General features: G+C 36.3%; 1 protein-coding gene across 1 annotated transcript; it reads right to left on the bottom strand.

Moving 5' to 3' along the window:
• Nucleotides 1-8,724: 8,724 nt before the first annotated feature.
• On the bottom strand, nucleotides 8,725-58,207 carry LOC149564468 (DNA-directed RNA polymerase subunit beta). The gene is made up of 2 exons (XM_089818015.1): nucleotides 57,517-58,207; nucleotides 8,725-9,249 (listed from the first exon to the last, which is right to left on the bottom strand). The coding sequence occupies exons 1-2, from the start codon at nucleotides 58,163-58,165 to the stop codon at nucleotides 9,056-9,058; spliced, it is 843 nt and encodes a 280-aa protein (XP_089674141.1). The 5' UTR covers nucleotides 58,166-58,207; the 3' UTR covers nucleotides 8,725-9,055.
• Between the last annotated feature and the right edge of the window lie 13,882 nt (nucleotides 58,208-72,089).

Genomic DNA, 72,089 nt, shown 5'->3' on the forward strand with positions numbered 1-72,089 from the left:
TGTAATCACTAAAAAATAATAATATTGGACTTGTTGGTGGACACAGCCTAGGGATTGGGTGAACCACGTTAAATCTTTGTCTGGTGTTCTCATTTGAGGGCTTTATTATTTTCTAATATTGGTTATATTTGCATGTAATTGTTATTTATGTCCATGGTTCATCCTAACAAGTGGTATCAGAACCATACTTGTCATTTTTATTTTCTTAGCCAGACTGTCGTCGTTATTTTTTTTTTTAGCTATCCTCTGTAGGAAGGTCCCACAGTTTAGTGGGAATGATAGCAAACGAGGGTAAGCTGAAGATTGAGAAGTTTAATGGGCAGAACTTTTAGTTGTGAAAAATGCAAATAGAGGACTATCTTTATTAGAAGGATTTATGGAAGTTGTTGGAAGGAAAAACCAAGAAACAAGGACCTATGACAGATGAGGACTGGGAGATTTAGAACAGAAAGGCACTTGGAAGTATTTGATTATGCTTGGCACCATCAATGACATTTAACATTACAAAAGAGAAGACGATGGAAGATTTGATGCAAACCCTAGAGAAATCATAGGAAAAGCCCTCTGCTTCAAACAAGGTATTTCTCATTAAGCATTTATTTATTATGAAGATGACAGAAGGTGGGTCTTTTGCAAATCATTTAAATGAGTTTAGTATTGTTACTAGTTAGTTATCTTCTGTGAATGTCAACTTTGATGAAGAAATTAAGGCTCTCGTGATTTTGTGTTCTTTGCCTAAAAGATGGAATGACTTGGTAATGGTTGTGAGTAATTTCGTTTTTAAATCTAATACCCTAAAATTTGATGATGTGATTGGTGTTATTCTGAGTGAGGAAACTCATAGAAAAACCTCAAGTGGATCTACATTGAGAAGTGCTTTGAATGCACAAAGCAGAGGCAAAACAAACAAGAGAGGAAATAATTCTAGAAATTGTGGAAAATCAAGAGGAAAGTCAAAGGGAAAGAGGTCTCAATCCAGATGACTGATAGATTGTTAGTATTGTGGGAGGCCAAGGCCTAAGAAGAAACATTGTTGGACTCGAAAGAGCAATGAAGGAGACAAACAAAATGGAAACAAGGAGGCAAATGTGGTAAGTAACAAATCCGAAGAGGATGTTTTGCTTCTTTCTTTAGAAAGTGTTGATGATTCTTAAGTTTTAGATTATGGGGCTTCATTTCATGCTACACCATATAGAGGTATTTTATTGATTATGTCCAAGGGGATTTTGGGCTTGTTTATTTGGGGGATAATGAACTCTATCAAATTGTTGGAAAAGGAAAATATGAATTCTATCCTCACCTGCAATTGCAAAGGAGCTTTAAAGAATACATAAGGGTTAATGATGCCTTTATAGTGAGGCTATGTCGGGAATTGCAAGGGTGCCTTGAGGGGAGGTTTTCACTAGAAGCCATGTTAGCAATCAGCCAATTCAGATGTTGTTTCATCCAGTTTCCATCTTTCTCCTACCTGAGGATTGGTGCATTCGATGGTTTCCTGAAGAGACTTCCCAAATATCCTGAAGATAAGGTAGTTCTTGTTGAGTTATGTAGACAAATATTAGAAGTGAATACCTTATATTCTAATGTGAAAAAGATAGCCGAGATTCCACTTCCAATTGTGGTAGGACCTTATTCTTGTGCCTCAAGATCCGATGCTCGAAATTTGGTCAAAGCTTTTAAAAACATAATTAAGTTGATTTATTATGAAGTTTTAAGACCCTAGTATGATCTTGTTAGCTTTGTCAAAGATCATCTAAAGTTTGGCTATGCTTACGAGCATGTTCTAGATATTGAAGATTATTGGGTTGGATGTCATAATGAGTACCAAACCAAAGAGAGATATAGGTCTAGGTTGACACTTGATGAGATAAAGTTGTATAATGACACTGTTGATGTTAGTGATCTTGTAGATGATGGCTCTTATATGAGGCCCTCAACTATGAGCAAATCAAGGACACTCCTATACTGTCAATTATGCCTGATGGTGTTGTTATTAATTCAATGGAGGTCCTCATGAGTGGTATCATCAAAAGGATTAGAGTGGATTAGAGCGAGAAGAAAGAGAACTAAAGCCACAAGTTCTACTAGTGGAGTAGCATCTGGAACATCTCAATCATCAGCTGCTACTTCCACTATTATTGCTACATCAACATCACCTGGACCAACACAATCTGTTGGTGGAGGGGGAGACCAACCTCTTAAGAAGAATATAAAAGTCCCTCCAACTTGTGGAGGAGGCTCTCTACTAGATACCGAAAAAGTTGGAGAAAAGGAGGCAAAGAAAGATAAAGAAAAGGAGACGGGGAAATCAGTAATCAAGGACTCTTCCCCTATGCTAGTCATCAACCTTGATGGTGACAATAACCCTCTAGATGGTCAAGAGTAGGAAGCATCTTAGCAAGGTGATACTCTAGCTCTCTCTATTACTAAAGCAACTGCCTTTCCATTTGCTAGCTAGAGCAAGGTCACACCCCCAGTTGCAAGGAAGCTCTTTGATCCAACAACCCTAGAATCTACACTCAATGTCCTTTCAACTCAGTCTTGTTTGGAAGAGACCATTGATACAAAGTAGAGGAGATGTGAGGAAGGTGCTCCATCTAAAGACCTGATTGTACAAGCAACTCAATCTCAGCCAATATCAAAGAAGGCAAAGAAGTAAAAGACTATAGCAGCATTGGCAACAGATTCTTCTACTGGTTATATGCTAGTGGAGACTACAGAACCTCAAAAGGAGGGAAATTTTCATGAGTTAACTCCTAATGGTTTTCATATCAGAATGGTTGACATGGGCATTCCAGTGCATGATTCCATAGTCAACATCTGGAAATCAACAAATGTAAAGATTGAAGACAACTTGGAGGAGTTAAGGTCAGAGAAGGAGGTACTCAGAGCCTCAAATGGAGAATTAATGGATTACATCAGAGTTGCACTTGGAAACACATCTACAAGTACATTTGACCCAAGTACAAAGGAGAACAAGAATTTATTGCTTAAGCTACAACAAAAGAGGCAATTTGGTCAAGTTGGTCATGCCTGGATAGATGAATTAAAGGTTCAAGGTCCCCCTCTCATTGAGAACCTTGGGAATTTGTTGCTAGACATAGATAGATTGAGAGAAGTAGTGTCAAATTACCAGACCTCAACAAAGAAAGTATCAGAAAGCCTAACTAAGCAATCGGCCATGTTACAAGAGGTGATTTCCATGAAGACAAATGTTGTTATGACCCATGGAATACTTAAGTCGGGCCAAGAACCATTGCTTAATTGGAAGCAATCATTGGAATTCAAAATTGAGAGCTTAGAGAAGTTTGAGCATGAACTAAAATGTGTCTATGATTTAGTGAAGAAAGTAATGGATAAGATATTTGAATACTTAAAGATTTTGCACACTGAATCATATCACCAATAATGGCCAGCTAGTAGATATTGAACGAATGAAATCTAAGTTTCTAGCATTCATTGAAGAAGCTACTGACCCAACAAACTTCCAAGTGTCAAAGATTATGGAACTCACAGCAATGGATTATGTTCTAAAGTGTGTAGTGGAGAAGCTCCAATCAAGGATCTCCAGAGTTGAAGATTTGACAGAAATGCATGATTGTTGGATGATCAGAGTTCACAATATGCTCATTCCAAGTGTCCTGGAGCTGAAGAATGTAACTGATGCAATGAAGGCCTATAGAGCTAAATTTGTAACTCCAAAGAAAAATTGATGCTCTATCAAAAGTGTTACATTCTCACTGTAAGATGTGAAAAGTGTCAACCCCCCACCCCCTCCTCTTTCTCATACTTTCTGATATTGTAGCCATATTTGTCATTCTGCTCATAGCTAAGTTGAGGCTTTGTAATGGATTGTTGATCAGTCAATCCTATTTTTAGAATACATATGTTCAAAGATGCTCTGTGTGGTAATCATGAAATGTAACTGGCCAGTTCTAAAGGGCTCATAAATGTAACTTTTTGAGAAGTAAATAAGATTTGCAAATTAATATGTGGGCAAACCCCTGTAGTTGGGACTACATTGTGAGACTCTGCATCTACATTTTGATTATGTCGTTCATGTTATTTTAGTTTTAGCTCTTGCATGATCTTTGGAATGAAATGTGATGTTAATGAAAGTTGTGGGATTGAAAATAAATTGGGTTTTATTGCTTTCCTTTAGTGGTTATATGGCATATTACCATCACTCACAATATTTCCTCATTTCCTCTATCCTATGCAAGCTAGTTTCATGTACATTTTTGTAACTATATGAGAAGTTTGACACTTGTTTAATATAAGATGATAAGTGGGAGGCAAACGGTTCTTGTGGAATCTTAGTAAATTGGGCAATATGGGTATTGTTTAGTTAATCACACTTTCTCTACTTATGCAGTATGCATCAGTAAGTAGTCTTGCATTTTTATGTCTTGCTTTCAATTTATAGAATAGATTGCATAATAGATGTTAGAAGAGCTTAAAAGTGACTCATAAGCATTCATAGTTGTTGAAGTAGTGAGTCATCTTTTGAAATCCGCCCAGAGTGCTTGAAGTGTTGGGCAATCTAGTTATACTTCTTCTGCTCTCTGGTTAAGAGCATGCCCCTGAAACTTGTTGATCTACCAAAACAATATTCATTGCAAATCTTTGCACACAAGGGAGTTGTAACTTTCAATCTAGAGGTCCTTGTTGAACACCTACATTGACCCATTTTGTTGCTAACAACTTTGTCTTTCACCACATTGGGCACTTTAAGAGTTAAAGTATAAGCCAAAATCCAAGGAAGGCAAATTGTTAACCAACATATGTCAATGGGGAGAAACATTGAATGGGGGAAGTTGTAAACAATTGATCTTCATCCATGGAAGAATGAGAATTGTTCCTGAGAATCAAAGTGTGAGCAACTAATGTTGCTCCTAAGAAAGAGATGCAAACATAGCAATGTTTCAAAGGATGTCAAATTTGATTGATTGAGAGGATTTGAAAAGAAGAAAACAGCAGCAACAACAACAAAGTTTGGTTTGGTATTCTTGGAACTTAGATTTTTTTCATCTATGTTGCCATAAATGCCAAAGGGGGTGATTGTTAGCATGAATCTTGATGGTATTCCTTTGGAGGAGTATCCTAAGCATTGGGGAGATTGTTAGCATAATTGACATGTTGCATTCATGACTATGTTTGTCATTGATGTCAACATAGCAGTATTTCTGTGAAGACTGGCAATGTAGCAGATAGATAACAAGGTCGTACGGACGGAGTATTGATGATCATGTCAATCGCAATTAAGGACGTGTTCTACACTATGTTCTGATGACGTGGTTAAGTGCGCATGAAGAAAGTCTAAGACATGCAAAAGATATGTTTGATTTATAGAGGACAGCTTATAGACAGAGCACTTGAGAAGCAGTTTATGATGTTTGGATTGTATCTCCTAAAAGAGATAGAATTGTGATACGCGCAATTAGACAGTGACAGTAGACAACCTGATTATGACATCAGCGTGTGTGCAAGGTCTAACATCAAATGTGTGAGAAGTTGTAAAGACTATGAAATGACAGTGATTTGTAAGTGTGAAAAGATGTAAAGTAATTGTAATATCTTAATGTGATCCCATTATAATTAATTGGGAAAGCCTCAAGGCCGACTCAAGGAATTATTTTGAGATTGTGATATAAACGAAAGATATTTTCCTTTTAGTGAAGTATGAATTTGAGAAGTGATGAGAGGTATTTGGTAAATGCTAGTGAGCGGTCCAATGGACTATTGGATGCGAAGTTAGTGATCTGGTATCAAGATCAGGAGAAGAGAGGTCCAATTGACAGGATAGAGAAAGAGGAAGTACAAATAAAGTTCATTTCTATTATTCTACAAGGAATAATACAGAGATCAGTTGGATAGTGAGTTCAATGGTCTTTCCCCTTAAGCTGTTTGAACAGTGAGTCCATCTGCTTTCTACAACTCCTAACAGGATTGGCACAACTCCTAACAGGGTTGGAATCTCCTAAAAGGTAATCAAAGTCTCCTAACAAGGACTAATAAGTACTAAATGTATTTCATTGGCTCCTAACAAAGTCCATCATCTCACAAGAAATATTTATATTAGTACATCATTTTGTGGGTACCATCCCCATCGAGGTTTTCACTTTTGATCAAGGGTTTCCCTAGTTAACATATCTGGTGTTATTATGTATGAGTATCTTATTATGGTTACTAGTTATATTGTTCATATGCTTAAAGGTTAACAAGATTGATTAATGTTTGGATAACTGATTCAACCTCACCCCCCTCTCAGTTATTGGTGGACTTTACTTTCCTCCTACAATTTCATCTTTCTTCCCATCACCCCGAGGGAGATTCGAGCATTGACCCCCTTCATATTTATGTGGAAAGGTTACCCTAGCTTCCTGTGTGATAGGGTTTCGGGCATCAAAAGAATTTGAGAGAAGTAATGCATATTTCATTTTTAAAATAATAGCAGTTTCTGGCTTTTTCAATGTGCAAATGAGTATTCGTCAAGTTCACTATAGTCTGCTTAGTATAGTTGCGAGCCATCTTCAACATGTTGGTACAATTATTTGTAATCAGCTTCGTATTATTCCTAGTGTCTTTCATTATTCCCTGATTGCAACAAGTCGATTTGATCAATGTTATTATTCTTTTTCAAATCGCTATTGTCGATTTGATCAATGTTATTATTCTTCTTCAGATCGCTATTATTTCTACCTGTTTAATGCAATGCTTTTTTCTGTATTGTTATTTGTTTTGTTCCTTCTTCCTCTGAATAATACCGATCTCAGAGATTTGATCTTCAGTGATAATTCTTTTGATATTCTAATATCTACAATCACCATTCGATGTTTTCAAAATTTGTAGTCTGGATAGAGAATAGAGAAGTCTGGACAAAATCATGACAGCTTGTGGAGAGGCGACCACAAAGCTCTTGTTTGCCTAGGAACTTTCCAAAACTTTAACTTGCTTTTGTTTGTTGTGTTTGTCAAGGTTTTTCCTCACCATTTTTTAGTCTTGCACACTGTTATTGGCTTGCGGGACATGTCATGATTGGGCCGCCAATTCGGGAGGGTGAGCTCCTTACTTCGATTGCTTCTGTGAGGTGATAAATCTAATGCGCTGGTTCTACTGACAAAGACCTGGGACAATTTGCAAGTGGTGTCTCAGGTTCAAGCTATTAACGGTGAATCGCAATGCTTGATCAAGCTTGTCAATGGGGAAACGAAGCTTTGGAATGCATTGACTCATAGATAATGATTGTTGAGAAGGCTCTATCTCGTGGGCTAATGCTTGGCATAACCCATGTCGAGTATCCCTTTGCCCTATACTTTTGCAGCTGCTCTTATAAATATATATAATATTATCATATGAATAAATAAATATAACTGATTTGATAAAAGTCAATTTAAACTTTATCTATATACATATATAATTTAATAAATAACAAATATAAAAATATAAATAATAAGTACACAAATATGATATAATTTAATATATACACACAAAGATTGAAATAATAATAAATAAATAGATAAAGCCTAATATTGATTTAAAAAGACAAATATCAACCCTTAACAAAGAGACGTGACTTTCTAGTGGCACTATCCCACGAGATGTATAAACAAAGGGAATGAACGGATTAGGGAATACAGGAGGTTGGAGTCTTTTGTCCAGAAGAAGTAAGTAAATATTTTTACACAGCCGAACATTTGAATATGTCGCCAGTCTAACAGAAATTCATTATTGGATAACTCATAAGACCTAATCGACATAGTTCAATCCAATCAGATCTTATTAAGCTTCAGCGCTTTAATATTGCTATCAGCGATTAAATAATCCAACAAACGATAAGGAGATCATCAGGCAACTGATTAATTTACAGCCAACGGAGGCAATAGTTGGCGAGGCATTGGATAGGCTGCATTCATTCAGGGGAACACAATTAATAGAGGAAATACATATGATGGATGACTTAGTAGACACTTCCGTCAATAACAATAAGGATAAATATGTTTGCAGAAATTCAGATCATAGTGGGGGAATAGGAGACCGATATTAATACCTTAGTAAATATATAAATATGAATCATCATAAGTGCCATTGGAATAATAGGGGCCAAAACTCATGTACAGGATAATAGCCCGACATAACGGATGGAGGTATCGAATAGAGAGAATAGATATCCAAGGACGGTTTGCTTAGAATGATATAGAAAGGGGATGGAATAAATTGAGAAAGAATAGTAAGAGATATAGATCTTATAATATATTTGGTTGATTCTATGAAAGAATACATTAGAAATTTAAGACTGGGAAAGACATATTCAGATGGAATAATATAGAAGATATAAAATAAGTACCTCATTGAATATAGAGAATTTCAATCCAAACTTTAATTGGGAATGGTGGAGTAAATTAAGTTAGTTTCTAGCAGGGGGAATTACATTTCCTTTCCTTTTACATTATGTTTTTATAATATTTTATTATGAATGTTTTCATTTGTCTTGAATACTTTTTTGGAAAAGAGACATTACAAATTTATAAATAACTGTTCTCCAAATTTTCCTCGACAATATTTCTGCTAGGAAATATCTTGCTGTTAGATGTGTTCTCCACACTCGCCATTTTAAATGCCTGTGCTCTAGACACCTTTAGAGGGTAGTCCAAATTTATTTGAGCTTTAAGATTTTGACATTTTCATACTTTGCTTCAGGCAAATTCTTACATGATATCAGAGTGATATTAAAATTCTTACAAAATTTTATGCAGAATATTTTATCCATGTGTGTACATACATCCATCTTTCCAATTGCCTTTCCAAGTCTTGAAAGTATTTTTAAATACATGGATAAAACAACAATCCTTATCTGCTTCATGTTTCTTGTTGCAGATTAGAGGCTCAAATAAAAATACAGATGGATCAAGCACAACATTTGTTCAAAGCCTATTATTCAATTGAAAATTTGGTTCTCTTCAATAACACAAGTCCTAAAGCCTCTCCATTCTTGAGACAAAAATATCATCCCACCAGATACGAGTATATCAAGCCATGCTCTAGAATTTTGATCCTACGATATCTTCAGAACAGCAAGATAGATGTTGGGCTCATCTCTAAAGCTGACAAGCTGTATAGGATATCCCTGCAACAACTTTTCTAATTCTACTTGATCAGGCAAATCACCTTTAATAACACCTGAATGGCTTTGCTTGTTTAGATTTAATTGGGCCCTTCCCTGAGTGTCACTGATAATCACCCTTGCACCTGCAGAAATAGATAAAATTATGAAAGGTCTTTTTAAAAGTTTCTTGACTCGAATTTCTTTACTTTGCTCTAATGGTTTTCTTTCTTAGTTTCAAAGAAGTGGAAAATGACAATGGTAGCTAGAAAAAGTAAAGAACTATTTTCTTAATAACCACCACTTCAAGATAGTAACTGCATTTCATTCAGGCAAAATGATAGCACATTTACAACAAGCCAGATAAGAAAAGAGAATATCAAAGCTTCACACCCAATGAAACAAAACAAAACGATTTTTAGGTCAGCCTCCCAAATCAAAAATTTAAATAACTATAAGCCAGACTTTTGCTATTTTAGCATTTTATTTTAATACCCCTGAGGGAAGGATGGGTGGGGGTAGGATTGAAATGTGGGTTACAAAGGTTGGAGAAGCCTAAATGATCCTCACCCTGAACTGCAGTTTTTAATCTCTATTCTAGAGCAATTTGAAATTATTAAGAAGTGAACTTTATAGTTGAGGTCTTTTATCATACTTTCTGGTAAAAGTTGACTCTAGTTGTGATAATCTATGGTCAATGTGAAACAGTATCAATCAACCAGAACTATTCAAAACAAATGAGTTTAAAACTGAACTCAATTTTCAGAAAAGTTCTCTGCTTAGTCAGGAAACAGTTCTAGAAAAGATATGCTAATAAATATGGATGATCGATTTGTGCAAACAGGTGAATAAGATCACATCTTTGGACAAATGTATATTGCAATTTGTGAGATAATTCCTTGTTATAAAATCAGTCGAATGGATTTACACAAAAAATACAGTTTTGAAGCTAATGTGTTCCATGTCAATCCCTTGGTCACCAAGTCCTGAATAGTATCTGCAGTGGTAGCTTCAGGCTTTGGGCCAGAGTCGGCAATGTCTCGCAGGTATTCCTTATACATTTCCAGGTCATTGAAGCTCTTTTCAGCCTCCCTCATTTGTCTTGTGCAGGGACACTAACTAAACAGGCATTTGCAACACGTCATTTTTTGTGCTCCAATTAACATTTTTCATGTCTGTCTAGTAAGGATAGAATTTAACTTGTAGACTACATTGCTAATGAAATTGTTGCTGAGTCTTCCTAGTCAGACGTTAATATCTAGATAACCAAAGATGCCTTAACAAACGAGAACTTATCACTTATTTGCTACACCCAATGGTAGATCATTACGGCATTGAATATCTTGTTAATTTGTTAGGTGAAAACAAATGCAAGAGAAGTTTATTTATGGAAATTTGCAGGCTTTGGAAAATCTAGATTTTATTGAAAAAAGTTGAATTATGCATCCAAAGGTATGATAATTGAAAATATCAAACCCTCCCCTAGTGACATTCAAGAGATGCTTCAATTTCCTCAATGGTTACTAGAGATCCGTCTCCCGCCCCCTGAGATATGCCTGGGAGACGGAGGTGCATCTCCAGCACTAGAGACATCTCCAGAAACTTGCCAATGCACAGGGTTCTTTTGGCTACCATCTCCTGCCATCCCTGAAGTATCCCGACCAGAAATTTTGTCTCCTGCCAGAAAAAATAGGGCAAAATGCATTATAAGGCAAAAAAGAAAGGTAAATAAATAAAATAAGCCTGCATAATGTTGCATGCCGATATTTTGGATGATACAAAAATCCATGCAAAGTTATAGTGACTGGATCTACCTTCAAAATCAATGAAGAGATCTTCCAAGAGAAGATTGGTCAGAGATGCCATGACACATTCTTCGATGCAAAAAAATGTGAATTTCAAAAATGGCACAAACTTCAAGGCACATTGATGCAAGTCCAACAAAAATTAAAGGGCACCAAAAAGAGATCTTCAAAAACCCAAAAACAATCCGAAATTAGATTCTGATTTTATTAACTCGAAAATTGAGGCACGGAAAATGATGCACCTAGAAAAAACAAAGACTGAACCAGTTGAATCTGCAAAAACCCACCAGGAATATGCAAAACATTTGTTAATCTAAAATGGGAATCGAGACTTTTCAAAAGAACCTAGTCGGATTAAAAACCTTGAAAAAAAAAATGTAGAGTTCTTGAACAGAGGGCGGATTTGAAAAAAAACGGCAGATTTTAATCCATGCAGGGGGTCGTGTTAGCTGAAGAATGTAGAAGATCAAGGCAGAAGTTGTGAGAAATGTTAGAGAAGCGTCGCGTTTGAGCAAAAATGTAGCAGAAAAAAACTAAAAAAGGCAACAAAAATCACGCGTTTGGCAGAAAAATAAACCGTGGGTGAATAAAAAAAAGTTGTAGAAGACAAAAAAAATGCCTAAACCGTTGATAAGAAGCAAGAAAAATGTGACCAGAAGTTAGAGATGCATTTGCCACAAGAGGAAGATGCGCACAATCTTGATGAAGAAATACGATTTTAATGACCTATGATTTGGCAAAAAGGAAAATTGCAAAATAGTTTGGACGTTGAATCCATAGTTGGGTTTGGAGGGGAAAAAAGATGCAAATTTTGAACACACTAGGGCAAATACTTCGAAAATTTTGAACTAATAATTTCGAAAAGAAATTAAATTTTTTTTAAGAAGCCAAGAATTTGCTTTAATATCATATTATGGTAAAAGAATGAATGTGTTATTAAACAGAGATCATAAATGATCTATATATATAAGAATTATTACGAAGTAATTAGTAAAATGTTTGTCTATTATTAACAGAGACTGAGAGGTCTATATATACAAAAGCATGGAACGATGTTTCTTTACAAAACGATCGTAAAGAATTAAAAGTTTCTATTCAAGCTAAAAGAAAACTAATTGTTATCTACAGCTAACTAAATATTAGAAACATTCTAGTATTTACAAAGATTACAAACATATAACCATTAACTAATAATAGAAGTTTCTCTATTATTGTAATACCCTCCCTTAATGGTTAATCTATCTACAACACCAAGCTATCCTCTGAATTTGACAAACTTATCAAGACCAGGAGGATTGATGAGAATGTTTGCAGTCTAATTCGTGGTAAGAACATATTGCAAGTCTATTGTCTTGTTTTCAACCAATTGTTGTATGTAGTGACAGTGAACATCCACGTGCTTGGTTGGTTCATGGAAGACTAGATTTCATGCTAACTTGCTAACACCTTCATTATCAACAAACAAAGTGTTCGGTCCTGCTGGTAACATCTGCACATCCTAAACATCTAACGAAGCCAAACAACTTCATAATTTGCCTTGACTGTCCTTTTGTATTTGACCTCTGTAGAGGAGAGAGAAACTGTTTGTTGCTTCTTACCAGTCCATGTGACAAAACCGGATCCCAAACTGAACACATCCAAAAGTTGACTTTTTATTGTCAACAAAGCTTCCCAATTTGAATTTGTGAACCCACTGAGTTTAGAATTAGAACTTCGAGAGTTAAAAAAAATCTATAATCTGAAGTGCCCTTCACATAACAAGCACACACTTTGGTGTCATCCAGTGATCAGCCTTGGGAGATATCATAAAGAGTGAGATGAAGCAAACTGTGAAGTTGATATCAAGCCTTGTAGCAGAGAGATAGATGAGGTTGCCTACTAGTTGCCTGTATGTAGTATTATCAATGGGAGGAAAATCAGACTTTGCGGATAACTTGAGACCTTTCTTCATGGGTATAGATGCAGGCTTGGACTTCTACATACAAAATTTGTCTAATAAAGCCCTAGTATATTTGGATTGAGAGATGAATATACCAGAAGACTATTGCCAAACCTTAACACCTAGACAATAATGCATTAGCCCAAGGTCAATCATATCAAAAGACTGGCATAAATTCTGCTTGATTCCCTAAATCAAAGATGTTGAACTACCAGTGATGATCGAATCATCCACATAAATAACCAAAAGGATGATGTCACTATCAATAGTCTTGATGTACAAATTTGAGTCTGAAGAACTCCTCTTGAAGCCTTGATTACTGAGGTACTTATCAATTTTTGTGTACCATGCCCTAGGGGCCTGCTTCAAGCCATAAATGTTAGGATTAACCTCAAACAGAAATAACACTTACATACAAATATAACCAATATCAGAAAATAATAGATCGCACATAAGAGAACACAAGACACCAAGATTTAACGTGGTTCACACAATCCCTGGGCTACATCCCAATTCTTCTATGAAGAATTAAAGCCATATCATCTCCTTGGTTGCCTCTGTAGCAACAACATACTCTACCTCTGTAGTGGATAAAGCATTAACCTACTGTAATCGAGAAACCCAGCTCACTACTGCCCCACCAATAGTAAATACATAACCTGTAGTACTCTGCCTATTATCAATATCTCCTGCCAAATCTGGGTCAACACATCCTTGTAAATCAGTAGTAGAGCCTCCAAAATGTAGACACGTACTAATTGTTCCTCTCAAATATCTAAGAATCCATTTAACTGCATTCCAATGCTCAATTCCTGGATGACTCAAATACTTGCTAACAACTCCCACTGCATGTGCAATATTTGGCCATGTACATACCATAGCATACATCAAGCTTCCCACAACTGAAGCATAAGGTACCTTAGACATCTTATTCTCCTCTTCTTGTGTCTTGGACACATCTCCTTAGTCAACTTCAAATGACCAAGTAAAGGTGTGCTGACAGCTTTAGCATTCTTCATAGAGAAATATTGCAACACCTTCTCAATATAATCAGTCTAAGATAAAGTCAATTTCTTGTTCTTCCTATCTCTGAAAATCTTCATACCAAAGATTTGTTTTGCATGTGCTAACTAGCGTTTCAGCCCTTTAATATGATCCATGTTAGACCCATCTACAAGCATATCATCAACATTTAAACATAAAATAATGTAGTTGTCATCATTCAACCTCTTAAAATAAACACAATGATATAAATAACACCTATTGTATCCATGCTCATGCATAAACCTGCCAAATTTCAAATACCATTGCCGAGGTGCTTGCTTCAAGACATATAAACTTTTCTTCAATCTGCACACTAAGTTCTCCTTCCCTTTGACCTCAAATCCCTGTGGTTGTGCCATATATATGTCTCTTCATCCAAATCACAATGAAAGAAAGTTGTTTTAACATCAAGCTACTCTAAATGCAAACCTTCAGTAGCCACAATACTTAAAACAGTGCAAATAGAAGTCATTTTAACAACAGGAGAAAATATCTCATCAAAATCAATGCCCTTTTTCAGTCCAAATCCTTTTACAACTAACCTAGCTTTAAAAATTTTCTTACCTCCATCCTCTTCTTTTAACCTATAAACCCATTTATTCTATAAAACCTTTTTACCTGAAAGCAACTTGCATAAGTCTCATGTCTTATTTTTCAACAAAGATTCCATTTCTTCTTTCATTGCAGACTCCCACTGAATCTTTGTATCCACCTGCACAACTTCATCATAACATTCAGGTTCACTAGTATCAGTAAGTAAAATAGAGTACAAAGAAGGAGAAAATCTTTCTGGAGGTCTATTTGGCTTTGTCGATCGTCTAACATTCACTAAGGTGTATGGTATGTGTTGTTGTAGTCATTGCAAATAATGAGGAATTGCCAGAACACCAGCTTTTGGAGTATCATTCAGAATTACATAATCATCTTCTTTCTTCTCATGTTGCTGCACCAAATCTTTGTACAACACTTTCTCATTGAATATGACATCCCTACTTCTTATAATTTTACAATTTTGAAAATCCCAAAGCCTATAACCAAATTCATTAATGTCATATCCAACAAATACACATTTCTTTGACTTAGCTTCCAGTTTGGTTCTATTTTCAGAATCTATATGAGAAAATGCTTCACAATTGAAGGTTTTGAGAAAAGAATAACTCACCTTCTTACCAGTCCATGCTTCCTTTAGAATACCACAGCCCAAAGGAGTAGAGGGACCTTTATTAATCAAATATACAGCAGTATTAACAGCCTCTGCCCACATGTTTAAGGGCAACTCTGCATGCAACCTCATGCTTCTTGCACGCTCCATTATAGTCATGTTCATGCATTCAGCCACTCCATTTTCTTGTGGAGTCCTTGGAATGGTTTTCTATCCGCTAATACCATTAACAGAGCAATAATCTTCAAATTCATGACTGCAATACTCACCACCATTATTAGATATGAGACATTTTAATTTCTTTCCAGTCTCATTTTCAACCAAGCATTTCCATTTCTTAAAAGTTTGAAATACATCAGATTTCTATCTAAGGAAATAAACCCATACTTTTCTAGTTGCATCATCAATAAATGTAACATAATAATGAGAGCCACCAAGGGAAGATATGTGAATTGGTCCTCATACATCTGTATGCACAAGTTCTAATATCTCACTTTTATTTTCCTTCCCATTCTTCACAAAATTCACTCGCTTTTGTTTTTCATACACACAACTTTCACAGAAATCCATATTAACACATTTCAGACCTGGTAAAACTTGTTTTGAATGAAGTACTTTCATACCTTTCTCACTCATGTGCCCAAGTCTGTTGTGCCACAACGTTGTATCAGAATCTATAGCAACTATTTGTTCTCCCTACTCAACTACAGCAACTGTTCCTGAACATTCATTTTTCTCTAAAACAATCAAAGTAGAAGGAACAATATAACCTATACAAAAGTACAAGGTGCCTACTTTAACACCTTTTGCTACTACAAGAGAACTTTTTGAAACCTTCCAATTTTTATCATTAAAAGTAACTACACAACCCTCATCATTGAGTTGCCCTACTAAAATTAAATTTCTACTCAGCCTTGGAACATGTCTTACTCATGTAGTAGCCAATGATTCTCATTCTGCAACTTAATCTTAACTTTTCTTTTTCCAACAATCTGACAAGGTTCATTATCCCCCAAATAAACAAGCCCAAAATCCCCTTGGACATAATCAAAGAAATAACCTCTATGAGGTGTAGCATGAAATGAAGCACAAGAATCTAAAACCCATGAATCATCAACACTTTCTAAAAATCAAAGCAAAGCATCCTCTTCGGATTCGTTACTTACCACATTTGCCTCCCTGTTCCCTTCTGGTTTATCTCCTTCATTGTTCTTTCAAGTCCGACAATCTTTCTTCCTCTGCCCTTATTTACCACAGTACCAGCTATCTCTCGGTCCTCTAGATTGAGACCTCTTCCCATTTGACTTTCCTCTTGATTTCCCACAATTTCCAAAATTATTTCCTCAGTCGTTCTACCTCTGCTTTGTGAGTTCAAAGCACTTTCTGATGTACATCCACCTGAGGTTTTCCTATGAGTTTCCTCACTCAAAATAACACCGATCACATCATCATATTTTAGGGTATTAGATCCAGAAACAGAATTACTCCAGCCATTACCAAGTCATTCCAGCTTTGAGGCAAAGAACACAAAATCAAGAGAGCCCTAATTTCTTCATCAAAATTAATACCCACAGAAGATCACTGATTAGTAACAATATTAAACTCATTTAAATTATCTGCAACAGATCCACCTTCTATCATTTTCATATTAAATAAACACTTCATAAGAAATACCTTGTTTGAAGCAAAGGGTTTTTCATATAAGGTATCCATCAACTCTTTCGTTGTCTTCGCTTTTGTAATGTTAAATGTCCCTGATGGTGTCAAGCATAACCGAATGCTTCCAAGTATCTTTCTATCTAAAAGATCTCATTTGTCATTTGACATAGATCCCTGATTCTTGGTTTTCCCTTCCAACAGCTTCCATAAATCCTTCTGATAAAGATAGCCCTTCATTTGCATCTTCCACAACTGAAAGTTCTGCCCATTACACTTGTCAACCCTCAGCTTACCCTCGTCTGCCATCGCTCCCACTCAACCATGAGACCTTCCTATAGAGGATCACTAAAAAAAACGACGGTCTAGCTAAAAAGAAAAAACGACGACCGGTTGGCTCTGATACCACTTGTTAGGATTAACCTCAGACAGAAATAACAATTACATGCAAATATAACCAATATCAGAAAATAAAAGATTGCACATAAGAGAACACAAAACACCAAGATTTAACGTGGTTCAACCAATCCCTGGACTACGTCCACCAACAGCAAGTCCAATATTATTATGATCCAATGATTACAACCTAATTACAATTCGTAATCCCTTACAACTCAATACTGCCGCAAGAACCAATTTTTGCATCACACATTATGAAAATCCCTAACCCTAAGCCTTTTTATACAAGCTTTTTGTCGCTTAAAAAATTAGGGCTAAAATAATATAAAAATCATAGCCAATGCCTTTTACAATCTAAGGTCATTTTTGGCTTCCCGAGGGCGTTGCCCCTCGACCCCACCCCCATCGAAATAAACTGAAGAGAAACTACATCGAATAAACCTCTGAATCTGGTTAGGCTCCACGTCACAACAATAAAGAGCTTTCACTAATTTGAGAACCTGATGGTCTTTACCGGCAAGCTTGAAACTAAAGAGGCTATGTCATGTAGACCTCTTCGTGGAGATTACCATTCAAGAAATCACTCTTGACGTCCATCTGATGGACCTTCCAACCAAATTGTGCTGCCATGGCTAGGACTAATCTGATGGTGCTCATCTTTGTATTAGGAGCAAAGGTCTCCTGATAATCAATGCCTTGACACTAAGAAAAACCCTTCACAACTAAACAAGCTTTGTACTTATCCAAAGCACCATCAAATTTGTATTTGATGTTATAAACCCATTTGCAGCCAATGGGTTTCTTCCCTAATGGAAGATTAGAAAGGACCCAAGTGTTATTCTTCAACAAGCTCTGATGTTCAGATGTCATGGTTTGTTCTCACTCTGGAATTCTTTTAGCCTCGGAATATGTTTGAGGTTCAAAAACACTATGAATGTTGTCCATGAGAGAAAAGTCAATAGACTCTGTAGGTTTGCTCTTTTTTCAAGCAGTTTTCCCATCAATGACCTCATCATCACAAAGATCAGCAAGTGTCTTAGCCCACCACTTAGGCTGGAGAGGAGAACAAACAACATTAGTATCAGGAGATGCTTGGTGATCAGGTTCCTCATCAAAAGAATCTGAATCAAACTCAAATGAAGCATCTACAAATCTAGGTGATCCTGCAAGAGAAGTTGGGGGTGTATGTACAGGGATCACTGGTATAATTGGAGTTGAAGGAGCTACCGGAGCCCTCTCCTCAAGTGGACCTAATGGAAGCCTAACTCCTAAATCATTAGCCTTCATAGGCTGGTCTGCTGGATCAGGAACAAGAGAAACAAACATGAATGCACCTTGTTGCTCATCAAAGAATATTTCACGACTGTACAAGAGACGAGACGTCCCAGTGTCAATCAAGCGGTAGGCTTTGTGAAGACTATTGTATCTAGCAAGCATAAGTCTCTGACTCTTGGCATCCAACTTAGTGCATGTTGTATGAGGAATCCAAACAAAAGCAATGGAGCCAAAAACCTTCAAGTGACTAATTCTGGGCTTGCGACTTGACCAGGCCTCTTCTAAAGTCTTACCTTTGACCACCATTATGGCTGATCGGTTCAAAAGATAAATTGCAGTGTTAATTGCTTCTGCCTAGAATTTCTTTGAAACGTGTTTGTCTTCGAGCATGGATCAACCCATCTCAGTGATTGTTATGTTCTAACGTTCAACTATATTGTTATGTTATGGTGTGTGGGGTGTGGTTAACTAACATTTGATGCCATGAGTATCCAAGAAGCTAGAAAATTCATTAGAACAAAATTCCCCCTCATTATCTGATCTAAGAGTAATAATAGATTTCCTAGACTCTTTTTCAACTAAAGATTTATACTTTTGAAATATAGGAAATGCATTTGATTTCTTTTGAGAAAATAAACCAACATTTTTCTACTGAAATCCTCAACAAAAAACAAAAAATACCTAGACCCAAGAACAGGAGTGGCCATAGGGCCACAGATATTAGCATGAATAAGTTGAAGTACCTGAGAAGCTCATCATGAATTGCCACTGGTGAAAGGTGTGCGATGTTGCTTCCCAGCCTAGCATGCATCACAAACTCCAAGTTATTGAGTCTAAATCTCTAGCAAACCGTGGACAAGCTCTTCCCGAACAAGCTAAGAGAGACAATGCACATTTAAGTGCCCATATTGCTAATGCCAAAGTGTGCTAACAGAGGAACACCAAACAGCCATAGCTAAGTCCCGGGACTCACCAAAATTAGTAAGGCAGAAAAGACCATGATCCTCAAGACCCACTGTAACAATTGATTGAGTCGCCCTATCAGTGATGGTACACTAATGTAAACTGAAGGTGACATCCAAGTGTGGAGAATGTCGTAGTAACTGACTGACTAGGAGTAGATTTAGTTCCATCCCTGGAACATAGTACAAATTGAGGAAAATGAGATTGATCCTAGCAAACTGAATCTAAATGTTGCCTTTATCGACAACGGTACTTGTCTCTGCCACCAAAAAATACAGAATCTAAGTAAGGCTAGTAGTTAGTGAACCAGTCCCTACGGTGGGTGAAATGACGAGAGGCACTTGAATCAATGTACTAGGCAGACAACTTCACATGATATGCAGGTCTTTTAGCCATGAAGGCTTAAAAGGCAAATTCCATATGCTCAATGTACTCTGCACTGTTTGCTTTGTGCTGCGAACTTGATTACTTAGATTGGGCAGCTAACCGTTTCCGATATTCTAACCTTTATGTGACCAAACTTATGGCAATAGTTGTGCATTGAATGTTCTTCTTTCAGGAGCCTTCTAAAGCTAGAGCAGAGGACTTCTGCTGAGAAGATTGTTGAGAGTTGCCTTTATCCTTGTGAAAGGATTTAGCAGCGAAGGCTTGCTTTGTGGAGGTGGATTTGGAACTGTTACCGAATTGTTGTTTCCATCGATCTTGCAAAAGCAAAAGTCTGTAGAGATCTGTAAACTTCAGATCAACACTAGAAGACGTGATGTTGAGAGTCTCAATAAAATGCTCGTAGGACTTTAATAAACTCTAGAGAGTGATACGACAATGTCCTCTTTCTCCATCTTGTGACAAATGGCAAACAACTAATCACGGATTTCCTGAATCCTATTCAGGTGAGCCTTGAGCAATGTCCACTTATCCATGATAATAAAAAATAGAGTGTTCTTCAAGAAGAAAGCTTTGTTTTTGTCAGAAGTCTCGCGAAGATTTTTCAGATGTGCCCATATCTCGGTAGCTATCTCGCTAGATTGAATCTAAGCAAGCTGATCATCAACTACAGAGAATTTGAGAAGCATCACCACCTCCCAATTACTCAAATCCCATGTATCCTGATCAACACCAAGGGTAGTCGAACATTGTGTAACACCCAAAACAATATGATCGGTATTCCGATATTCAAAAATTGCTATTATTCATTGCTTCCAAGTGTTGTTGATGTGAGTTTTATTCTACTACAACATACATAATCAAATCCTTAAGTTTCGAGGAGAAACACCAAACAGTCAATCCCCTCTTGATATAAGGTTATCTCTCATGCTAAGCTTGCATGGTAAGATCATGAAATGACTTCAAGGTTCTTGTAATATTGGACATTCATTCAATTTTATGATGTGATATGCTAGTTATCACAAAGGGACTTATGCTATTCATTCAAGGGATATCAACTCTTGCACTCCTAAAGATTTTGCTTTGTAATGTACAAAGAAAATGTAGTTTGATTTTCCAACTTTTCCATTTCAACTCCAACTTAAACTTATAACTTCTATTTCTACTTCTACTTCTAGCTCCGATTGCAAAGGACCATGGATGACTTGGACTGACTAGATGTAGCTTGATCAGCTACTCCACCCACCTAGTGCAAGCTTCTACGGAATACACAAATGGTTTTCACATCGATATTCTCTCTCCAATTCCATCATCTACATGCAAACCAAAGACTAGACATCAATTGAATTTAAGTGCTTTCATTGGCTCACCACACAAGGCTCACTTACAATCAGCAAGAGACTAGTAGCCCGTATTTGTTCAAGTCAATCAAATAAACACCCACAATACTTTCATCCAATTAAACTACTTTAACATGAAAATAAATTTACTCCAACTGAAAGATTGAAGAAACCATGTAATAATTTAAAGAAATAGCAAGTAATTCACCATAAAGAACTAACCATGAACGATCCATTACTTTGAAAGCATCATAGAAACATTTGATCAAGTCTCTCCCTTAGCTAGCCTACTCTACCTCTACTACTAGCTCTTCTAGCTTCTACTTGCTCCACTAGTCTCTAATGAATTACAAATGAGAAGGCCTTGGCCTTTTATTGATGTCCAATTACAACAAAGGGTCAAGATCGATTGAAGATCAAGGGCTAAGATTCATCCCCACAACCCTAGTTAGAATTGCCAAATTTACAACCAATTACAAGAGAACACTATATCAGGGGCCAATAAGAAAATTACAAAGCCTTTTCCAGCCAATGAGAAGACTGGACACTTGGCACAATGTGATTGAATGATGCTTGGATCTGGGATTTTTTGATTGGACGAGAAAAGTCAGCGCCACCTCATCATTTTAGTCCTTTAATGAAGAGAATCTCTTGATAGTCAAAATTTCTAACTTTGATCAACTCTCCAAAAGTCGATTTCTTGAGGATAATTGTGATGTCTCATATTCCCAAATTGCTCCCTCTTCTCAAATCTTCTTTGTCTTTCACTCTTGAAAACTTTCTCATCATCATGACTTGAACTTGAATCTTCCATCGCTGGTCTTGAATCTTACAACTTAAATTTGTAGACTTGATTGCATTTAGGAACTCAACTTGTACTAGTGACCTTGATTTGTTCTTCTAATTTGAACTTGCATTTCAATCTAATGTTGAACTCCACTTGATCTTGCCTCCCTCTTCCCATCCAAAAGCCACAAGCATGAAGCCTTGTACTTGGTTTCTCTTGAAGATGCCTCTTTGCCTCCAACTTGAGTGTTCAGCTTGCAAAACAAAAGATAAGAAAAGCATTAAACTTTGCAAAGTTAATGAATATAACAGTGAGAAGAAATCCAAAAGCATTTCATGACATAATGCATTAACATCGAAGTGAAATGGAATAGAATTCTTCTCATCCATAAAAATTTCCCTCCAAATTTGAGAATCCTTTTCTCATTATCTTAAAAGAAATAAAACCATATAGAAATCTGGAAAATAAGCAGACTTTCCAATACACCACACCCAGATTTTGATTCCCTTATTGACTGTCTCTGATTTTCTCGGAAGAAGCCGCCTTCTACTTGCAAACAAGTTGTTGCCTTACCAAGAATCTACTGCCTTGATGATGAAAAACTTTCTGGGTTTGGGGTCTACAATTTTATAATCAAGTTTGTTGCCAAATTGTGAGATCAAAATCGCTGCTAAAACCGAGAAATTCGCTGTGTTGCAGAGCAGACTGGCAATGGTTTGAATCGGTGGAGAAATGAATTTGTTTGAACTTGCTATATAGGCGATTTTGGGGCCAAATGCATGTCCCCCAAAGAGGGTTAACTTGGTCTTTACACAATGAAATTAAATAATTTAAGTCCTATTCTCAGTGCTGGTCAGAAATGGCAACATCTTAAGAAAAAGTGCCCAAAACCAGTCTGATTTCGACCTATTTTGGGCAATTACAGCCACAATCAGGACTAGCCTAAGTCTACAAACCTGCTTAAAACCTCATTCATTCAAGTCATTCTGATCAGATTTTCTAAACACTTAATGCTTCTTGGCCTTAGTAAAAGAATTTTTCGAAATGAAAGAGTCATAAAACTCAGAGTTTTGAGCAAAAATACCCTTAAAAGGTTGGATTCCGATCTGTTTTGGGAAATTCCAGTCCAACACGGTATTTTTTTAAGTCCTCAAGCCCCCAAAACTTTCATTTTCTCTCACCAAAATCTCCAAGATTAAGGCAACATTCAAATGATATTAATATTTTAGTCTAGAAAGGGAGGTCAGGAACCTTGGGCTTTTGGGCATTAATGCCCCAAAAAGGTCAGATTCCTATCTATCTTTAGCAGTCCAGCCCACTTCCCACTTTGAAATTCCAAAGTCATCAAACCACTGAAAGAACTTCATTGCCTAGGCTGCTTTCACTAAATTTTAGCAAGGCAAATTTCAAAAAACCTTAATGTTTTGAGCTAAAACAGGGGGCAGGAAATTTCAAGGGTTTGGGCACTAATGCCCAAATCAGGTTGGACTCCAACCTTATCTGGGCAATTCACGCTTACATCTGGAAAAACAACTCCCCAAAATGCTGTATATTTTTCTGGATTCGATTGTGTAAGATGTTTTTACCATCTTTCTCTTCTGCTACTCTCTTGCATCTGAATGATGGATCACAAAGTGTGATCAAAAACGTTGATGGTAAAAAAATCTTACACAATCGAATTCAGAAACTACTACGATAATAGATAAACATCTATTACTAGTTAAAAGTAAAATCTATTTGTAATCTATTGTAAATATTAGAATGTTTCTAATATTTAGTTAGTTGTAGATAACTGTTAGTTTTCTTTTATAGCTTGAATAGAAAGTTTATATTCTTTACAATCGTTTCCTAAGGAAACATCGTTCCATTCTTTCGTATATATAGACCTCTCAGTCTCTGTTAATAATAAGCAAGTATTTTACCAATTACTTCATAATATGGTATTAGAGCCAATTCTTCAAAAAAAATCAAAAAAATTATAATTTTCTTCGAATTTATTTGACATAATTTTTCGAAACTATTTATGAGATTTTCTATACAATCTGTCTAGGGTTGCCGTTTTTTTTGAGATATTTATCTATAAAAGAACCTATCTTTTTGGCTAGGATTTGAAGATCTGCAAAACGCATCTATAAATCGCGTCTCGAAAATCCGCAATTTTTGGCCTGCAACTAGCAATTTTATGTGCAATTCCTTGAGTGTTTTTTGGTGTTGTTTCTTTAACATCTCTACAAACTCTTGTGACGTCTCAGCAAGCCACATCAATCCTTGTGAAAATCGGACATTTTCTCCATCAAATCGCCATTTTTCTAGGTTTCTTTGCCTCCATAGCCGCCACCTAGGCTTTTGTTCAAAAACCCTAATTTTTGGGTTCAATTTTTTTTTTCTAATCATAAATTTTTGGTGGGTTTTTCGAGATCTCAATTGGGTTGTCTTCTAATTTTTTTGGGTGCCTCTTTTTTGTGCCTCATTTTTTGAGCCAACAGATCCAAAAACTGACTACTTACTTTTTCTAGGTTTTTCAAGCTCTCTCCTGGGTCACTCTTCAAATTTTTTGGGGCTTCCATTTTTTTGCCTCGAAAAACGTGACTTCACAAATACTCACATTTTTCATTGGAAAATGTGCTATGGCATCTTTGACAGATATTTTTCTCAATAGCAACTCAAAATTCAATGGTCGGAATTATGGCACTTGGAAGAAGCTAATAACAGCAATTTTTGAATATTAGAATACTGATCAAATTGTTCTTGGTGTTACAAAGCGTTCGACTGCCCCTGGCACTAATCAAGATTCATGGGATCTAAATAATCGAGAGGCGGTGATGCTTCTCAAATTATCTGTGGTAGATGATCAACCCTCTCAGATTCCATCCGGCAAGACAACTGTCGAGATATGGGCACATCTAAAATGTTTTCATGAGACTTCTGCCAAAAGCAGAGCTATCTTCTTGAAGAACACTCTATTTTCTATCATCATGGATGAGCAAACCTTGCCCCAGGCTCACCTAAATAGGATTTAGGAAATCCGTGATCAGTTGCTTGCCATTGATCCTAAGATGGAGGAAGAGGACATTGAATTTATCACTCTCTAGAGTTTACCCAAGTCCTACGAGCATTTTATCGAGACTCTCAACATCACATCATTTGGTGTTGATCTGAAGTTTACGAATCTCTGCACACTTCTGCTTAAACAAGATCAGTGGAAGCAATAGCTAGGTAGCAATTCCACCTCCACCTCCCGGGAGCAAGCCTTTGCTGCCAAATCCTTTCAAAAGGATAAAGGCAAGTTTCAATAGAAGTCTTTTGCTCCAACTTCAGAAGGCTCCTGAAAGAACATTCAATGCAACTATTGCCACAAGTTTGGTCACATGAAGTTTGAATGTCGGAAACACTTAACTGCCCAATCTAAGCAATCAGGTTCAAGCCCAAAGCAAACAGTGTTGAGCACACATAATTTGTCTTTTACACTTTCAAGGCTAAAAAACCTGCAGATCATGTGAAGTCGTCTGCATAGTACATTGATTCAGGTGCCTCTCATCATTTCACCCACCACATAGACTAGTTCACTGACTACCAACCTTACTCAGATTCTATTATTTCTGGTGACGGAGAAGAGTACACTGTTGTCCGTAAAGGCAACATTCAAATTCAGTCTGCTGGGAGGAATCTCATTTTCCTCGATGTGTACTATATTCCAGGGATGGAACTAAAAAAACTCTTAGCCAGTCAGTTACTGCAACATTCTCCACACTTGAATGTCACCTTCAGTTTATATCAATGTACCATCACTGATAAGAGGACTCAGTCAATTATTGCAGTGGATATTGAGGATCATGGTCCTTTCTGTCTTACTGATTATGGTGATTCTTGAGACTTAGCTATGGCTGCTCGGCGGTCTTCTATTAGCACACTTGGCATAAGTGGTATGGGCACTTAAATGTGCATTATCTCTCTTAGCTTGCTCGGGAAGAGCTTGTCCTCGGTTTGCCAAAGATTCAGACTCAGCAGAATGGAGTTTGTGATGTATGCCTGGCTGGGAAGCAACATCGTACACCTTTCAACAATGGCAATTCATGGCGAGCTTCTCAGGTACTTCAGGTTGTTCATGCCAATACCTGCGACCCTATGGCCACTCCTACTCTTGGGTCCAGGTATTTTTGTTGTTTGTTGATGATTTCAATAGAAAAATGTGGGTGTATTTTCTTAAAAAAAAATCAAATGCCTTTCCTGTATTTCAGAAGTTTAAACCTTTAGTCAAAAAATAGTCCGAGAAATCTATTATTACTCTTAAATCAGACAACGGGGGGAATTTTGTTCTAATGAATTCTCTAGCTTCTTGGATACTCATGGCATCAAACACTAGTTAAGCATACCCCACACACCACAACAGAATAGTGTAGTTGAACATCAGAATAGAAAAATCACTGAGATGGCTCAATCCATGCTCAAACAAAAACATGTTCCGAAGAAATTCTCGGCAGAAGCAGTTAACAGTGCAGTTTATCTTTTGAACCAGTCACTCAATGTCGCAGTCAAAGTTAAAACTCTAGAAGAGGCCTGGTCAGGTCGCAAGCCCAAAATCAGTCACATTAAAGTTTTTGGCTCCCTTGCTTTTGTTTGGATCCCTGATGCATCACGCACCAAGTTGGATGCCACGAGTCAAAACTAATGCTTGCTAGATGCAGTAGTCTTCACAAAGCCTACCACTTAATTGACTCTGAGACATCTCATTTCATGTACAATCGTGATGTAGTTTTTGATGAACAACAAGGCCTCTTTATGCCTATTTCTCTTGTTCTTGATCCAGCAGACCAGCCTATGAAGGCTCATGATTTGGGAGTTAGGCTTCCATTAGGTCCACCTAATGGGACGGCTCCAATAGCTCTTACAGCACTAGTTATACCAGTGATCCCTATAAAGACACCTCAAGCTTCTCCTGCAGGATCACCTCTATTTATAGTTGCTTCACCTGAGTTTGATCCAGATTCTCAAGTGAGGAACCTGAACATAGAGCATCTCCCGAGGGCCGATACTAATGTTGGGCATTCTCCTCTCTGGCCTAAGTGGTGAGCTAAGACACTTGTTGATCTCCGTGATGATGAGCTCATTGATGCGAGAATTGCTTGGAAAAAGAGCAAACCTACAGAGTCTGTTAACTTTGCTCTCATGGCCAACATTCACAGTGTGTTTGAACCTCGAACATATTTTGAGGCTAAAAGAATTCCAGTGTGAGAACAAGCCATGACATCTGAACATTAGAGCCTGCTAAAGAATAACACTAGGGTCCTTTCTGATCTTCCACCAAGGAAGAAACCCATTGGCTACAAATGGGTTTACAAAATCAAATACAAATCTCATGGTACTTTGGGTAAGTAAAAAGCTCGTTTAGTTGCGAAGGTCTTTTCTTAGCGTCAAGGCATTAATTATGAGGAGAGCTTTGCTCCTACTACAAAGATGAGCACAATTAGATTAGTTCTAGCCATGGTAGCACAATTTGGCTGGAAGGTCCATTAGATGGACGTCAAGAGTGCTTTCTTGAATGATGATCTCCACAAAGAGGTCTACATGACACAGCCTCTGGTTTCAAGGTTGCTGGTAAAGACCATCAGGTTCTCCAATTGGTGAAATCTCTCTCTAGCTTGAGCAAGGCCTCTAGGGCATGGTACATAAAAATTGATAAGTACCTCAATGATCAAGGCTTCAAGAGTTCTTCATACTTAAATTTATACATCAAGACTATTGGCAGTGACATCATCCTTCTGGTTATTTATGTGAATGATTTGATCATCACTAGCAGTTCGGCATTTTTGATTCAGAGAATCAAACAGAATTTATGCCAATCTTTTGATATCACTGACCTTGGGCTCATGCACTATTGCCTAGGTGTTGAGGTTTAGCAGTAGGTCTTCTAGTATATTCATCTCTTAGTCCAAATATGTCAGGGCTCTATTAGAAAAATTTTGTATGCAGGATTGCAAGCGTGCATCTACATCCATGGAGAAAGGTCTCAAGTTATCAGCCAAGTCTAATTCTCCTCTCGCTGATGATACTACATACAAGCAACTAGTAGGCAGCCTTGTCTACCTCTCTACTACTAGGCTTGACATCAACTTCACAGTCAGCTACATCTCATGCTTTATGACAGCTCCCGAGGCTGATCATTGGATGGCAACAAAGTGTGTGTTTCATTATGTGAAGGGCACTTCAGCTTACGGACTTCTTTACTCTCGCAGTTCTAATCCTAGACTCAATGGGTTTACAAATTTAGATTGGGCAGGCTCTATTGACAATAAAAAGTCAACTTCTGGATATGTGTTCAGTTTGGGATCTGGTGGTGTCACATGGACCAGTAAGAAGCAGCAAGCAATCTCTCTATCCTCTATAGACATCGAATACAGAGGGACTATTAAGGCAAGATGTGAAGATGTTTGCCTTCATTGAATGCTTAGGGATATGCAGATGTCACCAACTGGACTAACTACTCTATTTGTTGATAACGAAAGCATTATCAAGTTAGCACGAAATCCAGTCTTCCATCAACGAACCAAGCATGTTGATGTTCACTATCACTACATATGATAGCTGGTTGAAGACAAGACAATAAACTTGCAATATGTTCCTACCACAGATCAAACTACAAACATTCTCACCAAGCTTCTTGGTCCTAATAAGTTTGTCAAATTCAAAGGACAACTTGTTGTTGTGGATAGATTAACCATTAAGAGAGGGTATTACGATAAAAGATAAACGTCTATTATTAGTTAATGGTAATCTATTTATAATCTATTGAAAATATTAGAATTGTTCTAATATTTAGTTAGCTTAGCTATAGATAATTGTTAGTTTTCTCTTAGCTAGAATAAAAAGTTTCTATTCTTTACAATCGTTTGCTAAGGAAATATCATTCCATTCTTTTGTATATATAGACCTCTCGGTCTCTGTTAATAATAAGCAAGTATTTAAGAATTACTTCGTAATAGAAACTACACGACATTATTATGGATTGTGGAAATCTAATAGTTTTAAGTCCCCAAATTCATTAAATTCACTGTTTGAAGCATGATATGAAAGATTGGAGGCAAAATAGAGGGTCGGAAATTTCATGATTTTGGGCATTAATCCCCCAAAAAAAACGGATTCCGACCTGTTTAGGGCAATCTTAGTCCAAAAATTCAATCAAACCCACCCAAAATTTCATTCCTTAAAGTGACTTTTCATCAAATTTGCCAAGTTTTCACAATTTCAAGCATGACATCTAGGATGGAGCTGAAATAGAGGGTCGGATAATTAGGGACTTTGGGCCAAAATGCCAAAAAAAGGTCTTATCCCAACCTGTTTTGAGCAACCTCAGCCATCCACAAAAAGTTTCTAAGTGTCAAACTCACCATATATTTCACTCAAGTCATTAATCCACCAAATTTTGCCTAATTTCAAACAGATTTTAAATGGCCCAAAGTTTTGAGCTAAAACAGCAGGGCGCAAATCATCAAAGTTTGGGCGAAATGCCCAAAGAGGGTCGGATTCCAACCCAACTTGTCATTCCAGCCAAACTCTTAAACACAAATCTTAGTGCTGAGCCTTCTAAACTGCCTTCCTTTCTCCTTCTTTCACTCAAATTTGCAAGCTGAATAGATTCTCAAACCCACTAATAATTTGAGCCAAATGAAAGGTCAGAAATCTTGTGATTTTGGGCATTAGTGCCCCAAAAAGGTCAGATTCTGACATGTTTTGGGCATTCCCAGTTATCAACTTGAAATTTTCAAAGTGTAGGAACTATTAACTATGCCCTTCCTTTCACATTATTTCATTCAAAATCCTCAAGTTCCTCATCGAATTATGCTTTAAAGGCCTGATTGAAGGGGCAGAAATTTGCCTACGTTGGGAAATGATGCCCAAAGAGGGTCGGATTCTGACCTAGTTTGGGAAATGCCCAAAGAGGGTCGGATTCCAACCTAGTTTGGGAAATCTGCTTGCAGGTTTACTCTACAATTCAACACATTCAGTTCCGACTTAAGGGGTGGGAGTATTTATACAAATACAATGTTTAAATCCTATACTTTAAGCTATATTTATATAAATACTGTCAGAATGTTTGAGATAGGTTTCAACTTCATAGCAGTTAAGATACAAAATCTAGATCTTGGGTTTTTCAAAAAAAATTCCTCCATAACCTATCCTGGCTTTCTAAGGTCAAATTGAAGCCCAAAATCCCTTTGGTTCAATTCCATATTCCTGTCCAACTCAGCTCAACTCTTGCTTGCATCCTTAGGCAGACATTACTTGCCAGCCGGTCAAAATTGCACAAACACACTTCCTTGACTTGGAGACTTGAAAATGTTGCCAACTAAAACCACCTAAGACCACTAGCACTACTATTGCTAAAGCAAAAAGAGGGGGTCTCCATTCGCAATGGGACAATGGTGTGAAAACCTCACAAGACCCAAGATCTTTAGAATTCTCCACTGTATTCAAGATTGCTGTGACATACAGTTTTGTTTACTCATAAAAAAATAGACAGAACACAGATTTATGCTGTCAGATTCATAATTCAACCACAACCCAAAAAGCCCTAAAATAAGAGCACCACATGCTGATGCAATTTTGGCTTTTTTCATCTTCAACTATGTTTTCATTTGTGGGTGTAGATCAACTTGAGAGCCTCACGAATACATGTTAGCAAATTTTTGTAACTTCTTGCCTATGTTCACGAGATTGCATCCCTTTCGTCATGCTGTTTGGATTACATGCCTTGACACTTTCCTCTTTATTGCTGTGTATGATTACTTGTTTTTTCTTCATAGATCTGTCATCACCATTGGCAATTGGTAGACAAATTAAGAGTTTTCACAATCAGATAACTGAACTTCAGTAGTCTTTACATTGATTACTATGTTTAGCTCAAAGCCCTTCTTCACTCAAATGCCCAGAAAAATGGTTTCTACATTCAAACACCCAGCACAATGATGGCAGCCAGAAAACATTCAACAGTCAGCAAACTTTACCATTGGTTTACAGTGTTACACCCTTCTAATTCATTTTGTGCAACCCAACTATAAATTTAGGTTCTGCTACAAATCAGCCACAAGCTCATCTAATGCTGACGATGGTCACTTCCTGCACAGGAGTTGTTGTGCCTAGCATTTTAGTAAAAACATGTGTAACTAACATCCAGGCATAGGAAATTGTAATGCTCTGATACCAATTAAAGGAATATGAATGCAACAATAAAACTACAAAATTACATAATGCCCCAGAGGAAATATAACAAACTTCAAAATATTTAATTGCTTTCATTCTTCTTCCCATTCTCATAATACATTTCTGTACATATAGATATAAAACTGAAACCTCGAACCACCAATAAACTACTAACTGATATTTAATGAATGTTTATTATCTTTCACACTGCACAGACCAGCCCAAACACCAAAACAAGCCCACTCAGATGTTTTTTATTTAATCTGAATGAATGCTGTTTCTTTAGGGCTCGCCATAGGCATAGAATTGTTGACCCACTGCACTTGCGGGAATATCTTTTGCACTGGGCTTGCAGGCCAATCCTCCTCCATAGTTTTTTCTACCTTGGCTGCTAATCTGAATCTCTCACTTAGTTCACTCTCTTCTTCTTTGCTCTCTTGAATCCATCTAATCTCAGCTAGAGTCAAGGCACTGGCCACCACTAGCATTATATACCAGTGGACCACACACAGCCTTTGGATGTATTGTGCCAGGTTAGGACCCAGTTGCCATGTCTCTCCGTGCTGGTCATGCACTATATGAATTTCCTCCTGTAGTCTGGCTACTTGCCGCTAACATTATCCTTTATTTCCTTTTCAGTCTCTTCATCTTCCACAAATAGACTTAAATCCTTCCCTATTCATGTCATTCTATTGTCCCCATAGGATGATTAAGTCTTGCTTAAGCACTCTAGCCAATATTTAGTTGTTTTATTGCCAACCGCTCAGCCAAATTTGCAGAAAATCATCCTGGGCTGTATGTGCACATTCTCTTGACTTCCACGTAGGCTCTGCCACTTTCTTCTGGTACACTTGCATGCTATATGCTTCTAGGTAGACTGTACCAATTTCTCCTAGAACACGTACATGATATATAGTGTATCTGCACTCCAGAATCAGAACGTATTCTGTAGAGAGCAGTCTGATACTATGCCACCATAGGGGGAGTCCCTTAATATGCCTTATGCTATGTACAGAAGTTTGCACAGAAAAGTTGCTGAGCATAAAACCTGTTTGTAATGCAAAGCAGCCAATGAATTATGTTTGGTTATTCTGGTAGTGAGAGCCTTAGATGTTCCCATATTACTTAACCCTAGTTTATAGTGCTGTATAATTAAAATAAATTTCCACTATTTCATCACTCTTTTTCTTTGCATTACCATAAGCTGTGAAGTAATATTAGAGTCTTAGACACAACAATAAGTTATCAACTATATGATTTAAGATTAAATACTTGAGTTGGAAATAGAAATAGAAATTAGTAAAATAAAGAGAGTATGGTTCAAATGGATCTCTGGAGTATTTGGAAACTGTTTGATTAGATGGGCTTCCTGTGGAAGACCGAAGGATCATTCTTGCAAACCTAACCCTTCTCTGATTACCAACACTGGTTACCAACCTAGATGTTCCTGCAGGCCACCTGGACCACGGGGTGCTCTTGTTGTTTGTGTACTGCTGCCCTGGAACTTTCAACTACTGTCCTCCTCTGTGTCCTGGGTCCATTTCTGCCAGTAGATCCTCTGGAAGTGTCTTCAACTGCCTGTTGTTTGGATCTGAAGCTATTGGGAAAGGAAAAATGGGGTTGGCTTTTTGGGAGACTGCCTCAATCAGTGTGCTGGGTGGATTGTTTAAATCTCAGTAGTAGCCTTTGGAAGGATTGAAGCATATACTTCTTGTGTGGGGTGTTTGTGGTGCATTTGAGCTTTAGCAGTTTAACCCTAGGAGGATGTCTATTGCTAATGTTGTGTGTGCTTGTGCAATAGAAGATAAAAATGGAGATGTAAGAGACTGGCCCGATTTGGGAGAGTTGGGGATTTCATCTGAAATAACACAATAAGGAATGCTATCGAAGAGTTTTAATGAATTACGGGAGTCATTGGGAAGGCAAATGGGTCAATGTCAACAGAAATAAGAGGACAAACAGGAATTGGTCATGAGAGATGATAACGAGTGTTGATGTGAGTTTTGTGACCACTCAAACCTGCAGAATAAAATACTAAATACTCTATCCTCTCCCAAACAACGAAACTCCAAGTGGTAAACAATATGGCAATAGACACTTAATGCTTCTTGGCCTTTGTAAAAGAATTTTTCGAAATGAAAGAGTCGGAAAACTCAGACTTTTGAGCAAAAATACCCGAAAAAGGTTGAATTCCGACCTGTTTTGGGCAATTCCAGTCCAACACGGAATTTTTTAAGTCCTCAAGCCCCCAAAACTTTCATTTTCTCTCACCAAAATCTCCAAGATTAAGGCAACATTCAAAAGATATTAATATTTTAGTCTAGAAAGGGAGGTCAGGAACCTTGGGCTTTCGGGCATTAATGCCCCAAGAAGGTCAGAGTCCGAGCTATCTTGGGCAATCCAGCCCACTTCCCACTTTGAAATGCCAAAGTCATCAAACCACTGAAAAAACTTCATTGCCTAAGCTGCTTTCACTAAATTTTAGCAGGCAAATTTCAAGAACAATTAATGTTTTGAGCTAAAACGGGGGACTGGAAATTTCAAGTGTTTGGGCACTAATGCCCAAATCAGGTCAGACTCCAAGCTTACCTGGGCAATTCACTCTTACACCTGGAAAAACGAGTCCCAAAAATGTTGTATAGTTTCCAGATTTGATTGTGTAAGATGTTTTTACCATCTTTCTCTTCTGCTACTCTCTTACATCTAAATGATGGATCATAGAGTGATCTGAAACGTTGATGGTAAAAAAATCTTACACACTCGAATCCAAAAACTATTACGATAATAGATAAACATCTACGATTAGTTAATGGTAATCTATTGTAAATATTAGAATGTTTCTAATATTTAGTTAGCTATAGATAACTGTTAGTTTTCTCTTATAGCTAGAATAGAAAGTTTCTATTTTATACGATCGTTTCCTAAGGAAACACCGTTCCATTCTTTGTATATGTAGACCTCTCGATCTCTGTTAATAATAAGCAAGTATTTTACCAAGTACTTTGTAATATGGTATCAGAACCAATTCTTCAAATTTTTTTGAAAAATTTATAATTTTCTTCGAAGTCATTTGACTTAATATTTCAAAATTATTTCTGAGATTTTCTCTACAATCCGTCTAGGGTTTCCGTTTTTTTGAGAAATTCATCTATAAAAGAACCTATATTTTTTGGCTAGGGTTTGAAGATTTGCAAAACAAGTCTGCAAATCGCGTCCATACAAACAAAAACGAAGGTTATTTTTTAAATGATTGTTTTTCTCCTGTTAAAAATTGTGTCCTCTTTGCACAAATCATGACTTCATCTATCTACAGTGCCCAAGAATCTGATACCTCAAAGTTTGCTCACGATTTGCTCTAATCGCATCTGGAAAAATTGTGATTTTCGGCTTGCAATTTCTTGAGCATTTTTTGGATGTTGTTTCCTTAACATCTCTACAAACTCTTGTGACGTCTCAACAAACTACATCAGTCCTTGTGGAAAATCGAGCATTTTCTCCATCAAATCGCCATTTTTTCTGGGTTTCTTTGCCTCCATAGCCACTGCCTAGGGTTTTGTTCGAAAACCCTAATTTTTGGGTTCAATTTTTGGGCTCAATTGGGTTGTCGTCCGATTTTTTTTGGTGCCTTAATTTTTGTGCCACATTTTTCGAGCCAGCGGATCCAGAGACCGACAACATATTCATCCTAGGTTTTTAAGAGCTCTCTTTTGGGCCATCCTAAAAAAATTTTGAGTCTTTTGTTTTTTTGCCTCGAAAGACATGACTTCACAGATACATTTTTATCATTTGAAAATGTGCTATGACATCTTTGACAAATATTCTGCTCAATAGCAACTCAAAATTCAATTGTTGGAATTATGGCACTTGGAAGCAGCGGATAATAGCAATTTTTGAATATTGGAACACTGATCAAATTGTTCTGTTTGTTACAAAGAGTTTGACTACACCTGGCACTGATCAAAATTCATGAGATCTGAATAATCAAGAGGCGGTGATGCTTCTCAAAATAATTGTAGCAGATGATCAACTCTCTCAGATTCCATTTGACAAGACAGTTGCCAAGATATGGGCACATCTCAAAGGTGTTCATGAGACTTCTAACAAAAGCAGAGCTTTTTTCTTGAAGAACACTCTGTTTTCTATTATCATGGATGATAAACCTCGCTCCAGGCTCACCTGAATAGGATTTAGGAAATCTGTGATCAGTTGCTTGCCATTGGTCGCAAGATGGAGGAAGAGGACATTGTGGTTGTCACTCTCCAGAGTTTACCCAAGTCCTATGAGCATTTTATCGAGACTCTCAACATCACGTCTTTAGGTGTTGATCTGAAGTTCACGGATCTCTGCATACTTCTACTTCAGCAAGATCAATGGAAACAATAGTTCAGTAACAATTCCTATTCCACCTCCACAGAGCAAGCCTTTTCTACCAAATCCTTTCAGAAGGATAAAGGCAAGTTTCAGTAGAAGTCTTCTACTCCAGCTTTAGACAACTCCTAGAAGAAGAACATTTAGTGTAACTACTACCACAAGTTTGGTCACATGAAGGTTGAATGTCAGAAACACTTAACTACCCAATCTAAGCAATCAGGTTTGCAGCCCAAAGTGAACAGTGTAGAGCACACTGAGCACACATAATTTGCCTTTTATGCCTTCATGGCTAAAAAATTTATAGATCATGTGAAGTCATCTACCTAGTACATTGATTCAGGTGCCTCTCATCATTTCACCCACCACAAAGACTAGTTCATTGACTACGAGCCTTACTCAAATTTTGTTATTTTAGGTGGCCGAGAAGAGAACACCGTTGTCGACAAAGGCAACATTCAAATTCAGTCTACTGGGAGGAATCTCATTTCCCTTGATGTGTACTATGTTCCAAGGGTGGAACTAAATCTACTCTCAGTCAATTAGTTACTACGACATTCTCGACACTTGGATGTCACCTTCAGTTATATCAGTATACCATCATTGATAGGGTGACTCAGTCAATTATTGCAGTGGGTCTTGAGTATCATGGTGTTCTCTGACTTACTGATTCTGGTGATTCTCAAGACTTAGCTATGGCTGCTCGGCAATCTTCTGTTAGCACACTTGGCATCAACAATATGGGCACTTAAATGTGCATTATGTCTCTCAACTTGCTTGGGAAGAGCTTGTCCTCGGTTTGCCAGAGATTCAAACTTGGCAGCTTGGAGTTTGTGATGCATGCCTGGCTGGGATGCAACATCGCACAACTTTCAACAATGGCGATTCATAGCGAGCTACTCAAGTACTTAAACTTGTTCATGCCAATACCTGTGGCCCTATGGCCACTCCTCCTGTTCTTGGGTCCAGGTATTTGTTGTTGTTTGTGGATGATTTTAGTATAAAAATGTGGGTGTATTTTCTTAAAAACAAATCAAATGCATTTCCTGTATTTCAGAAGTTTAAACCTTTAGCTGAAAAAGAGTCTGGGAAATCTATTATTACAAATGGGGGGAATTTTGTTCTAATGAATTCTCTAGCTTCTTGGATACTCATGGCAAATGCCAATTAACCATACCCCACACACAACAACAAAATAGTGTAGTTGAACATCGGAATAGAAAAATCACCGAGATGGCTCGATCCATGCTCGAACACAAACATGTTCCGAAGAAGTTCTAGGCAGAAGTAGTTAACACTGCAGTTTATCTTTTGAACCAGTCACCAAGTGTGGCAGTCAAAGGTAAAACTCTAGAAGAGACCTCATCAGTTCGCAAGCCCAAAATCAGTCACCTAAAGGTTATTGGTTCCCTTGCTTTTGTTTGGATCCCTGATGCGTTAGGCACCAAAGTGGATGCCAAGAGTCAGAACTAATGCTTGCTTGATACAGTAGTCTTCACAAAGCCTACTGCTTGATTGACACTGAGACATCTCGTCTCATGTACAGTCGTGATGTAGTCTTTAATGAGCAACAAGGCCCGTGCATGCCTATTTCTCCTGTTCCTGATCCAGCAAACCAGCCTATGAAGGATCATGATTTGGGAGTTAGGCTTCCATTATGTCCACCTAATGGGAAGACTCCAGTAGCTCCTATAGCACTAATTATACCAGTGATCCCTGTACAGAGACCTCAAGCTTCTCCTACAAGATCACCTTGATTTGTTAACCTGATCATAGAGCATCTCCCGATAGTAATGTTGGGCATTCTCCTCTTTGGCCTAAGTGGTAGGCTAAGACACTTGTTGATCTTCGTGATGATGAGCTCATTGATGGGAGAACTGCTCGGAAAAAGAACAAACCTTCAGAGTTTGTTAACTTTGCTCTCATGGCCAACATTCATAGTGTTGTTTGAACGTCAAACATATTCTGAGGCTAAAGGAATTCCAGAGTGGGAACAACCCATGTCATCTAAACATCAGAGCCTGTCGAAAAATAACACTTGGGTCCTTTCTGATCTTTCAAGACACCAAGGAAGAAACCCATTGGTTGCAAATGGGTTTACAAAATCAAATACAAATCTGATGGTACTTTGGATAAGTATAAAGTTTCTTTTGTTGCGAAGGTCTTTTCTCAATGTCAAGGCATTGATTATGAGGAGACCTTTGCTCCTACTGCACAGATGAGCACAATCATTCTAGTCCTAACCATGGCAGCACAATTTGGCTCGAAGGTCTATCAGATGGACGTCAAGAGTGCTTTCTTGAATAATGATCTCCACAAAAAGGTCTACATGACACAGCCTCCTAGTTTCAAGATTGCTAGTAAAGACCATCAAGTTCTCCGATTGGTGAAATCTCTCTATGGCTTGAAACAAGCCCCTAGGGCATGGTACATAAAAATTGATAAGTACCTCTATGATCAAGGCTTCAAGAGGAGTTGTCAAGACTCAAATTTATTCATCAAAACTATTCACAGTGACATCATCCTTCTGGTTATTTATGTGGATAATCTGATCATCACTGGCAATTTGGCATCTTTGATTCAAGGAATGAAATAGAATTTATGCCAATCTTTTGATATGACTGACCTTGGGCTCATGCATTATTGCCTAGGTGTTGAGGTTTTGCAACAGTCTTCTAGCATATTCATTTCTCAGTCCAAATATGTAAGACTTTGTTAGAAAATTTCCGCATTCAGGATTGCAAGCATGCATCTACATCCATGAAGAAAGGTCTCAAGTTATCAGCCAACTCTGATTCTCCTCCCATTGATTATACTACATGCAGGAAACTAGTAAGTAGCCTCGTCTACCTCTCTGCTATTAGGCCTGACATCAGCTTCACAGTCAGCTACATCTCATGCTTTATGATAGCTCCCAAGGTTGATCATTGGATGGCAGCAAAGTGTGTGCTTCATTATGTGAAGGGCACTTCAACTTATGGACTTCTTTACTCTCACAGTTTTAATCCTAGACTCAGTGGGTTCACAGATTCATATTGGGCAAGCTCTGTTGACAATAAAAAGTCAACTTCTGGATGTGTTCAGTTTGGGATCCGTTGTTGTCACATGGACTAGTAAGAAGCAACAAGCAGACTCTCTCTCCTCTATAGAGGCCGAATACAAAGGGATGGTTAATGCAGGATGTGAAGATGGTTGGCTTCGTCGGATCCTTGGGGATATGCATATGTCACCAATAGGACCAACTACTCTGTTTGTTGATAATGAAGGAGTTATCAAGTTAGCACGAAATCTAGTCTTCTATGAATGAACAAAGCATTTGGATGTTCAATGTTACTACATACGACGGTTGAAGATGAGATAGTAGACTTACAGTATGTTCCTACCACAGATCAAACAGCAGACATTCTCACCAAGCCTCTCGGTCCTGATATGTTTGTCAAATTCAAACGACAACTTGGTGTTGTGGATAGATTAACCATTAAGAGAGGGTATTACGATAATAGATAAATGTCTATTATTAGTTAATGGTAATCTATTGTAAATTTTAGAATGTTTCTAATATTTAGTTAGCTGTAGATAACTGTTAGTTTTCTCTTAGCTAGAATAGAAAGTTTCTATTCTTTACGATCGTTTCCGAAGGAAACATTGTTCAATTCTTTTGTATATATAGACCTCTCGATCTCTATTAATAATAAGCAAGTATTTTACCAATTACTTTGTAATAGAAACTATACAACATTATTATGGATTGTGGAAATCTAATAGTTTTAAGTCCCCAAAATCTCTAAATTCATTAAAATTGCCATTTGAAGCATGATACTTAAAAGATTGGAGGCAAAATAGAGGGTCGGAAATTTCATGATTTTGGGCATTAATCCCCAAAAAGATCAGATTTCAACCTGTTTTGGGCAATCTTAGTCCAAAAATTCAATATAACCCACCCAAAATTTCATTCCTTAAAGTGACTTTTCATCAAATTTGCCGAGTTTTCACGATTTCAAGCATGACATCTAAGGATGGAGCTGAAATAGGGGGTTGAATATATAGGGACTTTGAGCAAAAATGCCCAAAAAGGGTCAGATTCCAACCTGTTTTGGGCAACCTCAGCCATCTGCAAAAAGTTTCGAAGTGTCAAACTCGCCATATATTTCACTCTTCAAGTCTTTAATCCACCAAATTTTACCCAATTTCAAACAGATTTTAAATGGCCCAAACTTTTGAGCTAAAATAGCAGGGCGAAAATCATCAATGTTTGGGCGAAATGCCCAAAGAGGATCAGATTCCAACCCAACTTGTCATTCCAGCCAAACTCTAAAAAACAAATCTGAGTGTTGAACCTTCTAAATTGCCTTCCTTTCTCCCACTCAAATTTGCAAGCTTGAATAGATTCTCAAAGGCACTAATAATTTGAGCCAAAATGAAAGGTCAGAAATCTTATATTTTTGGGCATTAATGCCCGGTCAGATTCTGACATGGTTTGGGCATTCCCAGTTATCAACTTGAAATTTTCAAAGTGTATGAACTATTAACTATGCCCTTCCTTTCACATTACTTCATTCGAAATCCTCAAGTTCCTCATCGAATTATGCTTTAAATACCTGACTAAAGGGGCGGAAATTTGCCTATGTTTGGAAATAATGCCCAGAGGGTCGGATTCCGACCTAGTTTGGGCAATCCGCTTGCAAGTTTACTCTGCAATTCAACACTTACTCAGTTCCGACTTAGGGGGTGGGAGTACTTATACAAATACAATGTTTAAACCCTATACTTTAAAGTTATATTTATATAAATACTGTCAGAATGTTTGAGATAGATTTCAACTTCATAGGAGTTAAGATACAAAATCTAGATCTTGGGTTTTTCAAAAAAATTCACTCTTAGCCAAGTTTCAGGATTTAGCATGCGCTCAACACTCTAAGCCCCCATAACCTATCCTGGCTTTCTAAGGGTCAAATTGAAGCTCAAAATCCCTTTGGTTCAATTCCATATTCCTGTCACACTCAGCTCAACTCTTGCTTGCACACTTAGGCAGACATTACTTGCCAGCAGGTCAAAATTGCACAAACTCACTTCCTTGACTTGGAGACTTGAAAATGTTGCCAACTAAAACCACCTAAGACCACTGGCACTACTGTTGCTAAAGCAAACAGAGGGGGAACCTCACAAGACCCAAGATCTTTAGAATTCTCCACTTGTATTCAAAATTGCTGTGATATACAGTTTTGTTTACTCATCAGAAAATAGGCAGAACACAGATTTATGCTGTCAGATTCATTATTCTGACCACAACCCAAAAAGCCCTAAAATAAAAGCACCACATGCTGATGCGATTTTGGCTTTTTTCATCTTCAGCTATGTTTTCATTTGTGGGTGTAGATCAACTTGAGAGCCTCACGAATACATGTTAGCAAATTTTTGTAACTTCTTGCCTATGTTCACGAGGTTGCATGCCTTTCGTCATGCTGTTTGGATTACATGCCTTGGCACATTCCTCTTTATTGTTGTGTATGATTACTTGGTTTTTCTTCATAGATCTGACATCACCATTGGCAATTGGTAGACAAATTATTCACAATCAGATAACTAAACTTCAGTAGTCTTTACATTGATTACTATGTTTAGCTCAAAGCCCTTCTTCACTCAAATGCCCAAAAATGGTTTCTACATTCAAACACCCAGCACAATGATGTCAGCCAGAAAACATTCAACAGCCAGCAAACTTTACCATTGGTTTACACTTTTACACCCTTTTAATTCCTTTTGTGCAACCCCACTATAAATTCGGGTTCTGCTGCAAATCAGCCACAAGCTCACCTAATGCTGACGATGGTCACTTCCTGCACAGGAGTTGTTGTGCCTAGCATTTAAGTAAAAACATGTGTAATTAACACCCAGGCATAGGAAATTGTAATGCTAAGATACCAATTAAAGGAATATGAATGCAACAATGAAACTTCAAAATTACATAATGCCCCAGAGGAAATATAACAAACTTCAAAATATTTAATTGCTTTCATTCTTCTTCCCATTCTCATAATACATTTCTGTACATATAGATGTAAAACTGAAACCTCAAACCACCGATAAACTACTAACTGATATATTAATCAATGTTTATTATCTTTCACACTGCACAGACCAGCCTAAACACCAAATCAAGCCCACTCAGATGCTTTTAATTTAATCTGAATGAATGCTGTTGCTTTAGGGCTCACCATAGGCATAGAATTGTTGACCCACTTCACTTGCGGGAATATCTTTTGCACTGGGCTTGAAGGCCAATCCTCCTCCATAGTTTTTTGTACCTTGGCTGCTAATCTGAATCTCTCACTAGGTGCACTCTCTTCTACTTTGCTCTCTTGAATCCATCTAATTTCAGCTAGAGTCGAGGCACTGACAACCGCTAGCATTATATACCAGTGGACCACACACAGCCTTTGGATGTATTGTGCCAGGTTAGGACCCAGTTGCCATGTCTCTCCATGCTGGTCATGCACTATATGAATTTACTCCTGCAGTCTGGCTACTTGCCGCTAACATTATCCTTTACTTCCTCTTCAGTTTCTTCATCTTCCACAAATAGACTTAAACCCTTCCCTATTCATGTCATTTTATTGTCCCCATAGGATGATTATGTCTTGCTTAAGCACTCTAGCCAATATTTAGTTGTTCTATTGCCAATCCGCTCAGCCAAATCTGCAGAAAATCATCCTGGCTGTATGTGCACATTCTCTTGACTTCCACGTAGACTGCTACTTTCTTCTGGTACACTTGCATGCTATATGCTTCTAGGTAGACTGTACCGATTTCTCCTAGAAAACATACATGATATATAGTGTACTGCACTCCACAATCAGAACATATGCTGTAGAGAGCAGTCTGATACTATGCAAACATAGGAGGAGTCCCTTAATATGCCTTATGCTATGTATAGAAGTTTGCACAGAGAAGTTGCAGAGCATAAAACCTGTTTGGAATGTAAAGCAGCCAATGAATTATGTTTGGTTATTCTGGTAGTGAGAGTCTTAGATGTTCCTGTTAGAAAGGTTAATCTTTCCTTGGATATAGTAATTGGGATATTCCAAGGGTCCCTAAATATAGTTTGTCCTCTTGTACACATGTGGAGGACATGTCATTGTTTGTCCTTTATTCCACATGTAAGGACAACTCTTGTTTATTTCTTTATTTAGTTTATCCTCCTTAAGAGGATTGTGACACTTTGCACACACCTATTATGAATGTGGCATTCATAGAAATGGGAGTTACAAATGCAACTCCTTTCTCATCTTTATCTAAGAGATGCTCCTCCTTCTTTCTTCTTCACTCTTAGCACTTGATGTTATTGTATTGAGCTACTTTTGCTCCAACACTCTCTCTCTCTCTTCTCTAGGCATTTGCCTTCATTCATAATACTCACAAGGGGTTTTCTTTGCTTTCCCCTTATAAATCCTTGTCTCCATTGTTGAACCATCTTGGTGTATGCTCTTGGAGTTTGCTTATCTTATGGTAACATTGTTTCACACTTAACTTACTTGGATTGTTTCTCGTTCCTTGCTCAATATTATTTCTTACATGGTATCAGAGCTTGGCTATCTAATCCTTGTTTTAAGTTTTGTGTTGAAGGTTGTCATTCATTGGAGCAAACCTTATTTGGAAACGTTATTGAGAGAAGAAGTTTGTGTTATGATTTTAGCTCATTTTAACATATCTTGTGTATGCAGGTTTCATATTAATTTTTTTTTACTAACCCTCTTTGGAAGGCTTGCCGCCAAAGGGTTTTCTTATAAAATTTCAATTTTTTTTCTTGTTTTGGAAGGCATGCCGCCAAAACAAGAAGTATTACATGAGTTAAGTTTTCAATAAGTCTATAATTTTCTTACTCCTTTAAAAAAAAAATTTCCTATATTGTTTTTCTTCATACTATAATCTATATTGGTGTGTTTAAATTTTTTTTTCATACTATACTATTATCATTTCTTAGTATTATAATTTCCTTGGTTAATCTTTCTTACATTTACATGTCTTAATCACGCGTAGCGCGAATCTTCTTATTTCAATTTTTTGTGGGCGGTCATGCCATCAGCGCACCCGCGCGCCGCCGCGCACCCTCAGCGCCGCCACACGCCACCTGCGCCCAGCCCCTGCGTCCACTGCCGCACACGGAAAACTCCGTTTTTTTTGAAAAACCTGCAATTCCACCGCAGGCCCACCGCGCCCTTCACACCCGTCATTTCGGACCACGGGCCGTTAGCAGTCTGCACGGCCCGACGTAAACCCTTCGGCGCGGCCTGCGTTCAGGCCACGCGTCACCCACCGCCTGCGCAGCCACGCCATCCGCTCCGCTCCATTCTTATCCATTATCATTTAAACCGCGCGTTTTTTTTGAAACCTCCACTCAGTTTGTTAGCCCTTTCCCCGACCTTTCTTAAAATCTTGTTTAATTTTTTTTTTTTCCAAGGGACCTTAAAAAAAAGATCTATTTTTAAAAAGTTTATTTACAAAAACAAAAAAAGAATTGTTCATTTTTTTTTTTAAAAAAAAAAAAACCAAATCAATACACATTTTTTCATTTTATAATTTTTTACTCTAATTTTTTAAAAATATATATATATATATATTATTAATTTTATATATAAAAAGACATCATTTTTTTTTAATTTGATTTCAAATTAAGGAATTTTTTTTTGTAATCATGTCAACCTTAATTCCAGAAATAAAACTTAATTATTCTAATTATCATTCTTGGAAAACTCATATCTCATTTATTTTTCGTTTTAAACACCTCTTCGAAATAGCCACTGATCCTTCTCTTGAACTTGATTCAGCGGCTACCCAAGACGAGAAAGATACTTGGAAATCTAAAAATGAAGAAGCTTTAGGGTTAATTGGTATTTCCATTATTCCAGATTTATATGTGTTAATTGCTCACTGTTCTAAAGCTCATGATGCATGGTCCATCTTGCAAACCAAGTATGACAGTGGAGATGAATACCGCAAAATACAGTTGCAGGATCAACTTGAAGATCTCAGGTATGCAGATTTTAAAAGTATGGATGAATTTCTCTTAAAATTTGATTCTCTTAAAAGCCAAATTATTGCCTTAGGTGTTCAATTAGAGGACATTCGTTTAATTCATCTTATTCTTAAAAAGTGTCTTCCTAGACAGTTTCAACAGTTTATAACTAATATTCATGCACAGCTTGCTATTCCTACTTTAACTTCTCAGTTAACTTATGTTATTTTTCAAACTTTATTAAGACAGGAAGAAGCTAAGCTAATTCAGTTTGGTACCCTTAAATCAATTGAACATGCATTTGTGTCTAGAAATTCAAATAATAATTTTCGTTCTAATAATAATAATAATAACAACAAACAATATAATACTAATTCAAATAATTCCAACAATAAATTTCATGTGAAATATAACAATAATAACAATCATCATAATAACACTCGTAATATTAATACAAGGAATCATTCCAATTCCAAACCTCATTGTTCTTATTGTGGCAAAGATGGTCATATTGTCAATAACTGTTTTAAAAAGCAAAATGATAAAAAACCTATGAATACTAGTAACAATAATCAAAACTCAAATCATAAAAAAGGTAACTCTACTGGTTTTAATCCTCGTCATGCTTTTACTTGTAGCTTTAATCTTTGTAGACCTTTAGAATGGATTGTTGATAGTGGTGCATCACGACATGTAACTTCTCATAAAGAAATTTTTTATTCTTTACAACCTAATATTGCTAACATTCCTATTCAGTTAGCTAATAATCAGACTTGTAAAGTTGAAGGATTAGGTGATGTTACTATTCCTAATGGTAAATTGCATGATGTTTTATATGTACCTGACTTGAAAACTAATCTGCTTTCTGTTTCACAGTTATGTCAGGACTATAAAGTTGAATTCTACAAAGATACATGTTATATCATAGATCCTCAAACTCTAAAAGTGATTGCTCATGCTAAAATGGATAATGACAATTTGTTTAAATTCCATGAATTTGCTACTTCACGATATTCACTACATACTTCTATTGATTTCAATATATGGCATGAAAGACTTGGCCATTTAAATTCCGATTATATTACTTTCATGCAAAAGCATAATATGGTTGATGGCTTGCCTCACATTATTCCTTCCAAGATTGCCTGTACAGGTTGTATGAGTGGTAAGATGCATAGGGAGCCCTTTCCAAGTGGAAAATCATGGCGGGCAACTCATAAGTTGCATCTTGTCCATAGTGATCTTTTGGGCCCCATGGAGAATAACTCCATCCAAGGTTCTTGGTATGCACTTACCTTTGTTGATGATTTTTCTAGACGAACTTGGATCTATTTTTTGCATAGCAAGGATCAAGTTCTTGATATATTTATTGAATTTCAGTTATATGTTGAACGGCAATCTGGTTTTAAACTTAAAATTCTTAGAACTGATAATGGAAAAGAATATGTGAATAATGCTTTTCATTCTTATTTGAAATCATGTGGCATTAAACACGAGCTTACTATTCCTTATACACCACAACAAAATGGTGTGGCGGAAAGAAAGCATCGGACCATTGTTGAAATGGCTAGAAGCATGTTGCATGCTAAGAATCTGCATTATAAATTTTGGGCTGAAGCCATGTTTTGTGCAACTTATATTCTTAATCAGACTCCTACCAAAGCTCTCAAGGTTATCACTCCAGAAGAGGCTTGGTCTGGTAGGAAACCTAATTTACATCATTTACGGATTTTTGGTTCTATTGCTTATGTTCATACTCCTAAACAGAAAAGGCATAAATTAGATGCTAAGGCATCTCCTTATATGTTTGTTGGTTATGATGAAAACACTAAAGGTTATCGTGTTTATGATTCTACTACTAACAAAGTTCAAGTTGCTAGAGATGTTTGTATTGCAGAAAATGGAGTCCATGATTGCTCTACTACACATGATGCAGAATTCAGTGGCACTAAAATTGTGCTGGTGGAGGACCAACCTCCTTCTCTTAACCCTACTCCTCCTCTTAACCCTTCAAATCAAGTACCACCTATTATTTCTGCACCTACAACTCATGATATTCAAGTAGATACTAATGATGCTTTTATTGCTAATGATTCTTCCTCTAGTGATAATTCCATTACAACTAAACGTAAACCTAAATGGGCTCAAAACTTAATCAATGAAGGTGATGATTACATTTCTAGATCTGGTGGAATTAAACATAGAAGAATTAATTATTGTAATTATGCTTTGATGACTACTCTTATGAATTCTAACGATCCTAAGTCTTTTGATCAAGCTAACTCTCACCCTCATTGGCAGAAAGCCATGCAAGAGGAATATGATTCTTTAATTGCTAATCAAACTTGGGACTTAGTCAAATTACCTCATGGCAAGAATATAGTTTCATGTAAATGGTTATACAAAACAAAATTGAATACTAATAATGAAATTAGTAAATTTAAGGCTAGACTAGTTGCTAGAGGTTTTTCACAAATTGAAGGATTAGACTATAATGAAACTTTTGCTCCTGTTGCTAAAATGCCTACTATCAAATTAGTTCTTGCTTTAGCATCTAAAATGAATTGGCCCATTCATCAAATGGATGTTAAAAGTGCCTTCTTAAATGGTGATTTACATGAAGAAATCTATATGGCTCAACCTCCTGGATTTGTTAAGAAAGGTAGTGAAAATCTGGTTTGCAAATTGAACAAATCTATTTATGGTCTTAAACAATCACCTAGAGAATGGTATTCTAAAATTAATTCTTTCTTTATTTCTCAAGGTTTTGCTAGAAGTCAGAATGATCCAAATTTGTATATTAAACATACTAACGATGACATTATTATTGTTATTGTTTATGTCGATGATCTAATACTCACTTCTAGTTCAGACGCTTTGATTTCTGATATCAAATTCCAACTTAAACAGAAATTTCAGATGACTGATTTAGGTATCTTACATTACTTTTTAGGTATACAAATTTTCCAAACTCCTAAAGGTATCTTTCTTTCTCAAAGCAAGTATGCTTATGATCTTTTAGAAAAATTTAAGATGAATGACTCTAACCATGTTTCAATTCCATGTGAATTAGGAACTAAATTAATGAATGATATGAATACTCCTTTTGTTGATGAAACTTTGTATAGACAGTTGGTAGGAAGTTTAAATTATTTAACTCTTACTAGACCTGATATTGCTTATAGTGTTGGTTTAGTTTCTCGATTTATGTCTAAACCTCAACAAACTCATTTTAAAGTTGCTAAACGCATCTTAAGGTACATTAAAGGAACTATTAATGTGGGATTATTTTATGATGCAAATTCTGAATTTATTTTACATGGCTATACTGACTCCGATCTAGGTGGAGATCCCAATGATGAGAAGTCCACTTGTGGTTATTGTTTCTTTGTTGGTTCAGGTGCAATTTCTTGGAAAAGCAAAAAAGAACACTCTATTTCCCTTTGCTCAACTGAAGCTGAATACAAAGGTTGTACCAATGCAGCTAAGGAAGCTTTATGGATTAGAAGACTTCTTGATGATTTGGGTCTACCTCAACAATCACCTAAACCTATACATTGTGACAATCAAAGTGCTATTGCCTTGGCAAAGACTCCAGTTTATCATGCACGAACCAAACATATTTCACTTCAACATCACTTCATTCGAGAACAAGTTGAAGACAAGCAAATTATTCTTCTTTATTGTAAAGGAGAAGATCAAGTGGCTGATATTTTAACCAAACCACTTTCTAAAGAGAGATTTCAGTTCCATTGTAAAAATTTGGGTTTACAACCCGTTGATGTAAACTCCCCAAGTAAAGATTAAGGGGGGGTGTTAGAAAGGTTAATCTTTCCTTGGATATATTAATTGGGATATTCCAAGGGTCCCTAAATATAGTTTGTCCTCTTGTACACATGTGGAGGACATGTCATTGTTTGTCCTTTATTCCACATGTAAGGACAACTCTTGTTTATTTCTTTATTTAGTTTATCCTCCTTAAGAGGATTGTGACACTTTGCACACACCTATTATGAATGTGGCATTCATAGAAATGGGAGTTACAAATGCAACTCCTTTCTCATCTCTATATAAGAGATGCTCCTCCTTCTTTCTTCTTCACTCTTAGCACTTGATGTTATTGTATTGAGCTACTTTTGCTCCAACTCTCTCTCTCTCTCTTCTCTAGGCATTTACCTTCATTCATAATACTCACAAGGGGTTTTCTTTGCTTTCCCCTTATAAATCCTTGTCTCCATTGTTGAACCATCTTGGTGTATGCTCTTGGAGTTTGTTTATCTTATGGTAACATTGTTTCACACTTAACTTACTTGGATTGTTTCTCGTTCCTTGCTCAATATTATTTCTTACAGTTCCCATATTACTTAACCCTCGTTTATAGTGCTGTATAATTAAAATAAATTTCCACTATTTTATCACTCTTTTTCTTTGCATTACAATAAACTGAAAATTAACATTAGAGTCTTAGACACAACAATAAGTTATCAACTATATGATTTAACAGTCCAATGTATTAAATACTTGAGTTGGAAAACGAAATTAGTATAATAAAGATAATATGGTTCAAATGGATCTCTGGAGTCTATGGAAACTGTTTGATTAGATAGGCTTCCTGTGGAAGACTGAAGGACCATTCTTGCAAACCTTACCCGTCTTTGATTACCAACAATGGTTACCAACCTAGATGTTCCTGCAGGCCACCTGGACCACGGGGTGCTCTTCTTGTTTGTCTACTGGGGCCCTGGAACTTTCAACTACTGTTCTCCTCTTTGTCCTGGGTCCATTTCTGCTAGTAGATCCTCTGGAAGTGTCTTTGATTTCCTGCTATTTGGATCTGAAGCTATTGGGAAAGGAAAATCAGGTTAGTCTTTCTGGGAGACTGCCTCAATCAGTGTACTGGGTGGATTGTTTAAATCTCAGTAGTAGCCTTTGGAAGGATTGGAGCATATACTTCTTGTGTGGGGTGTTTGTGGCACATCTGAGCTTTAGCAGTTCAATAACCCTAGGAGGATGTCTATTGCTAATGTGGCGTGTGCCTGTGCAATAGAAGATAAAAATGGAGATGTAAGAGACTGGCCGGGTAATAGGGAATGCTATGGAAGAGTTTTAACGAATTCTGGGAGTCATTGAGAAGGTAAATGGGTCAATGTCAAAGGAAACAAGAGGACAGACAGGAATTGGTGATGAGAGATGATAACGAGTGTTGATGTGAGTTTTGTGACCACTCCAACCTGCAGAATAAAATACTAAATATTCTATCCTCTCCCAAACAACGAAACTCCAAGTGCTAAACAATATGCCAATTGAGTGACCAAGTGAAACAACCCCAAGGTTTACAATGCGAACATGTGACTTAGTGTTGGACACAACTCAGTTTAATGATGTTTTGTTGATAATCACAAAGGGAGTTATGATATTTATTCATGGAAGTTCTTCAAATGACGAATGATTTTGCAATATGAGCACTTCAACTAATCCTAACAAGTGATTTGAAATAAAGTGCAAAAGAGATTGGGTTTAGAAATCTAATCTACTTCTACCAATGCAAGAGATTATTGATGATTAAGAGAAACCAAAGCAAACTTTGCTTCACCAAGTGAAACAACTTTGCAAAGATGATGCAAATCTTCTAAGAATGCGTGAATTGTTTTAAATCACTTATGCATATCAACACTCCAAGACGCATGGATCAATGAGCACAAAGTAATTGAAGTTATCCCTTGCAATAAGTTCAACCTACTCTTACATTGTGATTTGCAATCAACAAGTAACAAAAAGTATGAACATGAGAGGGTTCGCCATTGATCAACAAAAATTTCTTTCATTCAACTGCTCAGCATAAAGCAAATCCTAACTAAGTGAGAAGTATGAAACCATGCCACACTTCAAAATAACACAGGCCCTCACCAAGCTTCGATGAATTTGTAATTACTTTGGCAGTATTTTGGCAAAAATTTCACAAAAGTCTTCTTAACAAACAAAGTGAGCAAGCCTTTATATGAGGCCTTCAGTACAGCCAGCTGTCCAGATTTAAACAAGATCAAAGATATAGATAATTTTGAGCAACCGTAATTAGGGTTTGCTACAACTATCAAGTACAAATATTAAATGCTGGCCAATAGGAAAATTAGATTGCTTTGAACACATCCTTTTGAGGATGAACCAATGAGGAAATTTAGCTTGGTAATAGATTAAACACTTTTCACATGTCCACTTCTGAATGAATTTGATTGGGTGAGCTTGGGCATGTTGGCTTGGAATTCTGTGATTGGTTGAAGATGATTGAGCACCACCTCAACATGCTTATCTTGTAAATTTCATTATTTCATCACAATATAGAGATATCTCTTGATACTCAACATTTTAAGCCTTCAATTAATTTTGATGGCTCATATTCCCAAATTGCTTTATCTTCATGAATTTTCTTCATCCTCATTGTCTTAGAAATCTTCTCCTTGATTTGGTCTTGAAATTGCTCGTCTTGATATCTTGGCTTTCTCAAAGTGATTGGTTCCTTCATGTTGATCTTGGACTTGCAAATCACCAAGTTGTTGGCTCCTTGAAATTGATCTTGGATTTTCAAAGGCTAATGATAATCTTCTTCATTTGTAGAACTTATTCATTCTGCTTGCTCTTTGAATTCCTCTTGTCCTTGAACTTGAACTTGTCGATGAATTCCTTCTTTCCCTTTCTTGAATTTCACCCTCTTCCTGCTCAAGGTCTCACCTTGTCTAGGTCTGATCCATGCTTTAAATGAATATGTTGCATACAATTTCATATGCTACAAAGTGTAATTACAATCTCCTTGAACTTCTATGCATTTCATTTGCTATTTAAATTCATGTTTTTCATTATCCAGTCGTCAATCCTTCATCTTTGAATTGTAAGTTCATGAATTTTAACATTGTACTGAGCAAGGTTGGCCACAATGTCTTGAAAGGTTGTGTTGTTTGAAAAGGTACAAATACAAGCTTGAGTTCTCCATTCCAAAATGCTATTTAAACCTGATTTCTTCTGCTCTGATCTGCTCTTCATCTGGGTGGAAATTCAAAGGTAAGCTGGAAATCACTTTAAAACAAGTCAAACTGCACTTGATCTAATTAAACTTCACCCTTCTGTGTGATTGAGTTTCTTTCTTACTTGGTGTCAGCACCCAGATTTTCTGAAATTCTCCCAAATTTCACTCGAGTTTTACCAAGATTCACCTTCTTGATTTAATTTCACACCTTCCAAAGCAGATTTCTGTGTTTTGCCTCTGATCTTGTCCCCAAGTTCGCTCTTCAGTGATCAGATCTGGAAGTAATTGTTTGGTGAAATGCATGCTTGTCTCTCAAAATCATCCCTTAATGGATCAAATTGCTGGTATTGATTGCTCTGCTCCGCTGATGATCAATGTGCTTTTGCATTGTGGTTAAATACCTCCCTTTTCCCATCCTTTATAGCAATCGTGAGGCATGTCTGAAAGGTGGTGTCTATTCCATAAGAGGCCAACTTAACTTGCATTGTTTAAACTTTACATTCAATTTCTTCATTCTCCAAGCAGAGCCAGGACCCCAAAACTGGGAAGGATAAAATTGCACCACCCAATAGAAACAAAAGGAAGCAACCCATCCCTGCAAAATGCCACCTGTGTCATGAATTCCAGTCACCAGGGTGACCCAACTTCATGGCATCGAAGGAATTTTGCAAGATGAAGTTTCTCCGACACTACAAAATGAAGATGGAGACAAAAGCTCCGCCATGGCAGGGTGACAAACACCAAGAGAAAGAAAAACACAGACCCAACAATAGACAAGACGAACCCACAACAAAAACAAATGCAAAGACAGCGGCAGCCACCCTGACAACAGGAAGGAAAACAAAAGAAAAAAACAAAAACAGCAAAAACGAGAAGTGGGCATTACCAACCTGAAACTCTAAATGCAGCAGTGCCTTGGTGCTCAAAACACATCCATAACTGTGCCACCAGATGTGGGGCTGCAAGAAGAAGACCATGCACAAACGAGGTGGCTACTAAAAGCACTCACTTGCAAAGCACAAGTGATATAACAGAGTAAAGTAACAATTGAGTCCTCTTACTGTCTTAAATAACCCTGTAATTATTATTTCGATATTAGATGGTTTCTATTTACTCTCTCTTCCGTCTTTTTCTAATGGTTATTCTTTTTAAAATGTTTTCATAAACTCTTTCTGTTCGTTATGGAAACTTTCTCTCTTTAGAATGTTTCTATTTCTCTCTCTTTGTTCTTTATAAAAACATTCTTGTGTATTCTTATTACAATAATAGAAAAGCGTCTATTATTAGTTAATGGTTATCTGTTTGTAATCTATTGTAAATATTAGAATGTTTCTAATATTTAATTAGCTTTTGCTGAAGTTGTTTGTGAGCAAGATGATAATATGTTTAAATCTACAAATCTTCAAAGATATGATGACAATGCATTTGATTCTACATTGCTAGTTGTTTTGAAGACAATGTTGGTTTAGAAATCATGAAAAAAATGATATACAAAGGTCAAGGATCATGAAATCGTAAACAACAAATGAGAGAGTTAGTTAAGTCAGAAATGAAGCCTATCAGTTCAAGAAATGCAATGCTCTTGTGGAAACACAAAAGGTCATACAAAGGACAAATTTTGGGATTTACATACTTGTACCTGGTGCAAGAGCACCTAGGGTTTGACACAAAACCCGATGCAAGTTTGGCTTGTAATGACCCTAGCCAGGTCATGAGTACAATAATGACCTTCGAAGGGTCTAGTCAGTGTGTTAGTATAGGTTTGATTGTCAATGTGTGAAGCAATATGAGTTTGGGCACAAAGTTGTAACTAGTTGGTCAAAAGTTGCCAAGTTGGCCAAATAGGGGCCAATGAGCAAAATGGCTTCAAAATGCTTGGAATAGGTGGAAATGGTGTTAGATACATTTTAGGGATGATTATGAGGCATTCTACCAAGGTTGAGGTTAAGTTTGTACGAAGAGAAGCAAAGTTGCTCATATTGTCAAAAAGTTGTCATGACAACTTTTGAAACTTTGCGAAGTTGCATGACAACTTTCAGCGTGGTAGTTACATATCGTTGAAAATCAGTTGCCTATGAAACCCAATTGCAGGAGCATGGAGGATGGACCTATTTAAGCCTCCACAAACTCCACAAACTCATTGGAGAAGGTTGGTTGAAGTTTTGACACAAAATCAATAGGAAATAGTGTGCATTTTCTCACAAAACTTTCACAGTCTAACTTGCAATTGGTGCAATTCGCCTTTCATGGATCGAAGATTCAATCTTTTTTTATAATGATTAGTTAGAGTAGATAATTTTCTTGCTTTCAGTGTGTTGGTGTGAATTTGTGTGCAGTTTTGATAGGTTAGTTCAAATTCTTTTGCTTCGCTGGTTCATTGGCTTGTACAGAGTAGATTGTAAATAAATGGGTCTAGCTTGAATCCTCGCCATGGGAATTTCACGGCCTTTTGAGGATAGCTAATGGACTCTATAAGCTTTCAAATCCTTTTTCTTGGAGGCAAAATGATGTACTTCTCTATTTTTAAGAGCTTGCCCTAGGCTAGTTTGGCAGTGACCCAGCTAGGTGCAAGATTGTATCAATGAATTTAACATGTGGAAGTGGAACATGGAGTGGATTCGCATGTGCAATCCAAAGGTATAGAGTAGTTGTTTGGAGACTAAAGGAGCCTTGGAAGGAGTAACAGGAGTTGTTGAATCCATTTGAGCAAGATTTGCCTTTGGAACAGTGAAAATGGTGTAAACCCTTAGTAAATTGGCTCAATTTGGGAATAGACCTGTACGGACAAGTTGGGAACCCCAAACCCTAAAATATCCTTGAGTGCTTCCTAATTAGGCCTAATTAGGCTACTAGGTCTAAAATAAGAAAATTGGGGAATTGATAAGAAACGTAAGTCAAAAGCTTGCAACATGGGGTCAAGTGGAGTTGGGATGGATAATGTAGAAGCCAAGCATTCCTCAACAGTGCTTGAAGCAGCCATGGTGGTTGATGAAGTGAACTTATTGTTGGAAATATAAGAGGAGTAACTGAGAGGGGAGGGGTGAATCAGTTACCTCTAAAATAAATCTCAGATCCCTTAGATGTCAGTATAAAATAATTTCGTGAGTGCTCGGCAAACAAAGAAATGCTGTAAATACCGAAAATGCTCGGCAAACACTTATCATGAAAATCTTAAGATGTTATTTGTGATTACTTATTACTTTATCTTAGTTGCAAACACATAAAAAAAAATAGTATGAAAACATTTGACACCAAGATTTAATGTGGAAACCCAATTTGGGAAAAACCACCAATTGCAACTAATTACTGTTTTTCACTCTTCTGAAGTGAGCCCTGTTAGGAGCCAACCCTGTTAAAGGTTACAAAACACAGTGCTAAGTGTGACCCTGTTAACAGATTTAATCACCCTGCTAGGAGTGGCCTTGTTAGAGGTCTTTAAACAATTCAATAGAGTTGTCACCTTGTTGGAGGATTTACAAATAGTTGTTAAGCCAACTCGGTTAAGAGATTTAGATCACTGCTACAATGGTTAAAGAGTAACAATGACATGACCTGATTTGGATGCAACTGAATTGCTGATTACAGATCTCAATTCTGGCTTGTACTTGATCCTTCTTGATCAAATATATCTTTTCAGCTTCTCAAGGATATTCTACTTATCCATCTAATTCACTTCTTCTTAGCATCGTCAAATCTTCAATTATCTTCCATGCATTCACACTCTTTACACACACTTTCTAACCCTCAACTTGACCTTTTATTTATATCTTTCATATTGTCAAGTCGGCTCAAATACAACTTAGAATAATCAATATTCATCTTCTCAGTCAGTTAGAACCAACAGATAAATCAATTAAACTCAATATGCCAAAACAAGAAAATCCTTCGTTAGTCGACCCTGCTCGGTAGACATTAACTTAGAAATAATTTTCCTCTATTAACTAGGTGAAGCTTAGTCAACACTGTATACATGCAAAGTTCCTTTGGTAACCGAGTGAGCTTAGTTAACACTAGTTCCATCCAACATTCCTTCATTAATCAAGTGAACTCGATTAACACTCCTCTTTCGCAGACTTTCCTTTGGCACTCGAGTGCACTCGATAGAAACTGTCTTCCGAACAGAACAAACTCTAGAACACTCGATAGCCACAAAAAACTATCTTCAATGCCCAAATGAGCTCGGCATGCACAAACTGATAATGATATGACATTTTGTGTAACATCAAAGACAATACATAATTAACCAATTGTTCCAACACTTACTCTAGTGAGTTCAAGGAGATAGTTTGAGTTTACCTTTAATAGAGAGGCCCTTGTGAGTAAGAGAAAAGAAGAGCAAGTTCTCCAAGGGATACGGGTTAAGAAGAAAGAACCCTTTAAGGTCTAGGAGGAGACCTAGTGAAGAGTCTAGCTGACTCAAGGTTAGGGGCCTCCCCATCAATACCCCATGTGAATTAACAAATCATCGTGAACAGACATGTTGGAACAAGGGATTGAAGAATGAATCTATGTCGAGTTGCATGAAAACGGATTGTCGATGGAGTTATGGATCGAGTTGGCACAAGATAACAGATCTGGTCAAAAATTTATTTAAGCATTAATGTTCCCATGTCAAAAGAAGTCTTCCTTTTCAAATGTTTTCAAAAAGAGAAGTTGGAGGAACGATCTCTATAATTTGTTTGGATGATTTTGACGTAAGTGGTGATATTTACATGTGTATCTTAGAAATTGTTGGTTTATTCCAGATTTTGTTTAAGTTGTTAATCATAGCTTTGTAAATTGTTTGGTCCTAAAAAATTGCAGATTTGTTGGATGAAGATTTTGAGATTACAGGTTCTAGAGTTTTGAAAAATATAGATAGAGAAGAGATGACCATGTATAGTTATAATTTAAGTCACTGCTTGCAAAGTGACTCGAATAGTGAATTGTAGATTGATCATCTTTGATTGGAATAAGCACAAAAGAGTGACTCACAATGTTATTGCATCAAGACTTTGAGAATAATAATTTTGGAGCATTACAGAGATGGTGCAGGAGAGACCCTAAGTCAAAACTGTGTTGCTGAACATATTTTAGAGCTTATTTTTCCCAAAATGTTTATTATGGAGAAAAGGACAGAATAATAAGTTGTAACCATTTTTTTATCAATGTTCATTATAGGGGAGAACAAAAGATAATAAACATTGATTAATATATATTTTGTTACTAGTATATAGGCGGTTTGAGATTTCAGTTATATTTTATATCTATATATACAGAAACGTATTATCAGAATGCGAAGGAATTCATGAATGCAAAACAATATTTTTGAGTTTGCTATATTTTTCTTTGTACATTAAGTAATTTTTCAGTTTTATTATTGAATTCATATTCCTTCAGTGCTATGGTCTGGTGGTAAAGGCTTTATGCTATTTCGTAAAGGTGGTGCTGATCTGGATAGGTAACTCTGGCTTTTGGGGGAGCTGAAGACAAGTCATTTCTGCAATGAGGGGCTGAATTTTTATCCTACGCACGAGGAGACGCATAAAGAAAGATGATCTAATTATAAGAAAAAACTTTTCTGTAGTTAATGTACGCTGTTTGAAGAATGATGTGGGGATCTTCTGCAGTTCAATTCTGTATCTGTTACCACGGTGTTTATCCTTAGCTCAAAATTCACATTTGATGAGCAAAGGAGCCCATTATAATTGTCAATTTATTTGGTCAAAAAAATGTAAGTGAAATTTCTTAAAATACATAATATTTTGAACCAGCATATTTATGTTATGAAAAGTCTAACATTATCCCTACATAACAGAACAATTCAGCGACTAGTGTTTTCTTATACCAACAATTGGAAATTATTAGCATTATCCATATTTAACAGGTAAATTTGGTGAATAGTGTTTTCTTATACTGCTCATTGGAAATTCTAAGTCTTGGAAAATACGTAAGAAATGAGCAACAATGTCAGGTGCAACTCGCAAATAAGCCAAAAGTTAGGCCATGAGGGAGTATGCCACATTTAAAAAGCCTAAGTTAAAAAAAATTTTAAAAATGCTCTGCATTTGTTAGTTACCCACCTGGTGCACACATCTTGACAAGAGCTTGAAATATTTGAGGAAGAGGGCAAACGAGTGCTGGTAGATAATTTATGAACACCACATCCAATTTACTCCAAGAAGAAGATATGTCCACAATGTCACCTTGCCTGCATCTCACACTATCGTGGCTCTCCTTTATATTGGCCAACTCCATCAAAGAATAATGCAAGACTGATAATGCAATAGAAGGTGTAACAGAGCATAGATAATCCACAAATTGTTCTGTTCCCATGCAGAGAACAACTTTTGAGTCTTGTTCCAGCTGAGCTGCAGCCACTACAACTGCCATATTTTCGTTGGTCCAGCTCGAGGTTTCAGCTAAGAAAGACCAGTCCTGGGCATCCAGGAGTTCAGTGGAATAGGACACATTGGATTTTACAGTGGGTGTTACTGATTTGGGTGGTGCTGACTTTGTTTTGGGTGTTGCTGATTTGGGCACTGATGTTCCAGGGGTTTTCGAGGAGCCTCGTGCTTGTGGGGGATTATATGATGATGAAATGGATCTACACACGGAGGCATAAAATCTAGGTGGTGAAAAACTGGTCAGCCCAAAAAGAGGGGCTTTAAACGGGGAGATTTTAGGTGAAACAGGAAGCGATGGGATTTGGAAATGTCCGCTTGAATGCATCGCTTTCTGCTTTGCATGTCCCAAAACTGTCTTACTGCGCCTAGGAAATAAAACCTCAAAAAATTAGTTATATTGATAGAGGTGAGCATGCGCTTGCTCTTGTCTTTGTTTGAAGATAATTTTTTTATTAATAAATATATCCATATAAAAAAAATATGATTTTCAATTTTGGCGTCGGCTGGAGTTTCAAAGTATGTTGGAGAGTATCTAAAATGTGGACTTTGCTTGGAAATAAATATGTAATAAAATGTAATTAATCAAATTTACATTATATAATAATTAAAAAGGGGTGCTTGTTGGGTTAATTAGTTGTTAACTTGAAATAAAATGGTAGGTGGCAACAAACATACAGTAAAATATAAATAAATGTAAGAGAATAGTTGAAATATTTGAACCCTTCAAACTAGTTTCATATTGTACAGAAGCGATGTGTTAAGATAGAAGAAGCTTGGTGAATGAATGTAAAGAACTATATTGTCTTTGTTGGATAACTGGGGGCGAGGGGTGAATTAATTATCACATGTTCTTAAAAATAATTTATACCTTCTTAAAACTTATCAACAGATAAATTGGTTAAACATTCAATCGACCAACAGTAATTGACAACTTAATACATATGAAAACATGAAATAACATAAAACACATCCAATGACACATGAACACCAATATTTAATGTGGAAACCCAATTTGGGTAAAAACTACTGCATGAATTGTCACCCACCAAGAAATTCACTCTTCTAAAGTAAGCTCGATTAAGAGCCAACCTTGTTAAAAGTTACAAGCACATATGTTAAATCTGACACTATTGTGGGATATCACCAAAGATCAGCTAGATATGTCACTCCTTAATGAGTGGTCTTGCTAAAGGACTTACTACATTCATTAGAATGACACCTCACAAAAGATTTACAAATAAGACTATTTGATGCAGAGATAAACTCAATGGAAGCAAAAACAAAAGGAACCAGCACCAAAAAGATATAGATAACAATATTCTTCTAATTGATTCATCAAATGAATAGTATATACACTTGCTCTCCTAAAGATTTCTTCTCCCCGTGACTTCGTATCCAAAAACTTGACCTAAACCTAAACCTAAAAACTCTATTTATACTTGCTAGGATGGTCTACGAAATATTCTAGATCATTACGAAATAGGAAAACCAACCCAAAAAGACTTCCTACCAAAATAGCTTACAGAAAATTCTAGATCAATATAGAGTAGGGAAGAATGATCCCACAATGGTCTGACCAAATCCCAAGAAAAGATCTTATCCTAATGACGAAATCAGGATAAATTTCTCAAGTTTGCTCGTGCAGAAATCACATCCAAACTACTTTATGTGGGTGCTCCTGCACCACTGTTGGATCCACTTAGTTAAGAATTTTTTTGCTACAATGGTTAGAAAGTCTATTGAAATAGCAACTACCTTTGCCTATTCAAAACTCCTTTTTGCTCAATCCTCTTCTTCCTTCTTTAGGTGATCAACACACACTTCATTCAACTATTTCCTTTACTTGATTTGCACTTTCTTCTACTTGGTATACCCTTATGTTCTTATTCTTCTATCAACATTTATCAACAACATTATCATTAATTTTCATCCTTTATGTAGGTGTTGTTTTGTCGCTTAATCTTCTTCATTAGATGTTTATTTAATTCTTCTCGTTAGTTTGATCACGTCTCAGCTTACATACAATGTATCTAGCACTGGGTAAAACATTTTATGCATTGTGTCACTTGTAATTCACCTTGGAACTTGAAATTTTCTTGGATTAGAAACCTTTCCTTAAATATCTTCCATTTGATCTTACCTAACCATTTTCATCTATAAATTTCACTAACAAACTTCTTTCCTTCCTTAGAATCTTTTAGATTAATCCAAATTTGCACTTGATGTTCTCCCACAATAGATTTAATCAAAATTGTTCTCCTTTGCCAACTTGTGTTCTTCCCGTAGACACCCAAATCTGATCACATGATAAGTAATCACATGTAGTCATCTTCTTCAATATTATTGATTAAATATTTAATATTTAATTAATTTATATTATACCCTAGTTAATTAATTTATTAATTATAGTCTAATTAATAGATTAAATGGCAAACAATAGTCTTATTCATTAATTAAATCCCCATTCCTCTATTAAATTAAATAAATTCATAATTCATTTAACTTAAACACAAATAACCCCTTCTATTTAATTAATTTAATTAATTAAATGTCTCAACCACAAACTAACCCTCCAACCTAGTAGTTAACCAAACCCATCTCATGCACTAGTAATTCACCTTTTTAATTAAAAAATTATTTAATTTAATTAAACTCCTCCACCTACTTTTTTCTAACAAAGTCATCCACCAACCACATCAACCCCCTTAACTAAGCCAGCTCACCATCTTAACTAAGCCATGTCACCACTTTATCCATGTTCACAAATAAAGACACAATTTAAGTCTTCCTAACTCAAGTCCAAGTCCACTCTCATGCCACATCTTTGTCTCCCACCAAAGAACACTCAAATTCATTACACACCTCATTAAGTTAACTAATCCTCCACAAAGCTTGCCTCCTCACACTCATTTTCGTGCGACACTTGTCGCGACATAATGGATTTGAGAAAGGACAATCCATGTGCTCTTGTATACACTTAAAAATCGTCAAGTCAATTAATTAAATATTTTAATTTTTAGTTAATAAAACCTCTTCTATTAACTTTAATAAAATATTTAATTTATTAAGTTAATCCACCTTTTTCCTTAATTAATTAATATTTTTTTCTCTATTAACTTTAATAAATTATTCAACTTATTATGTTAATTAACTTGCTAATAATTAATTAAATATTTCTATACATATACATACACACACACACACACACACACACACACACACACATATGTATATGTATAATTAATATTATTCATCTATTAGTATTAATAAATTATTTAATTTATTCAACAAATTCATCTAAGTCAATTACACTATCCTAAGTCTCTCAAATAATTTTATTAAGTAATATCTACTGACCCAAATGACCGAGTCTTTCAGTCCACCTAAGCAGTCCAAGTCATGTGTCACCTCATAGCTGCACCAATAATTAATTTTAATTAATTATTAAAAAATTACTTATCCTCACCCATGTGTCCTACTTTATGGGAGTAAAAGAGGAGATGTGGCCTTGATTAACTCAACCTCTAAGAATCCACCTCATGCAATCAACAAGGGCTTATGAGACACTTGTCCTTGGAGTCTTCTCTAAAGCTAGAGTCCTCTAAAAAGGTCTTGATGAGATGACTTCCAAGTGTCTTTCCTTTTTGTAACTTTCCTCTCATAACTCAACTAAATCTCTGATTTCCTTCATCTCTTTAATCAAGTCAATCTCATCACTCCATGTGTCCTTAATTATCTCTCCACCATCAGATGTTGCCACCTAGGCTAAGGTCTATCCAAAGTCTATAAAAGGAACCTCTTTCTCCTCATTTCGGCATCTAGGATCATACTCAATTTTAGAATCTCAAATCAACATTTAGAAGCATTATCAACCAATTAATCATCCATTTTCATAATTTATTTGCATTATCATCCATCTTCATCATTTAGTTATTTTAGGATCATTCCATTTGATCTTACATTAAAGTTCATAAATCTCCAACATCTTGAAGCAATCTTGTAGAAGACAATTGATCACAATCTGAGGGCTCACAAATTAAGAAGACTCAAGACTAGGAGGACAATGGAGGCACATTGCATATGGTGAGGAAAGGTAAAGATTTCATTTTGACTTGCAATCCTTCATTTTGTATGCATTTATTAGCTTAGATTTGATATTCAGGCATTGACACATAAATATGCATACATCTTTGGCACTCATCATGGGGTCTAGCCCCCCAAAATTTGATCTTTGTTTGAATTTTTTAAGTGTATAGGTAACATAAAGGTCATTTTGGCACTTCCATTCTACAGACCTACGCATTTATTCATTTTTATTGCACTTTTGTTCCATCTATCTACGCATTTGTTCAATATACCTACACATCCATTATTTCTGCACATCCATTGACCAGACATATGCTTTTTTTTAGTCAAATTGCACTTCCATTCTTTTGTGCTTCTATTTCACAAATATGTACTTTTGTTCACACACATGTTCTATTTCTTTTAGTTGCACTTTTGCTCTTTCTTATTGCACTTATGTTCTAGATAACTGCACATTTGTTGTTGTAGCTTGAATTCCATAAATTTCTAAGATGTGTTTGTTAAATTTCTAACATTCTGATGAGTTGTAGTTTGTTCTAGTAGCCCTTTACATTGGTTTTGCAGGATGTTGTGTTGAAGGCCCCTCAAACATATTTGATTGTACCTTTTTGTTTGCAGGTTGCTCTAAGGAGTTGTTAAATGAAAACCATAACCTTCATTTGGGCTTAAAATACAACATGCTTTTCATTTTCATGTGTCTTATTTAAATTAGATCATTGTGTCAAATGTGTCTTGTGGGCTAGCCACGTTCTATGTTTACCCAACTTTAGTACGAAGAAGTATCCTCTCCCCTTGCCATTCGTGGATCCTGGGTATAAGAAAAAGTTTGTACTAATCTTTAGAGGGCATGCCTCCTGAGAATGGCTTTAGCATAGCCAATGAGAGGGAACGATCCAAGTGGTAATGGGCTAATGCAAAGCTCTTCTGATCCACTATAAATAAAAATCCATTGGGATGAAATTTTCATGGAGTGGTTATAATATTGTTATGTCGGGATGCTACTCTCTCTTAGTACCCATGTGGTGCGTTAAAATCTACCCTCCGTAGACTAAGGGATCCCCTTAACGAGTATAAGTTGCCAAACACATAACCTTCCAAATGGATGTACTTACTAAATATTGTGTTATAGATTGCCAAAAACCTTTTATCTGTTGGCACTAAGGGGCCCTAAAGACATCCCACACCTCTCGTGGCTCTATTGTGGGGTAGTGATTCCTTGGGATTTTATCATCTTGGGAATTTGTAGCTTGGTGTGCCCAAGAAGTGAGTGCATTGTAAGGGGGAGCCTATGACTCCAAGCTACCATTCTATCTACACTAAGTTAGCATGGTTGGACCTAGTCCAAGTGGGAATTCAACAGATATTGTCTTAGAAAATCTAGGGTTGTGGTGTATTTGTGTATTGCATTTTAGAAACACTTTTAGGAATCATTCATCTTGTTTTATGTGTGTGCATATCTTTCATGCCATTTAAAAAGAAAAAAACTAGAAAATCAGCAAAACAACCAAAAACCAAAAAAATAGAAAAATAATCAAAATAATTAGAAAATAAAAAAATCCAAATATTTTTCTCAAAATTCACTAGAACTGCACATTTGTTAACAATAGTTGCACTTTAATTCACTACTGATGTGCATTTAGTCAGTGAGTCTACACTTTCATTCTGTTTATCAGCAATTATGTTTATAGTGTTGCGCTTATGTTTATTATACCTGCACATTTGTTTATCTATCTACACTTTTGTAATCAACAATAGCACACATCTACAATTTATTTCTATGCATTTGTTTAGTTTTTCTACACATTTGTTACTTCACATGTGTGACAGGGAGCTTTTGGAACCTTTTTAGGAAAAATAGAGAACATTTTAAACTACCCATTTGAGTTGTCCTTCTAGTTTGATCAAAAAATTATAACTTTTAGATAATGAAAAATAGTTTGAACCTCCTTTTCATACTTCTAGTCTAGCATCCCAAAAGCTTGCATCCCTAAAATTGTAGTATTGAACAAATTTTATCTTAGTGAGTTTTCTTATCAGGATTTATCATCCTACATCTAGATTCTTACCTAGATTTGACATTTTGAAACCTCTTTGTCTACATCATAGTGAGTCTCTATCTCCTATAGACTTAGAGTATCATTGTCTACATCCAAATTTTCAACATTTGAGTAAATCCTTCAACCAACAATTTCCTCTTTTGCCATTATATGGTAGTTCAAATGAGAGCTCAAAAATTGAAAGCCCAATAACAACAAACCAACATGGAAGAAACAAATACTTATGAGAATCTTTAGCCCATCGAAATTGTTTCATCCTCTAGACAATCAATGGATGATGAACCAACTGAAGCAGAGATTAAGAAAGCCATGAAAGATCCTAGGTTTTAGAAAAAGGATGGAAACTTTATTAAACCTAGATAAAGAGCAATATTTCATGGTACTTGCAAAACAAGTTCTTAAGCTTCCTACTGATTTTGATCTCAATCAACTTAAGGACACCTTTAGTTATCAAGAACTTCCTCAATAAGGATCAACCCCACAACATCTTTTTCAACAAGGTTCAAAGTCACAAGATCCTATACCATCAAGTGATCTTTGCCTTCACAAGGACTTGTTCAACAAAATTCCTCTTCTCAAAGTCCTTTATTAGGTGCAACATCCCATGGGTTAATCCAACAAGGTTCAAGTCCACCTATGATAACATTACAAGGACCTCCTCAACAAGGTTATACCCAACAAAATACTCCTCAACAAGGTATAGCCCAATAAGGTCCTAGTCCACCAATGGTAACATTGCAAGGACCTCCTCAACAAGGTTATACCCAACTAAGTACCCCTCAATGAGGTATAACCCAACATGGTCCTAGGCCTCCTATGGTAACATTACAAGTACCTCCTCAACAAGGTTATACCCAACAAAGTAATTCTCAACAAGGTGTAACCCAAAAGGTCCTAGTACTCCTATGGTAACATTACAAGGACCTCCTCAACAAGATTATACCCAACAAAGTACTCGTCGACAAGATGTAACCCAACAAGGTCCTAGTCCTCCTATGGTAACATTGCAAGGTCCCACTGAACAACCAAACATCACATATCAAGGATATTATCAACTAGGGATGAGCCCACAAGGCATGACACAACAATGGTATCTTTGAGATGTTTCTTCTCAAGGTCATAGTCAAGCAAATCCTTTTCAACAATTCAGCTCAACATTCCAAGGATCGTATCAACAAGGACATCACATTACTAATATGGACTTTCAAAGTTTAAACCCTCAAGGAATCAATATTCAAGGAAATACCTCACAGGGACATTAGACCCTTTGGAACAATAGATGCAAATGCTTCAACAATAAATCCAAGAAATTCAAACTAGATATTCATCCAAGAGATACACCCTAGAAGACATATGCACATATCCTTTCGACAAAAGTTTGATAATGATTCCATTTCATTCTCATTTCAAGGTTCCTAAATTTGATAAATACAAACGAAATACGAATCCACTGGACCATGTTAGAGAATTTTGTGCTACCTGCATTGAAGTAGCTCATGATAAGACTTCCCTTATGAGACTATTTCCATGAATTTTGGGAGGCCAAGCTATGGAATGGTTTTCTAAATTACCACCCAGTATTAAGTCTTTTAACAAGTTAGCTGATATTTTTGTAACACGCTATTCTTGCAACATTAGACATTAAGTGACCATGTTAGATCTTTGAAACACAAAACAAAAGAATGGGGAACCATTCCTCACCTTTTTGCAAAGATGGTGTCACCTCTTATCAAAATATCCATGAATCATTCCTGAATATGAAAAGATGGATATTCTTATATAAAATCTTACACCAAACATGAGCAATCAAGTACAACTACGATGTCCACCAAACTTCAAAAAGCTCATAGAAAATGTTGTAAAAATTGAAGAAGCTATGGTCTAAAAAGGAGAACTCAAGCTATACACAAAAGAGAATGCTAGTTCTTCAAATCAAAACAACAACAACAACTCCAATAGCAACAATGGCGATTCCAAATATTGCAACAATAGCAAAAACATCGTAAGTGATGGAGTAGTAGATAATCAAAATGTCAAAAAATCACAACCAATACTAAATCTTCGAAGAAAATATACTACTCCTCAAACAAATCAAAATGCTCAAGGTGTCCAAAACAATCAATCTTTCATGAGGAGATCTCTTATAACCAAGAAACAAACATTCACTCCTATAGGGGAATCTCTTGAATTAGCTTTGAGGAAGTTAATCACTCGAAAACTTCTCACACTTCCTAAAGTAAAAGATTATGAACCAAAAATGAAACCATCATGGTGAATGATGATGACTATTGCAAATTCCATGGACTCAAAGGACATAAAAGAATTGATTGTCAAAGATTAAAGAATGTCATACAAGACCTAGTGGAGAGTGGTGAAGTAAATATTTATGGGCATACCTCAAATGAGACACATACCACATTCAAAGATCCACTTCTAGATCATGATAAAGTAAATGCCTCCAATGACAAAACAAACAAACAAGCCAATTACAATACTACATCCTATATGTACATTAACAACCTATCTGAATGTGATCCTTCTCAATACTATGCCAATGTCATTACCTTTCATGAGAAGGATGAATCCGAACAAGTTAATGTTACCACCAGAAATCAAGCAAAGGTTACACTTCAAGTTGTTTCATCAAATTGTCTACATCTCAAACTGAAGTTGTCTATGTACCAAAGTTCACATTTGAAACATCAAAACGATACAACCTTTTGGACCAATTGAAGAAAACACCAGCCCAAATATCTATATTAGAGATTATATAGCTATCCACATCCCATAGAGAAATTCTTGAAAAGGCTCTAACAGAGACCACAATACCTATCAATCTAGATCCAAATCAATTCCAAGCTATGGTGGGACATTTGACTACACTACATTTCATATCCTTTATAGAAAATGATGACCTTGCCATTAATCAACCTCATAATGCTCCACTCCATATTGAAGTCCTTGTACAAAGTCACAAGATCAAAATAATCTTTATAGATGGAGCAGTTGGATTGAATATTTGTACTTTAAACCTGGTCCTTGCATTGGGATTTCTAAAAATGCAGTAGATCCTAAAAAGAAAATCACAATCAAAGCTTAAGATGAACAAGAAAGAACATTCAAGGGATAAGTTGTGTTACCTATCAGAGTTGGTCATGTGGTCAACAATGTTCCTTGTTAGGTCTTGGATCCATAACTAGCTTACAATATTCTCTTAAGATGTCCCTAGATTCACTCTATGCAAGAAATACCCTCAATATTTCATCAATGTCTAGAATTCCCTCGTGATGAACAAGAGATAACAATTAAAGGAGATCACAATCCTTTTCAGTATTTCAACGCCTTGAAGTCATCAACAAATTATCTCATACCATACAATCGGGTTATATCCACTTCCCTCAGTCAAGACTATAGCAATCTAGCATCTACTTCCAAGTTTTCAGATATAAAAGTCAATGTCAAAGAACACAACATGGTAGAATATACCTTGGCGAAAACTATTTGTATTACAGAATCACCCGTGTCTCCTAGATCATATGGCATATCATTAATAACAAAACAATAGTCATAACCAACTCCTACTACTATTCTTGTCACTTTTGTGAGTGAGGGCACCTTAACTGATAAAGAAAATGACAAAAATGTTGAACAATTCCTGTACAAAGAAAAGAAACAAGCGATCATCAAATATGAAATATATCTTCTGAGCATTATGGAAAAGGATATAATATTTTAGTAAGAATAGGATACAAAGGAAATGGACCCCTTGGCTTACCAAGAGAAGTTATCTTACAACCCATCTTGAGAAATCCAAAATATCAGAGAGATACCATGGGATTGGGATATAGATCATATCAAACATCTAAAATGAAAGGGAAACAGAAGGTTAGGTCCTAGAATTTCTGAATCAAAATTGGGATAATCAAGAAGACACTGATTCTAATTCTGATGATTCCAATATCCTCACTGAAGAAAAATAAATTGATATTGTTAGGAATTATAGTCACTCATACCATGAGGGATAAAGTTCATAGTTAGATTCATTAGATTTAACCCCATACTATGATAATCATGATGATTGTGAAGAAAGAGAGATTTATCAAGAACATGACATTTCAAATGAGAGTACAAAAATAGGACCTTGTCAATACATTCCTAAACCTCAAATTTTTTCTATAAATACCATTACCACCTTTTTATATGACCCAAATGATCCTTTACCACTAATACATCTTGAGCTTATTGCCTGGGCTTCACTTCCTATTCATGAACTAGATATTTTCCATAATGATGATGTGGTCATAGACTATCTTGAGACCAAAGATCATATACCATAAGGAGATCATAAGAAAGGGTTTCCTATCGAACTCATTGACATGGCATACTTTCGTGAGAGTGCCAATCCTTTTAGTCATAAAAATTTGAAAATAATCAATAGATCTAATGGTGGAAACCACACTGTGGTAGTATTAGATATAAAAATAGTAAAAATAAAAGAGGTATCTAAGGGTGAAAACCTCTTTGAGGCATCTAAAGATGAAAGGATTGACACTCTTCCCAATTATTTATATCGAGAGCAATCAACAATACTCATTGAACCAACAGTGCCAATCAATATTGGAACAAAAGATTCACAACACATCCTATAAATAGTAGCATCTTTATCAAAATCAGAAAGAGAAGAGTTTATACAATTTTTCAAATCCAAACAAATTAATTTTGCATGGTCAAATCCCAATATTCCAGGTTTAGATCCAAATCTCATAATGCATCATTTAAATGTATCTCCAAGAATCAAACCAGTGAAACAAAAACTTAGAAAGATGCATCCACATGTGGCACTTTTAGTAAAAGTTGCAATAAAGAAACTATTGGATGTTGGTTTTATTAGAGCATTTGATTGTGAATAATGGATATCAAACATTGTTCCTATTTTGAAACTAGATAAATCTATCAGGGTATACACTAACTTCAGATATCTAAACAAAGCTTTCTAGAAGATGATTTTCCGTTACCAAACATTGATACTATTGTAGATCCTATTGTTGGGCATGAAATATTATCTTCAATGGATGGTTTTTCTAGTTATAAGTAGATCAAAATTGCACCAGAAGATCAAGAAAAAATTGCATTCATGTGTTTGTGGGGTAATTATTGCTAAAATGTCATGCCTTTTGATCTAAAAAATGTAGGTGCTATGTATCAGAGGGCAATGACTATAATTTTGCATGAAATGATGCATACCATAATGGAAGACTACATGGATGATATCCTATGAAAATAAAAAGCTAGGCAAGATCATTTACAAGTATTGGGTAGGACATTTACTAGAATGGAAAAGTAAAATGTCAGATTAAATCCCATAACATTTGGAAGACTGTTGGGATATCTAGTTTTTGCAAAAGGAATAGAAGTGGATCCTAATAAATTCAAGGAAATTATGGAAATTCCATAGTCAAAAAACATAAGTTAGTTAAGATCATTACAAGGAATATTGCAATCCATTAGGAGGTTTGTCTCGCAGTTGGCTGATAGAAGTCATCCTTTTATGGACTTGCTACATGAGAATGTGTCATTTCACTGGGATGTCATGTGTGAAGAAGATTTTGACAAGATCAAATAGTATTTGATAAACCCACCAACTTTGTTGTCACCAATATATGGCAAACCAGTCTTGTTATACATATCAGTGACTAAAAGTTCTTTGGGAGCCTTACTGGCACAACAAGACTATGAAGGAAAAGAAAAGGCTATTTATCATATCAATCACACTTTCGTGGGATATGAGCTTAACTATTCATCAATTGAAAGAGCATGTCTGGCAATAGTATTTGCATCACAAAAGTTGAGACATTTCATGCTATCCCACAAAATCACACCAATCACAAAGATAGATCCTTTGAAGTATTTGCTTAGTAAATCAACATTCACAAGTAGACTAGCAAAGTGAGTTATTGTACTAAGTGAATTTGGCATTGAGTATGTGGATCAAAAAGCCACAAAGGGACAAGTGATAGAAGATAAATTAGCAGATGCTCCACTATCAATGGAACAACCAATACATGTTGAACTTCCAGATGTCGAAATCATGCAAATATCAACATAGTCCTAGAAATTATAATTTTATGGTGCATTTACTCAAAATGGCTCAAGGACAAGGGCATTATTTGTTACACCACAAGGATGCACAATAGCCAAGTCATTGAAGTTATTATTCCCTTGTACTAATAACATGGTTGAATATGAAGCTCTACCTATAGGAATCAAATTGGTAGTACAATGAAAAGTGAAAGAGTTATAGGTCTTTAGAGACTCCCAATTGATCATTAATCAAGTTAATGATGAATATCAAACCAAAGATGATAAACTATTACCATACAAGCAGATGGAAAATGACTTCAAACCATATTTCACAATGATCACATTTGAGTAGATTCCTCAACAAGACAACAAAGCTACAAATGTCATGGAAATGATTGCTTCCTTGCTCTATATGGAAAATACACAAGCTCATTTTGAGTTCTTAGTAGAACCATTATCTTAACCTTCTTATGATGATCCTAACTCTTCAATTGTATGTCATTTGGTGAGTCAAGATTCACCAATTTATGGAAAAATCCACGTCTATCGAAAAAGCAATATCCTACCACCTGATCTATCCCAAATCCAAAAGAGAAACTTTCTCTGCCAAACATCTCGTTACACTTTAATAGTTGATACATTGTATTGACAAGGGCTTGGTGATACTCTCTTACAGTGTTTTGAACATGATAAATCTAAAACTGCTTTACGAGAAGTACATGAGGGTATCTGTGGGTCACACTTAAGTGGTCTGCCTTTGGATAAGAAAATTATTTTTATGGGTTATTATTGGCCTCCAATGGAGTCAAATTCCTTTCAATATGCCAAGAAATGCAAAAGGTGATAGATACATGGGAATCTAATTCGTGCACCAACTTAGGAGCTTCATCATTTTACAATAGTATGTCCATTCAGTCAATGGGGATTTAACCTCATTGGGGAAATTCATCCATCTTCTTCCAATGGCCACAAATTTATCATTACAACAATTGAATATTTTACCAAATGGGTTGAGGTCATTCCACTCATAATTGCCATAGGAAAACAAGTCTCCATGTTCATCCTCAACTATATAATCTATCAATATGGTATCCCAACATCCATAGTCATGGATCATGGTAAATAATTCCAAAATAAGGATATTAAAAAAACTATGCGAGAAATTTCACATCACCCATCATTCTTCCTCCATATATTTTCCACAAGGAAATGGTCAAGTTGATGCATTAAATAAAACCATTGTCAAAATCCTTGAAAATACAATCAATGACACTAGTCAGACTAGCACATTCAACTCAATCCAACATTATGGGCTTATAACACATACTTTCACACACCTACTAGAGCCACTCCATATTCCCTGATCTTTGGTAATGAATCTATACTTCCCCTCAAGGTCAAATTACCATATCTCAAAGTGTCATTGAGGGATCTTATTCCAAATGAGGACTACAAAGTATCACACTTACAAGAATTGGGATTGCTAGATGAAAAGAGACAGAAAGCGTTTGACCATTTGAAAGTGTATCAACAAAGGATGTCCCGTCAGTACAATAACAAAGTGAAACCTAGATAATTTCAAGTGGGTGACCTAGTGCTAAGAGAAAATCCAAAGAATCAAGTTGACAGAGAAAAGAAAGTAAATTTTGAAGCAAATTGGTTAGGTCTTTTTGTGATCACAGTAGCATTCAGATCTAGGGCATATATCAATTATCAACTTCTGATGGGGAGTTGTTGGATGAACCTATCAACAACATACACCTTAAGAAATTCTATGTCTAACATCCGAATGCAACGGACAAAAAATACAAAAATATCGAAAAATACATTTTTTTTTTGAAAATATAAAAAATGCTTGCAAAAAAGAAGAAGAAGAAGAAAATGGTGAAAACCTGGAAACAAATGTCATTTGTGACAAAACTAGCTCCTCTATCTATTAGGATTCCTCTAAATTCTCCATCACCTAGTCTATATCCCTCATCCCTTTTATCAAACCTTATCATTTGTCCTATAAATAACCATAAT

Source organism: Cupressus sempervirens, chromosome 3, assembly GCF_028749045.1.
Source record: "Cupressus sempervirens isolate cs-2001-9-10 chromosome 3, ASM2874904v1, whole genome shotgun sequence".
NCBI classification, from domain to species: domain Eukaryota; kingdom Viridiplantae; phylum Streptophyta; class Pinopsida; order Cupressales; family Cupressaceae; genus Cupressus; species Cupressus sempervirens.

Excerpts from the sequence above, each read along its gene's own strand:
- LOC149564468 (XM_089818015.1), bottom strand. The coding sequence starts at position 58,165 with ATGCATTCAAGCGGACATTTCCAAATCCCATCGCTTCCTGTTTCACCT. Across the intron at positions 9,250-57,516 it reads TGTCAAGATGTGTGCACCAG|GTGCAAGGGTGATTATCAGT; the intron begins GTGGGTAACTAA and ends CTATTTCTGCAG.